The sequence below is a fragment of the Prionailurus viverrinus genome, chromosome A3 (assembly GCF_022837055.1).
Source record: "Prionailurus viverrinus isolate Anna chromosome A3, UM_Priviv_1.0, whole genome shotgun sequence".
Lineage (NCBI taxonomy): Eukaryota > Metazoa > Chordata > Mammalia > Carnivora > Felidae > Prionailurus > Prionailurus viverrinus.
The window spans coordinates 8,285,321-8,356,516 of record NC_062563.1 but is presented as its reverse complement, the minus strand read 5'-3'; the positions used below and the strand labels follow the sequence as shown (position 1 = coordinate 8,356,516).

Sequence of the window (71,196 nt, the reverse complement as noted above, 5' to 3'; positions counted from 1 at the left end):
AAACCACCATGGTCACATCTTCTTTGACTTGCAAAGACATGCATTTGATACTCCTTCATTTGGGTATTTCCAGTGGACAGTTTCCAAAATATACACTCCCTTTCCTCCTCTATAATCATCCCTTCACTTTTTCCTGTCCTCGTCCCCTTAACACCTTCTGCGGGTTTCTTCTTTGCGTGGCGTTTTCTAATGTGCTAACATAGTCGGGTGGGCTGTAGCTTTAAAGTAAGGCTCAGAGGCGCCTGGGTGGCTCCGTCGGTTGAGCGTCCGACTTCGGCTCAGGTCGTGATCTCACGGTTCGTGGGTTCGAGCCCCGCGTCAGTCTCTGTGCGGACGGCTCAGAGCCCGGAGCCTGCCTCGGACTCTGTGTCTCCTTCTCTCTTTGCCCCTCCCCCACTCACGCTTTGTCTCACTCTGTTTCTCAAAAATAAATAAATGTAAACAAAAAAATTTAAAGTGAGGCTGAGCTGATGGGGGAGACAGGTCACGACAAAAGCCTCCCTCCCGGGGTGCCCTCTCCGATCCCTCACAGTAGCAGCCTTCCAGCACATCAGCCCAAGTCACCCTCTGCTGAAAACGCTTCGTGGAACATCACTTCCAGGTGCCCCCGTGCTCAAAACCGAATTCCCATCCCTGGTTCACAGGGGTCGGCTGCTGCCTTCCTCCCATCCTCTGCCCTCGCAGTGCCCCTCCCTTGCAGGACACGCTCCCGTCATTCTGAACGCCTTCCTGTTCTTTCTTTGCTCCCTCATTCACCTTCACCTGGTGAATTTCTACTCATCTGCCAGGACTTAGCTCATACGGCACCAGGGCCACGACCAACCTCAGCTGGTGCAGCCCTTCGGATTCTCCCACAGCCTTGAACTTCCTCGGTCAGGTGCCTGCCCACTCTATAAAAAGTGTTTCCTTGCCTCTCGCCCCTGGGCAGCTTCCTGGGCCAGGCAGAACCCTGCTTGCTATTCCCTGAGGGTTCCCTGAAGAAAGGGGTCATGCCCAGCTTCTGTTTGGAACCCTCCATGGCTCACCATCAGACTTGAACTAAAAGCCGGAGTTCTGGCTGAGACCTCCTCCGGCCCCTGGCTTGGTTCTCCTCAGCTCCTCCTTCCCTTCACCCACCCACCCACCCACTCAGAGCCTCGGACGCATCGCCCATGCTTCCTCCTCAGGGGGATGTGCCCTGCCTGTCTCCACAGTCTGGAATAATCTTCCCACAGATGCCCTGTGGCTTGTTCTTTTAGGTGTCACCTCGACTGTCTCCTTAACCAAAGCAGACTTGCCTCCTCTAGGCACTACTGTTCTTTATCGCATACCTTACCCTTACCTCTTGGCAAAGTATATAATAAAGTGTGTTTACTTGTTGGTTGTCACCCCTACCAGACCCTAAGCTCCACGGGAGCCCGGTCATCGCCTGTTTTGTTCGCTGTTCTATCTCTAGGACCGAGCACGGTGCCGGGCACATAGCAGGTGTTCAATAAATATTTGTTGAATGACTGTACGAACAACCTATAGCGCAAAGCACAACTTAAGTGCCTGAAAGCACAAAAGACTGTGCAGGCGGCCCTTCTTTGTCAGCGACAGTACGTGGTTATAGAGGAACTATCCTCAGAGCCACGTTTTAGCCTCAAAATCCCTTGGAAAATCAAACGAACAAGACGGTGAAGGCAACTTACTTTCGTTTTTTAAGTAGGCTTGGCACCCAGTGCAGAGCCCAACGAGGGGCTTGAACTCACAACCCTGAGATCAAGAACTAAGTGGAGATTAAGAGTCAGCCGCCTAACCGCCTGGGCCACCCAGGTACCCTGACAAACTTACTTTCAAATGACCATTTGTTCAGTTCGCTGTATAAGCCTTCAATGCGGCCTCTCTCATCACAGAGCTCATCTATTCTACCCATAAAATCAGCCAAGACCTTAAAGGAAAGAAACCACAAAAGACACATTTCAGTCATTAAAGGAAAACAAAAGGTTAAAAGCTCAGTACGCTGACTTCGGGGTTTGCTACCTTGTATATTCACTGCTTATAACGTTATTCATTATGAAGCAACACTAATTGCATATTCTCCTGCGGGGGCTCACCTCCTGCCCTAACAACCTCGTCCTGGGTTATTTTCTCAGCTTTTCCCGCAACCACCCAAAATCTTAGGTTTCAGCTCTTGATCTAAATTTAAGAAAAGGAAAACATTTCTTCTAATCAGAATCAACCAAGTTGTCACAACACCCCAAGCCCTATGAGGTTTGCTGCCTCCATACCTGGGCCAGCAAATATCTCCTTACTAGCTGGCGTCGTGTTAAGCGTTTTGAACTTGGGACCAGAAAATTCTGCAAATTCTAGACACAGCTCCTTTGCTAAATAGCTCTGTGACCTGGGACATGTTATGTAAGAGCTCTAGATGCCAGGGGCCAAAATCAGGATTTTTTAAAAGTGTTTATTTATTTATTTCTGAGAAAGAAAGAGAGAGAGAGAGAGAGAGAGAGAGAGAGAGAGAGAGAGAACAAGAAGGGGAGGGGCAGAGAGAGAGAGGGGGGAACAGAGGATCCAAAGCAGGCTCTGCACTGACAGCAGAGAGCTCCATGTGGGGCTTGCACTCCCGAACCGTGAGATCATGACCTGAGCCCAAGCTGGACACTTAACAGACTGAGCCACCCAGGCACCCCCCAAATCAGGGTTTTTGATGGCTAAAGCCTCACATTTTACAAGGCTTGTATAGTACCAAGCAGTGCCTGAAGCGTGCTACGTTAGCGGATCCCCACAACTCTGTGAGGTAGGAAATACGATCTTCCTTCCATTTCCCGCAGAAACAGACAAGAGAATGGGCTTCGAGTGAGGCTAAGGCACTCGCCCTTGGACACGTGGCTGCAAAGCGGCCATGCTGGGGCCTGGAACAAGGTATGTGTGAGTACAAAGCCCACCCACGGGCATTGTGAATTTGTCCACTTAGTGCACTAAAAAGTACTTTGCATTTGTTTCCCCCCCAAAATCCAGAAGTTTCTCATCAACATATGGAATTTTTACCACTTAACCAAAAAATAATAATAATGATAAAATCTGGAGCCACTAGGTCCGCATCCCCATGTGACAGTCATTTGCTGGAATGGGGCAGCTGTCGCTCCTAGAAAGGGCATGCCCTATCCTGTTTGCAAAAATCCCTGCTGGGCCTTCCTTATACATTTATATTCATTAACTGGTCCCTGAAACCCCTGGGTTGGCACTCTTGCACCTATATGATCCTTTCTGGGTCCAAGTTCAGTTCCAAATAAACACCCAAAGTGAACAGGAGTAAAGAGATTACTGTATGCTTAAATCCCTCCCTCTTTGGCCCTTGTTAACTAAAGGACAATGTCTAAATGCCTTATCATGGTACAAAAACATTGTTAAGAGCTGCCCTCTGTCCAGCATCATTGCACAGACAGCCTCACCTCTGCTGCACTGAACGTACTATTTCCTGAACACATCATGTCATCTGACTATTTTCAGCAGGCTATGCTTTCTGCCTGAACGCCTTTCTACACTTGCTCTGGCTTGAAGACTCCTACTCATCCTGCAAAACCCAGCTTAAATGGCACGACCTAGGAATTTTATAAGCATTATCTCATTTAATCCTGCGAGGCCCAGTTTATAGAGTGGGAGAGTGAAGCTTAGGGAAGTTAAGGGTATAGTCAGTTTACAGGGCCAGAGGGTGGAGGGCTGAGGTTCAAATCCAAGACCGGAATCCCAGAGTCTCTGCTTGTCATCGTTCCCTCACTGAGATGTCACTTTGCACAAGAGGGAAGGAAGGAGGAGTAAGGTTTTGGCGGAGAAGGAAGTAGACAGCGAGGAGTAAAGGGAGACCCCTGAACCATCCAAACCGCCAGTACTTTGTAGCTATGACTTAAAGTTCCATAGACATCTCTCCCTCCCCAGGAGGCCCAGGGAAGCTGCCCCCAGCCTGCAAACCTCATTGATTTTGTTGTCCAGCTTCATAATTTCCACTGGTTTCATTAGTTTCTTCTGGAAGGCACTCCGAACTCTCTGCCAGTCTTCTCCTTCCCTGGGAGAGAAGCAAAATTATACGTAGAGCAAATTGTAGAGAAAAGGGAGCAGCAAAGACACCTCCAGCGCTGGAATTGTGTGAACTAAATAATCAAATGAGCACTGAGACTCCTGCTAAGAACTATCCAGAGAATATGCACATTGGAACACTGGGGGCTGGTTTCACAACGGGGTGAAAAAGCACCTCTCCTCTCCGCCTAAGATTACACCAGAAAGGTGAAGTCCAGATAATATGGGCTCGGGCCTTTTGAGGTGCTCTTATGGGGGTTGATTTGGGAGGCCAGGTACCTCAATTCTCAGCAGTAAGAGTAGATACCTGAACATCCCCTTCGCCAGCAACCCAGATCTGTTTGAGAACAACGTTGTCTTCTCTTAGTCACTGACTCGGGTTGAAAGTCACATTCCTGGGTGGCTCAGTCGCTTAAGCGACCCACTCTCGACTTCAGCTCAGGTCATGATCTCATGGTTTGTGAGTTTGAGCCCGGCATCAGGCTCCATGCTGGCGGTGTGGAGTCTGCTTGGGATTCTCTCTCCCTCTCTCTCATTCTTATCATCCACCTTCTTCCCTCATCCCAGAGCAGACGACACAGCCTCTGATGCACCACGCATAACTATGGCTTTTAATTCCAGTAAATATATTATCCTCCAAAATACAACTATTAGGGATTAAAAAAAAAACAAACCCAAACGCGCTAACCTGTTAAATGCTAACCATTAAAAGCAGAGGAATCTCACCACATTATGGCCTTTACTTACCTACAGTGCAACCCTGACGCCCCTGAACCTCACCTTTCTGACTAGACCTGGGTCATAAACCCCCATTCCCCTCCAGAAAAAAAAAAAAAAAGGTAACTGTCAAAAGCTAAAGAAGTCAATTTCTGGCGTTTGAGCTCAGAGAAAGGGACTACAGAGAACTGTAAGGGATAATTTTGTATAGAATAGGTTGGCCTGGCACGGTGACTTCACGACCTCGTCTGGCCCCAAAGTCTGAACCCCGCTATTTGTAGAACCCTTTTGGGCTTTCTTGGACGGAAAGGCATGGCCCTGCCCAGTTGCCAGAGACGACGCAGGTGTTGGGCGCGCAGTACAGTTGCGTGCAACCCGTTCTGATCCAGGCAGGAGTTGGAGACTGCGCCTGGTGGGGGCTTTCGTGTCCCGCTGCGTAGGAAGGGGACCCTACTGAGAACCCATTCCCAGCTTGCAGCCGCCGCCCGGACTCACAAGATCAGCAGCCCGTAGCCCTCCCGGCGGTAGTCCCGATAGGCTTTCCAGGGCTTGATCTCCAGCCGCTGGGGGTACGCGCTCTCCGTGCGGTACAGCGCTTCCAGCAGGCACGGCGAGCCCAGGTGCACCGAGTCGAAGGAACCCAACTTCATGCGGAAAATCTTGCCGTATTTCCGGTGGTACTCGGCCTGCAGCGGAGGTCAGGGCCGGGTCAGCGCGCGTCCCCCCCCCCAGAGCAGTCCCGGGAGCGCGTCTCCCTCCTCCCGCCTCCTTCCTTCGGGGCCCCCGCCGCTGCCGCGACGCCGGAGCGCCCCGTGCGCCCCGGCCGCGCGTCTCGCGGAGGGTTTTGGGGCGCGGGGCAGAGAGGGGAGAGGGAATTGGGGCCCGACGAGGCATTTACCAGAGTGTCGTGCTGTTTCTTGAGCCCCCCTTTCCAGAGAATCTCCGGCAGGCTGCCCAGCAGCGGCCAGTTGGTGGGACCCGGCAGGGCGGCCGCGTCCTGCGCCTCGCCGCGTTCCATCACCGGGCAGAGGGGCACCTCCCGCGGCCGAGGGGGCGCGCACGCCGCAGACGTCACGGCTCTGGGGGGCTGCCCCGGGTGGCGCAGCTGTTGGAGGACGGCGGCAAGGGAGCGGCTCTTGCCGATGGGGGAGCTCATGGCAGCGGGGCACACCTGGCGCGTGGGAACGCGCGGGGACCGGGAAGCACGACTTTGTTAAAGAGGCGCGAGCGGGATCTGGGGGGTGGGGGGGGGGGCTGACGATTCTGGGGGAGAAGGGCGAAGAGGGCCAGCAGGTGTGACGCAGGGGGCGGCGGAGGAAAGGGGAGCAGAGAGGACCGCGGCAAGGATGCTCGGCGCTGCCGGGTGCGGCAGCCTCAGGGCGCGGGGACCCGCTGGAGGAGTGCCTCCGGGGGCCGGGTGTCTCTTGGAAGGGGAAAGGAAGGGATGTGGGTCCGCCTGTGGGGCTGCGAGGCTGACTTCCAGGTCCGGAGCCGCGGAGTGGAGGTGTCAATGAGGGCAGAGGGATGCTGCGCGGCGCCGGGCTGTCCTCCTGTCCCTCTCCACGCTCCATGCCCAGGGACCACGTATTTATGGACACGGGGCAGGCCCCGGGTGGCCAATCAGCAGGCTGGGTAGGGCGCAGTGGGCCCCGGCTGGCCTGGCCCGGAGGGACGCGGGACCCGGGGGGGTGGGGAGGGGGCGGAGGGCAGGGCTGGGGGTGGAAATAGGATGGAGTCAGCGAGGTGAGCGAGGGCGCCCGGGCCTCGGGTGGCGGGTACGCTGCTCCCCGGGCGGGAGCGCGGCCGACTCCGCCCGGAGTTCACCGGGTGTGCGCCCGGCGCGCCTCCCCGCCCTGACCCGGCGGGCAGGAGCCGGCAGTGGCGGCCGCGGCGGCAGCCCCGCGCTTGCACAATCGCGCTGCCGGGCGGGCGAGGTCTCCGAGGGCGGCCCCGGGGAGGCTGCCGGGGCCTTCAGGGGGGGGCCCCCGGGGTCCGCGCGCCTCCCGGGAGCCGGGGCTTGCCAGCCTGGACCCAGCTCTCTCTGGAGGAAGGTTGGCTTTCTGCGCCTCCCAGCGTGGGGTGTTTGAGGCTTAGTGAAAGGCATCCAGAGAGGGCATTTCAACCTTCGGGTCTTCGCCGGGGCGAGGAGAGCCAGCTGGGTTTGCAGGCTCCTCCCTGGCTGCTCCATTTGCTCGGTTCTTCTGAAGATTTAATGAATTACAGTAGGCAAAGCGCACGCAACAGAGCCTTGTCCGCAGTCAGTACTCAGTGTAGTCCTTGTTACCTCCTCTTGGGGCAGTTCTGAAATACGCGGTGGAAACGTGGCTTGCCCTCCAGGCTGGGTTACCTCTCCCAAGTCCATCGGCCCCGTCTCTTTTTGGACACCGACTGCCCTGTGCAGAGATGCGCCCAGGCAGCGTTAAGTCGCGTTGCCCCACCTTCCCCACCCTCCCTTGCGGAGTGCACCCCAAGCAAGCAACACACACACACACACACACACACACACACACACACACACTCTCGGGAGTCGTCCTAGCTGCCAGGGGAAGAACTTGTTCTACTCATTTAGGAAGAGAAGGTGAAGATTTTTGTTGAGCGTTTTAAAGTAGTTCGTGTGCTGTCATTATGACCCAGCACCAACAACTACCGCCGGCCCAGAAGTTTCCTCGCCAGGCTTTCCAGTCACGTGACTGGCTCTTTTCTGACCCGACTGTTCTGCAACCCCTTCCCTGGTGAGTTTATTGTAAACTTTCAGGTTTCTCGAAAACTTTTGCGGTCCACCTTGAGCTGGAACACTGCCATTTCAAATTTGTCCTGAGATGTTAATGATTGCTAATGTTAACAATACCTATATTAATGTAAGGTGTTATGTTAATTATTATTTTAATTGTACTAATATAATGTATTATATCTACTATTATAGGATGTTAATATAACGTATCATATCTTCTTGACAGATATCCATTTATATATACATATTAGATAGTACATTTTATATATCACATACTATATAGATTATATCCTATATGTAATATACACATCTTATGTTACATAGCATACAAATGAAAGCTTTCTAGGGCTTATGATAAACCAGGCACTTAAGCTAGACATTTTACATAAGTTTCCCCATTTAGTTCAGTCCAATGACAAAAATAAATGAAGAAATAAAACCAGAGTTAAGCCCGATGTCACATGTGGCTCGTGTGGGATTCAGCCCCCCAATTTTCTGGTTCTGGCCCTTACGATATACACCCATCCACATCTTATATCACCTTTTATTACACCAAGAACATCTCAGAATATTGGAAATATTCTCTAAGTGGAAATACCACCAAAAGGGGGTAGGTGGGATCGGTTTGTGGGGGGCTACGTGATGCAATGTGGCTTTATGTGCTAATGGTGGTTGAAAAACTGAAGAAGGAGGAGGAGGAGGGGGAGGAGGGGAAGGGGAAGAGGAAGAAGAATCCCAAATAGAAGATGAATTTAGTCTACTGTGTGTATCTTGTGTCTGGCAAGTGCTCGGCACATAGAGAATGGTCAATATATTTATTGACCGCTTAACTCTTATTGTTAAGTCAGATATTAAGTTATCCCCCCTCCTTATTTTTTCGTTGCTTCCCCTCCCTGCAGATGCACTCAAGCAGAAAGGGAAATAATTTCATATTTTCTAGGTTTTCATATGAACCTAGCACTATGTTGCTTTATAAACTCCAAGTAGACACTTGGGCAGTGCAGGCAGTCCTTAGTGCCAACGATGGTCAGCAAGAGAATTCTTATTTCAGGAAAACTGGCTTCTCGTGTCCAGTGGAGAGAGTCCCCAGTAATTTGTACACCGGATTGCAGAGAGAAGAAGATTGGTTCTTGGAAACTTGCTTGACATAAACACACATCCCTCCTTGACAAGGCACAGCTAAATTCAAAATGACCAGTCCCAGAAACACTCTTCCTGACTGGGCCTCATCCCTAGCTTATTACGAAGCCTCTCTGAGTCATCCTGCCCGGGATCCTGCTGGGAATTACTAATGAGAGATGTTGTAGCATCTCATAAATGCCCACCCTCATTACGGAGACAGGTCCAGGCCCTCTGTTTTGTTCTGGGAAATCTTACCAAGTCCTGAATGGATAATTATACTCCAGCCCTCACACACCAAGCCACCACCACAGATGACAAACTGTATGTGTGTGTGTGTGTGTGTGTGTGTGTGTGTGTGTGCACGTGCATGTGTGTGAGCTTGTGTGGCGAGGGTGCGGTGGAAGAATCTTTGGAAGGACAATAGCTGCTTTCACTACTGAAAAACACAAAACTCTTTCAAATATATTAAGCGGTTATATAGTTTTGTGCTTCAGAGTCTACTAAACTTGGTGTAGGCCCTAGATCTGTAGAGGACTTGCCTTCCACATCTGTAGAATAGATGGGGTTAGAATCAACCTCACAACCTGAGTAAAGCCTAAGCTTCATGGGAACAGCAATAATAATAATATTAGCCAATCTGGGGTTCGCTGTGAGAGTAGTGAGTACACAGTTCTCAGCACGGGAGAGCATTTAGTGGATATTACCTCAGAGCATTCCTGTATTGCATGCCTTGGTTTTTGCAAACTACATACAAGAGGGGCAACGTATAACCTCTCAATGATTATACCTTGTGTCCAACTTAACATTGCAATTTCAACTTGGGGAACTGTATAATTGATTAAGCCAAAGGAATATTAGTAAAGAAATGCTGGTGAGTTCAAATCCCAGTTAGCCCGGTAGGCAGATAAACCAGGGGTAATGTACTTACCTTTGTAAGCTTAAGTACCTCCTCTCACGGTGGTGATAATGGTCTTACCCACCTAGTGGGGTTTTTCTGAGGCTGACAAAGCATTGGAAGTTCCTGGCATCTACTAAAGCTCTGAAATGTTTATCATTAAAGTGATGAAGTACACGAATTGGGCTCATAAGTAATCTCTAGTATATTCGTCTCAGAGTCCTCCTCTGCCTAATTAGAGAAAAAATCTCCCTGCAATTACAGACATTGTCTCTTTGGTTTTGTCTCTCCTGGAGTATATGATCTAGTGGTGTTTACCATGGCCAGCACCCAATAAGCAAATAATAGGCAATTGATTATTGATTTTTTCCTCATTCTTTAGGGAAAGCAAAAGATCAGTATCAACGCATTTTTTGTTTTCTGAGAACTTGCTGGTAAATCCTGGAGGGCTTTATTTGTGTGTCATATAGGAAGCAATTCTGTATGACAAAAATAGTAATTTCAGTCTCCACAGATTGGATTGAAACCATGGCTCCATTACTCACAAGCCATGGCCTTGGGCAAGTTACTTAATCTCTCTGGACCTAGTTTCCTCATTCTAAAATTGGGGGTTGCTATGCTTATAGGTCAGCAAGGTTAAGATTATACTTGATTTTAAAAAAATTTTAATGTTTTATTTTATTTTTGAGAGAGAGCGAGAGAGAGAGACAGACAGAGTGTGATCAGGGGAGGGGCAGAGAGAGAGGGAGACACAGAATCCGAAGCAGGCTCCAGGCTCTGAGCTGTCAGCACAGAGCCAGACGCAGGGCTCGAACTCACAAACCGTGAGATCACGAGCTGAGCTGAAACTAAGAGTTGGATGCTTACACTGACCGAGCCACCCAGGTGCTCCAAGGTGAATACTCAAAACACCTTCCTGACACAATTAAACACTATCTTCCCAAACATTCATCTGGCCCCAAATATGCTTAATGATTTCCAAGTACAATTCAGTCCTGTTGGTAAGTTAAAGTTACATTATGGAAAAATGCATCCTAAATCCCCCAAGACGTGTTTACACAGAGAGAACTTCTTATTGAACTTTTTGAAAAAAAGTCTGTTTATTTACTTATTTATTTAGAGAATCCCAAGTAGGCTCGACACCCAGCAAGGAGCCCAACTCGAGGCTCAATCTCACGACTCTGAGATCATGACCTGAGCTGAAATCAAGAGTTGGACGCATAACTGACTGAGTCCCATCGTTGGGGAGAACTTTAGAAAAGGTTCCTCATTAAAAGAGCTGTTCCATTGCGAAAGAGATGAAAAATACAATGTGTACACTCAAGCTCATGAATCGTTCTCCTTGTACAACAAAGTATAATTTATCGAGGAGCTCCTATGTGTGTGCCAGATAATTTTACTCTCTCTACGAACATCGGCAAACTCTAAGGTAAGTGTTATTTTGCTTTTTATGTGAGAACGCTTGTTTCTTAGGGAGTTTAAGCTACACCTGAGTTTCATTCTATCCCTCCATGTATTGCCGAGTTGGTTCTTCATCTATAACATGGAAATAATAGTGGCTGTCTCTTTTATTCTCTTATATATATATATATATATAATATATATAATATAATTATTATATATTGTATAATTATATAATATAATAATATAATATATAATATAATATAATATATTATTATATTATATTATATTATATTATATTATATTATATATTTATATATATTATATAATTATATTATATATAAATATATATGCATTATATTTCTCTCTATATATTAATATATAATTATTATATATTATATATTAATTAATATATTAATTGATATATTAATATATATTAATATATAATATATTATATTTCTCTCTATATATTCTCTATTTATATATTTATATATTATATAATATATAAATATAATATATAATAATATAATATAATATATAACATATAATATATATAATATAATATAATATAATATATATAATTATATATAATATATATATAATTATATATAATTAATATATATTAATATATAATATATATTATATTTCTGTCTATATATTCTCTATTTATATATATTTATATATATAATATATATATTTATATAATTATATATAAATTATAATATATATATTATAATAATATATAAAATATAATAAATATAAATATATATATATAAATATATATACTATATAATGGTATTATATAATTACAGTCTTGTAACTTGAATTCTAGCTTGCTTTAGGATGTCAGCTCCCTAAAGGCAGGAAGACTATCTGTCTTGTTTTCTCTTATATTCTTAGTACCTATATCTATGCTTGGATCAGTTTAGGTGCTCAATAAATGTCAAATAATATGCTACAAGGTAACAGAGATTAAACATCTTATTTGTTATAGCTGTACTTGTTTGAATTGATTGATGTTACGGTTCTAGTGAAAAACAGTTCCTAGTAAATAATATGTTTCATTACAAATCTTATATATAAAGGAATATTTTATTTCATTTTTTCTTTTTTTCACATGTCTGAGCAAGTAGAAATCTGTACAAAGAAGATGTGCACTCTTTATTTTGTTTCTTTTTTCGTAATTTTAATGTCTGTTTTTGAGAGAGAGAGAGTGTGTGTGTGTGAGCAGGGGAGGGGCAGAGAGACAGGGAGACACAGAATCCGCAGCAGGCTCCAGGCTCTGAGCGGTTGGCATAGAGTCCGACGTGGGGCTCGAACTCACAAACGGTGAGATCATAACCTGAGCCGAAGTCGGACACTTAACCGGCTGAGCCACCCAGGCACCCCAGTGCACTCTTTAAAGTAATAACACATCTCCACATGAAAATGGAAAGAATTTATTAAATGAGTTAATATTATGAACAGTATTTGTTGCATGGCAAATAGTATTATCTGTTATTATCAATAACAGTTTTAGAAGGTGTAGGTATAACTATCAGATCTCGAGTGAAGTTGAGCTACCTATGATAAAATCCATTGATGCTGAAAAATCCCATTGATGCTGTATATGTTTCATCACTGACTTTTCAAATTACATTGTCAGGGTGCCTGGGTGGCTAAGTCAATTATGTGTCTGACTCTTTTTTTTTTAATTTTTTTTTTATAATTTTTTTTAACGTTTATTTATTTTTGAGACAGAGAGAGACAGAACATGAAGGGGGGAGGGGCAGAGAGAGAGGGAGACACAGAATCGGAAGCAGGCTCCAGGCTCTGACCCATCAGCCCAGAGCCCGACGCGGGGCTCGAACTCATGGACCGCGAGATCGTGACCTGAGCTGAAGTCGAATGCTTAACCGACTGAGCCACCCAGGCGCCCCACGTGTCTGACTCTTGATGTCAGCGCATGTCTTGATCTCAGAGTTATGTGTTCAAGCCCCGTGTTGGGCTCCACACTGGGTGTGAAGCCTACTTAAAATCAAACCAAAATACAATTACATCATCATTGCATTATCACTTTGATACCTATTCTATGTTTTTTTTTTAATTTTCTTTTTTTTTTTTTTTCATAATATACCTTGGCTAATTCCATCGGGGTGAAAATTGGAGAAATCCCATGATAGAATTATTACTGCTCATTACTTTGGAAGCAAAGTCCATTTTGTTTTTTGCTCCCGTAAGTCGAGAACCTGCCTTGACGTTTCTTGTTATGGCTGTTGACTTGCATGAAGCATCGTCCAGCTCTGATTGTGTTTTGCCAGAGCTTTAATAGGAACCAGCAGTGCAAACCTCCACAGGGGACAGGCACCTACGGGGAACCAGTGGAAAGTACCTCTGTGGTCTGGGTGAGTCAACTCCAGGACGAATGCAAATGGATAGCTGGTCGTTGTTCAGTATTCGTGAAGTGGGCCAAGTGAAACTATTCTGAAGCAAGAAAACTCTGGGAGAGTTCTTTTGTCCATTGGGAAAATAAAATTCAGCTAGCAGAGGACTTAAGCAGCCTTCATATAGGAGCAGATGCCAAATAGCTCTCACAGTCCGGATCCTGTGACCTGATCTTCTGCTGCCAGAGAACCATACGCAAACCTCTTGCAGGCTGGTTCTTGTGCAAAGTCAAATGGTGGTGCTTCCGGCAACGAGGGGGAAGTCAATCAGAGTCTGATCCTACTGCAACTTGGACAGAATAATTTCAGATCTTGTATGTTTACGTGAACACTCACAGGTTCCCCCAGAATCCATATTTTTCCAAGACCTCTAGGTGATTTGTATGAGTATTATATTTGAGAAGCGTGCATATTATTATCCATTTTACAGGAAAACAGATGAAACTCAGGGTAAGTATTTTGTCCAAGTTAGAAAGCCTGTCTAACTCCAAAGTTACTCTGCTTTATTTACCAAGAATAAGTTTATTGTCCCTAAAAAAAATAAGTGTTTCCCCATGGGTGTGAATGCTTCCATGCAGGCACTTTTCCTTTTCTTTCTCTTTTCGTTTTCCCTTTCTTTCTATTCTTCCATTATTGCTTTTTCTTAAAGTTTTTTTTAATGTTTATTCATTTTTGAGAGACAGAGAGAGACAGAGCCTGAGCGGGGAGGGGGCAGAGAGAGGGAGACACAGAATCTGAAACAGGCTCCAGGCTCTGAGCTGTCAGCACAGAGCCCGACGCGGGGCTCAAACCCATGAACCACATCATGACCTGAGCAGAAGTCGGACGCTTAACCGACTGAGCCACCCAGATACCCCATTCTTCCATCATTGTTAATGAATGACTCTTTCTGTTCTTTTCAACGTCAGTGTTAGATGTGTGACAACTTCTTACCTTAAAGTATTAAAGGAGGGTTGTCTGGGTGGCTCAGTCAACTGGGCATCTGACTTCGGCTCAGGTCATGATCTCACCATTCATGTGTTCAAGCCCCACATCGGGGTCTGTGCTGACAGCTCAGAACTGGAGCCTGCTTCAGATTTCTTCTCTCCCTCTCTCTCTCTGCCCCTCCCCCACTCACCTTCTGTGCCTCTCTCTCTCTCTCTCTCAAAAAGCCCATGCTTCTTATTCCAGAAGTTACCTTTCTGCCCCGCCAGCAGGAAAGCTGGGTGGCCGCATCCACACTGGGGAGCTTGAGTCAGACACTCCCTCAGAAGTGGAGTCCAAGATGAAAAGCATCTGCCAGACAGCCTTCATCTAAGGCCACTTAGGTGGCTACTCCAGGAAAACTCCAGCACACCGCTCGAGAGTTCTTTGGGATCTGATTTTCGTAACCTACTACAAAAGAAGTGATCATCAGAAAAGCTCTTCCCTACCAGCTAGAGACTTCAGAGAAAGTGGGTATTTCAATAGAGATCATCTCACAAGGATTGTGCGAAGAGACATACAGTGGCCTTCTCGGCGGACGGGTAAAATCATGAGGACCTCTAAAAGTCTCATATGGCAAGTTTAAGTGGCAACTTGTATCTCAAAATCTCAGGACCTCACAGACCTACCATGATGTTAGAAACCCGGTCTTCTCCCTTTATGTGGGAAATCTGTCTCCACTGTGGAGCTAGGGCCCCCCAGCACATACCCTGCCCACATACTTATAGCTGTGGATCTGTACATGCCCCCGCAGTCACACCCTCCCACACACACACACATTGCGGGGGCACAACCTCTTCACAAGCACACCTTCCAGCACGTGAACAAGCACCCACAACACACACCCGTATGCACCCCCGCACAACCACACAACCCCCAGGCTTACACCCATGCATATGTGCTTATCCCTGGCACACCTCTGCCTACACACACACACACACACACACACACACGTGTGCACACACACTCATACATACACACACACACACCTGCAGATTTAATAGCACTTGCTGTTTTGAAGGTCTACGATGTCATTTTCCAACCCATTAAAATTTGTTTCAATGTGTATTTATTTTTGAGACGGAGAGAGACAGTATGAGTGGGGGAGGAGCAGAGAGAGAGGGAGACACAGAATCCGAAGCAGGCTCCAGGCTCCGAGCTGTCAGCACAGAGCCCGATGCGGGGCTAGAACTCATGGACCACGAGATCATGACCTGAGCCGAAGTCGGACGCTTAACCGACTGAGCCACCCAGGTGCCCCCCCACCAGCCCCTTTTTGTAATCACGTATGATCTTCAGTCCAAAAGATAATGGGTCTGTATTTCCAGAAAAACCCAAAACAGGAATTTTGAATTCTCCTAACACCTACCCTCAGTCTCTGCCCCAACTCAGAGGAAGAAGGCCTGGTATATCCTGTGGTCTGGCACTGAGCCCTCTACCTGAAGTCCTTGTTCCCACTGTGGTGTGGAGAGGCACAGCTTCCCTGAACCACGAAGGCTTCGACCAGGAGGAATCGCCGTAACAACCTTTGGCTTATCTCCAAAGGGTACTTCCTCACACGGCCTGATGGAAGGTAGATACCCCATAAGGGATGTCAAAAGAATGCGTGAGATGGAATTTCTTGATAAGCCCCAGAGGGAGCATTCAGAATTTTTTCATTTTTGGCACACACCTATGTTTGTGGGGAAAAGGTGAGGGTAGCTATGAGCGATCCTTGCCATTTGAGCCATAGAGGGGTGAGGGAACCAATTACTGCATGAGGGCCCTCAAAGAACACAGCAGCCCTTAATTTTCTGCAAAAACTCCACCTGCTCACCCATCCCGCCAAATACATTGTCCACAGGGTGGTAGTTAAGGTTACAGTAAGAGAAACTTGGGTTTGAGGCATGACCTTGAACACGTGACATCCTCTCGCTGAGACTCGATTTCCATTTTCTGTAAATGGTGGTACTTACTTCATAGAATTGCTTTGCGGATTAAATAAGACAATGCAGATGAGGCATGTGACAAGTAGTCAATAAATATTGGCAAGGAAATGTCAGCTAAATTACTATTAATCGAAGCCACAGACAGGGGAATGTCTTAGTTCCAGAAGTAGTGCTTTTGGTGGATGTTTGGGGCAGGTTTATCTGTGGTGGAATATTGGGGCCAGGGAGCATTTTTTATGTGTAATCCTATCTTCAGAAGCCTCTATCATGTGGGAACAAACAGAAGGTTCCTAAAGGGAAACTTTTGCCAGATGCCTTGAAAAACACGCACCCAGAAGGAACGTCCAGGGATCATGGTCATCCAGTTAGTTGTAGGAGAAAAAGTCCCTGAGGTGTTATATTCTCAAGGATGCTGCAAGAAGGTGTGAGCGGATTTTTCTATGAACCTTAACAGCGATGGGCATTTTCCAGGTTTTCTCCATAATTCAACGCTGCATCTCTCGTGGTCCACCCTAACTTAAGGCCCCTTTCCCACTATAGAACTCTATTTCTGCCACTTCTGCATCTAGGGGAAGTGGAAAATAAATATAGATGCATATGTAAGATGTTCGGGTGTGCCTTGTAAATGTGAATTTCCCTGCTCTCACCATCTCCGGGAATCACCACAAATCCTGAAGGTAAATACCACGTTGACTATCATTTTACAAATGAGGAAATGCAAGGTCAGAAATTGTGAGCGACCTTCCCAAGGTCGTGGGGTAAGCTTGTGGGAGAGCTGAAAATCAAAGCCTGTCTTCATCCATACTCTTCCACGTTCTATCTTGAGAATAATCTCTTGCCCTACTTTTGATGATTATTGCATTTTCTTTAAATCTGGATGGCAAATATGCCATTCTGCCCAGCACGGGAGCCTAGAATATTTTGAGAAATCCTAAAATGGGGACATTTGCACCAGCTACAGAAGCCGAAGGGGCTCCCGAAAGTCCCCCTTGAATGCAAACTGGTGTAGCAACTATGGAAAACAGTATGGGGGTTCCTCAAAAAAAAACCACAGGATTACCATACGATTCAGTAATTCCATTACTGGGTATTTGCCCAAAGGAAACATGAATTGGAAAAGATATATGCACCCCTATGTTTATTGCAGCATTATTTATAGTAGCCAAATATGGAAACCACTCAAGTGTCCATAAATAGATTAATGAACATAACCGAGGTGGTAGGTATATATTCAGTGGAATATTATTCAGCCATAAAAAGGAATGAGATCTTGCCATTTGCAACAACAGGGGTAGATCTAGAGGGTCTAATGGTAAGTGAAATAAGTTAGTGACAGAAAGACAAATACCATACGATTTCACTCACGTGTGGAATTTAAGAAACAAAACAAAGGAAGAAAGAATAAAAAAAAAAATCAAGCAAAGGCCAGAGTCTTTTCTTGGTTTTTTTTTTAAGCTTATTTATTTATTTTTGACAGAAAGACAGAGAGAGCAAACAGGGGAGGGGCAGACAGAGGGAGAGGGAGAGAGAGAATCCCAAGCAGGCTCTGCACCGTCAGCTCGGAGCCCGATGTGGGGCTTGACCTCACACACCGTGAGATCACGGCCTGAGCTGCAACCAGGAGTTGGAGGCTTAACCCACTGGGCCACCCAGGCGCCCCCAACAAGCAGACTCTTAAGCATAGAGAACAAACTGATGGTTACCAGAGGGCGGTGGGGGGGGGGGGGGGAGTTGAGACAGGTGGTGGGGAATAAGAACACACTTATCACAATGAGCGCGGAATTGTTGAACAAGAATCGCTCAGTCGCCATATCATACACCTGAAATTAATATGACACTGCACGTTAATTAGGGGGGAATGAAAAACAGAAAGCCCGCCTCCCAGCTCAACAAGTAGAGATCATGTGACTAACCCCAGCCAATCGGATGCTCTGCCTGAGGGCTCCGAAGAAGAGCCTGCCGTCCTGATTGCTGGTCGGGTAGTGAGCGGCCCCCAGGGAATCAAATGTGCTCTGCTGGCCGTGTTGTGATGGTCTCCCGGACTCCGAATCCAACCAGACTTTCCTTTTGCTGCAATTCGGGCCACAGCGTGGCTGCTTAATCTCCCTCGAGGTCTGCCCGCTTGTCCAGATCTGCTTGTGCAGCTCTGCCATCCATTCCGTGGGCTCCGCAATATCCCATCGACAACTTCCTTTTCTGCTTTGGTTAGCCGTCACGGACGTCTGTTACTCAAACACAAGAAATCTGACCGACTGTGGCCACACGGTAAAGAAAAGAGGCCGTGTGCTTTGCAAATGTGGCAGGGGTGTCCTCCCTTCAACCTTGCAAGGGTCCTGAGCAGCTGCCCGTTTCTGAGACTTGCCAAGCCCTGGCAGTAAACAGACTTTTCATAAAGACTCTTGGAATATCGGCATCTTTCTTTTTGAATCAATAAGAGAATTGTCCATTTTCTTTTCCAGGCTTAATGAATACAGACAGGGCTGGCGGGGCGTCTTCAGTAAGGTTGGAAGCCGGGAGTCATTCCTGGGATCCAGCTCACTGTCTGCCGTGCTCTTGCGGTCGCCCGGCCCCTTCCTGCCCCAGCTCAATGGCCTAGTTAGTGCAGTGGGTAAAAGGGACTAATTTAAGTCAGACCAATGGAGTTTCAACCCAGCTCCCCTACTTCCTGGCTGTGCAACCTTGGGCAAATCACTCAGCATCTCTGTGTCTCAGTTTCTTAATCTACAAAATATGGATTATGAGACTACCTATCTCCTAACGCTGTTAAAACGATTCAAGGAGTTAATTCATGTCAAACACCTGGAATAATGTCTTGCCCCTTGTAAATGCCAGGCAAATGTTAGCTCTTGACGTATTTTCATCATGTCTAATTTTTCCCCCTTTTTAAATGTTTATTCATTTTTTAAGAGACAGAGAGAGACCGAGCATGAGAGAGAGGGGGAGACACAGAATCCGAAGCAGGCTCCAGGCTCCGAGGTGTCAGCACAGAGCCCGACGCGGGGCCCGAACTCACAAACTGTGAGACCATGACCTGAGTCAAAGTCGGACACTTAACCGACTGAGCCACCCAGGCGCCCCATCGTCATATCTAATACACACTTGTTCTTGTCCCCTTTCTCCTGTCAAGACCAGCTTTCAGAAAAGAATCTGGTATTGTGTATGGATCTCAGTCTGAATTTGTTTCTCTCAGTGGGATATCCTCAAGTGAAGCCCATTCTCTAACCGTGAATTTCCTGGTAAGAGAACTGGAGGTGTTTCTAGAAGTTCAGGGGATATTTTCAGGGACGTAAGAGTCTGCACTCATAGAACTCAATGACAATTCCGCCTATACACGGTCAAGGCTGCAAGTGAACGTACAGTAATTAAATTCAGACTTTGAAACATATCAGAAGACATATGTATGGAGGGGAATTGTTTTTTATCCTTGAGATAAATAAGCAATTGACGGAGTGAAACAAAAAGGCTCCCTGCCTGTTCTGAAGACTAATGATCAGTGAGTCCATAGAGTTTCACCGTTAACAATGGTGACATTGATGAAACATTGTTTCATCCTGGGGAGTGTCACTTTTACTTACATAACACTTACAATCAGTTCATCTCACCAACATAAATAAGTCTGTTAGCCTCATGCCCCGGCCTGTGAGTTGATTTCAAAACCATTCAATTCTCAAATAAAGCCGCTCGTGTGTTTTGTTTTGTTTTTTTTCCTACATGAAGTCCGAGTGACTCAGATATTTTGTTATTCAACAAGATGACTCCGCCATGACTCAGGCAACAGAGCTAGGAACATTTTCTGAGGTCTCAAGTCTGGAGCCCAAAAGAAAATGAGTTCTTTCCTAAACGACTTTTCTCTAAAATGAAAAGGTGTGTGTGTCTTCCTGTTGTCAAAATCCTGGTTTGAATCTCAAAGGAGGAGAGTCGTGGTTGGAAGAGCGGACTTGGCCTCAGAGGCAGTTGGGCTCAAATCCCAGCCCCAGAACTGATCAGCCTTTGGAAAGCGATAGCATCTCTCCCAGCCTCTGCTTCCTCATCAGTGAAAAGGAGAATGTTACCAAATTCATGGGTAGTTGTATGGATACCACTTAGCGGAGTGCCCAGCACAGGCCAAGTAGTATAAGGGTCTGTTTTGCTTCCAGCTAGAACTTCATGGCACAAAAGGACATCACACTCAGATGGGAGAGCATGTCCTCACTTCTGCCGAAAACCGCGGTTGCAGGAGGGAAGAATTCTAACGGAAGTGGTATTGTCTCTGGCTCCATTTTACCCTTACTCTCTGGAAAGGTAGGTTGTACCTTGGAGTGGATTTCAAATGCGAGTTCACTAGCAAGGGTTGTCGGGTAGTCTGTTGCTTCAGCGGCCTGGGGTTTTATCGAATTGGAACAAGGTTAGCAGAACAACTTTTTGTGGGGAAAGGTAGTTCTTTATTCTGTTCCGGCACCTTCTTTTTCCCCCCATGGTAAAGTCTTTGTTTTTCTGTTGTTGATCTTAGATGTAAGCCTCCTTGGTTTCACATCCTTCCTTGGCAAAATAAACAGTTGGTACCTCTCTGGTGATACTGCTCCCCAGTCTGTATTTTCTTTTATTTTTTTTTTAATTTTTTTTATCAACGTTTTTAATTTATTTTTGGGACAGAGAGAGACAGAGCATGAACGGGCGAGGGGCAGAGAGAGAGGGAGACACAGAATCGGAAACAGGCTCCAGGCTCTGAGCCATCAGCCCAGAGCCCGACGCGGGGCTCGAACTCACGGACCGCGAGATCGTGACCTGGCTGAAGTCGGACGCTTAACCGACTGCGCCACCCAGGCGCCCCCCCAGTCTGTATTTTAAAAAAAATGTATTGGGATGTGAAATTCAAAGGATTGAGAACTATTCATATCATGATCAAGCAACTCTCCCTGTTATCCCAAGTATAGTATGCTTCTGTGTCCCTCTGCTATCTTAATACCTTCGGCCCAGGAGATACAAATAGAACAATTTTTTTTTTTGATCAGGAAAAATCAACCAGGATATTTTAATGAGGACAATGAATGAAGGCACAGAAGATCAAACCCAGTTTCTAAAGCGACTATCTCCTACTATTTTGTCACCCGTGAACTTTCAAGGAACTATCTTCCACTAACCCTTATAAAATCATGGTCTCTGCTGACTAATAATCTCATGAAAGACACCGAGAGGTTCGTGCCAGGCAGTGATGACAGATCCCAATGCAAACCTTCCCAGAATCATGACTCAGGGAAGCCCATGTGAAAGGTAAAAAAGTGAGAGATGAAAAATGGTTTCTCTCCCTTACCGCACAGGCCTGGCCCCTTGGCAGCCATGATCGTATATGACAATGGATTGCGGCCATACCTTCCGGAGTGACAATGGATTCAAATGGGCCACTTGGATCTTACTCTGAAGCATTTCATCGATTTGGGATTTGGGAAACAGCACGCTCATTAGTGCGAACTGGTCTCTTGATCAGAAGTTATGGAGAGACCACCCATTATTCCCCACCCCTCTGTCACTGAATCAGTAGAGGAAGAAAATTTTCAGAGATAAAGAAGGTTGTAGCAGCTGAGCTGAGCGGAGAAAAGGAGGGAGGGTCCTGATGGTTGACTAGTTCCCATTTGCAGGCCTTTCTTGAGGCCCCGTGTGGATGGACCTTTTGGAGTTGCGGGTGGAAATTTAATTTAGATTCTTTCAGTTATAAGCAACAGAAACTGGTGCCGACTATCCTAACCAGTAAGAGAATTTATCTGGCATATGACAGAGGCTTGCCAAAGTGTTGCAAGGTGAGGATGTGAAAGGATTCGGAAAGAAGCCCACCACTAGAGGATTGTCAGCACCGAGGCTGCAGGACAAGGAGACCGGGAGCAGCATTCAGCAGGTATCATTGGAACACCAGCAGGATATTTGATCAGCATTCTCGCTTGCAGGTTCTTAAGACTCAAAGCGCTTGGACATTTCTATTGCTCAAATAGCTGGGTGAATCACACGTTCCGGTGACCCTCTCGGGCATCTGGATTTGAGACTCAGGATTGTTCACAAAAGTCACCTTGGCTCCCATTCAGAATAAACCGTGTTCTGCAGATGGGTACCGGTGAATGCTGCAAATTTCACGTCCTCTGAATATACTCCGAACTTCTTAGGGAGCCAAGACAAGAGGAAATCATTAAATGGGGCGGGTTTCAAATGAGTAAGCATTTCACTTTCAAACGATCTCAGCAACACTTCCTTGTTTTGTTCTAGGTAACTCGAAACTTTTGAGACTGAATTGTTTTGCTCAGGAGAACAACGTTATCTCAGTGTGCGTGTATCTCCTTTCTGATCTGAGAAGTACTGGGCTTGGAGCACCAGGTGGATAACGTTTGTATCAGCAAATGCTCATTACGTGATCATGGATTTTGGACAAGGACAGAATTGATAGGGAAAGAATTAAAGCGTTAGCAGCTCATCCCAGGCAGTTAGGAAATGCAACAAATTTAAAATAAGCCAACAAAAACCATCTGCAATCATATGACCCAGGAAAAAACAAACAGTAGAATTGTTTTAGAAAGAAAACTTTTAGGGGCCCCTAGGTGGACAAGTCGGTTGAGTGTCCGACTTCGGCTCAGGTCATGATCTCACAGTTTCTGGGTTTGAGCCCCACTTTGGGCTCTGTGCTGGCAGCTCGGAGCCTGGAGCCTGCTTCGGATTCTGTGTCTCCTCTTCTCTCTGCCCCTACCCTTGCTCATGCTCTGTCTCTGTCTCTCAATAATAAATAAATGTTTTAAAAAATTTTATTGAACTGTAATATACATACAAAAAAGGAGTCACTTTTGAAATTAAAAAAAGTATCTGTTACTTTTTTTATAGATTCTTTTTTTTTAAATTTTTTTTTCAACGTTTTATTTTATTTTTGGGACAGAGAGAGACAGAGCATGAACAGGGGAGGGGCAGAGAAAGAGGGAGACACAGAATGGGAAACAGGCTCCAGGCTCTGAGCCATCAGCCCAGAGCCCGACGCGGGGCTCGAACTCCCGGACCGCGAGATCGTGACCTGGCTGAAGTCGGACGCTTAACCGACTGCGCCACCCAGGTGATTATTTATTTTTGAGAGCGAGAGCATGAGAGACAGAATCTGAAGCTAGGCTCCAGGCTCTGAGCTGTCAGCACAGAGACCGACGCGGGGCTCGAACCCACAAACGGTGATCATGACCTGAGCTGAAGTCAGATGCTTAACTGACTGAGCCCCCCAGGCACCCCAAAAGTATCTATTACTTAATCAGGGACTGTATCCAATGTGGAAAACTTGAACATGAAGCATCCTACTTTTGCGTATGAATTAGAGATCTTTAAAATGAAATGTACCTTCAGATTCATTTTTTTTTTCTTTTCTTACACTTGAAATAGAACTGCCCCATAGCATTTTCAGCAGATGGAGATGCCTCCTTCAGGATTAAGATCTTCGCAGGATTCCTAAAATTTTTAGTCCTTAGTTTACTGAACCCATCACAACATAAGCCACGGTGAAAGTGCCTGCAGCTGAGAATATAAGAGTAATTCATATAACCCAGTGAAAAGAAACACAAATTCCTGTAATGTAAACCGCGTTACCCATGGCAAGGCGAGTCCCGGAAGTCCCCTACCAGGAGCACTAAGAACACCTGAGTCACGAACTCCTGAGTGTGTCCTAACTGCACCTGAGCCCCCTTCATGCTTCCCATAGTGGCACCTGTCCTCATTCCCCAACTTAGGAGAACTCGTCGTGGGTTATGCTGGGTCTGGCAGCTTTCTTCCCCTATGCAGATGTTGGTGTTTGGCAGGCTTTAGAGGCTGCACAGATGTTCTCTGAAAACATTTGCAAGGAATACCTTAAAGATTAGCAAGTGAGTACTATGGATTTCAGCAGTCCCGGACTCAAAACGCTTCACAGACTGTGCAGATAGGGTAGCTGTGTTAAGCAGTCAGGTATGAAAGCCGTACGGAGTGTGGGAAGGCCACCGGGGTCGTAGATCACTTAGCAGTTAGGGTCTAAATGAGATTATAAATCAACTGTGACTAATAATTAAACTGATATTTGACAATCCCCAGGAAGCTGGCCCTCGGGACAAATGTCTTTCCCGGAGACACACCTGACGTCCCTCAACGTAGCCAGACCACCCCCCCTCTGCCCCGGAATATATCACTGGTTCTTCAGGTGAGCTCCCGGGGTTTAGGGAGGAGGTCGCATGAAAAATTCTTTAATATAGAATGAAACTCACTCTAGCAGGTGCTCAGGCTGTGAGGGAGACCGAGCGAGGGAAGAACAGGAATCCCAGCCTAGACTCTTCCCGAGGACAAATGCTGGATGTGTCTTGTTTGCCAACGCACGCCTGAAACTTAGCACAATGACTGACACACAGATGACATTCGGGCCCCTTGCTCAGAAGATCCCCACACTCGGTCTAATGCTCTGCTGTTGCCCTACAGAAATTCTTAATGATACTCGAACAATTCCTCCTCCCCACCATTTTCATTTTGTGCTACGACCTGCAAATTATGTGCCTGCTCCTGGTAACTTCAATAAATAACATGCTGAATGCATGAATGAATGAATGAATGAATGAATAAGGGCAGGTCCCTCTTTCCTCGCCTCTTTAAATTCTGGATGGAGGTGGAAAAAAAAATAAGTTTTTTCTTCACTCGATCTAAAATTCACCTCCCTCGTTTTAATTTGTCAGATCGAGACTGATCTCTTCCATCGATAAATGACAATGGGGGCCATTCATTCATTTCAGGGGAAAGCCCTCCTCTACCTACACACAACTGGTCTGACCCTGTTCTGCAACAGAACGATTTCCTAAGAATTGGATTCAGGAAACTCCCAAAGGGGATTACTTAGTCTTAAGTAAGAGTGATGGGAGACATCAATATTTGAGTCCTGGTTGGACTCCACAGGAATCAGCCCTGCCCTTTTCTGAGTTCATTAAAAAAAAAAAAAAAAATAGTGGAGGGGCACCTGAGTGGCTCAGTCCGTTGAGCATCCAACTTGGGCTCAGGTCATGATCTTGCAGTTCGTGAGTTCGAGTCCCACATCAGGCTTGCTGCTGTCAGTGCAGAGCCCGCTTCCTTTCCTCGCTTCCTCTCTCTCTGCTCCCCCTTGCTTGCGCTCTCTCTCAAAAATATATAAAACATTAAAAAATGGTGGAGTTCAAACTTAGAGGGGAAATCTGTTCTACCGATAACTGATCTATAATGGTGTTGTGTATCTTTAAGGCCTTGTCTTATATCCCTGCCTTGACCTCTCTTTCCACACTGGCCATTGGCCTCACCAACAACTGTGCAAAGAGCACCTTACTCATCTCTGCCTTACCTCTAGAGGATTTTCTGCTGGCTGCAGGTAGCTCCCGCAACCCTTCTGGTACCAGAACAAAGTGCAAGAAAGTTAACACCCCAGGGCAACCCTCGACCAAACCAGAAAGGATAGGTAAGTGCTATTTCTGTGGTGAGAACAATTCTATGATATGTGGTGCAAGGTGCCCTGAAGGGTTCCCAGGAAGGGTAAGTCCAGTTGGCCACGGGGTAACTAGCTCAGTAAACAGCCCTTGGAACAGCTTCCTGGCCCAGCCTTTTTCACTTTCCCCAGCCCCCTCCCTACCCCCTGTTCCAGTTCTCCAGAGTCACTTCCCAATATTGACTCCCTGTGTCTCAGGCTCTGTTCAGACATTGCTGTTGCTAGAACATGTCAGCTAATACTCTTCTGGTTATAAATCACAGAAAATTAAGGCAAGTCCCATTAGGCACATAAAGAATTGACTCATGTCACTGAGAAGTTCAGGAGGAGAGCTAGCCGAGCTTAGTGGGACCAGGGCAACACTTGAGAAGTCAAGCCTTATTTTACCTCTCTCCATTCCTCGGCCGCACTTGTGTGTTGGCTCCATTTTTCAGATGAGCTCACTCTTTATAAGGCAAGATGCTGGCCACTGTTCTAGAATTTACATTCCTATAGTTTCACAGCCAGCAGGGAGAGATGTCTTCTGGCGCCCATGCTAATCAGAAGCCCTGGCTCTGATTGGCCTAAATTTGGTCATATGCTGATTGCTGAACAATCAATCACGCGGCCACAATTTGCTGATTGGCTGAAGCCTGTTCTTATGCTCTACTCCTAGGACAGCGTTAGAGCCCATCCAGATCACATGGACTGATTGGGAGTATATTAGTCTGGGTTCTCCAGAGAAACAGAACCAGTAGAATGTGGATGGATAGATAGATAAATAGATAGATAGAGGATAGATAGAAAGATGGATGGAAAGATAGATAGAAAGTTAGAAAGATGGGGCACCTGGGTGGCTCAGTCGGTTGAGTGTCCGACTTCGGCTCAGGTCGTGATCTCGCGGTCGGTGAGTTCGAGCCCCGTGTCGGGCTCTGGGCTGACAGCTCAGAGCCTGAAGCCGCTTCTGATTCTGTGTCTCCCTCTCTCTCTCTGACCCTCCCCCATTCATGCTCTGTCTCTCTCTGTCTCAAAAATAAATAAAGGTTAAAAAAAATTTTTTTTAAAGAAAGAAAGAAAGATAATTATCAAAAAGTGGTTTATGTGATTATGGAGATAAATCCCAAGATCCGCAGTTGGCATGCCGGAAACCCAGGAGAGCTGATGTGTCAGTTCAAGGCTGAAAACTGGAAAGGACCAGTGTCCCAGCTCAGTAGGCAGGCAGGAGGAGTTCACTCTTATGCCATCTTTTTGTTCTATTCAGATCTTCTATTGATTGGATGAGGCCAACCCACGTTAGGAAGGGCTTTACTCTGTCTAGGGTTCACATATTAATTTCAGTCAAAAACATTTACAGACACACACAAGGTAATGTTTGGCCAAATGTCTCTGCAAGTTGCATGTTAAAGTGACCACTGGAGGGAGTTAGAGGAAGATCTCTAAACCAAAATCAGCGCCATTGCCAGAAGGGGAAATGCATGTGGGGGCAGCAAATGCCATGTATTTAGGAAGAGTAGTTCTTCTTGGACAGATAATCAAATGGTGTGTGTGTGTGTGTGTGTGTGTGTGTATTTGATTATATAATATATAATATATTTGATAATATAAAATATATAAATATAAAATATATTTGACAATATATATAAATATAATATATATTTGATAATTATCTACCTATATATATATAAAACATATAAGTATATGTCTCCATATATCTATATATCTCTGTTTAATACCGAGTTAATGATAAAAAATTATATTTAGGTATAGTTTAAATTAGCAAAATAATTTCTTATAACAAACATTTACAGATTAAATGAATGCTACTTCTCATAGCAACCATGTTTTATAAGATTTGTGCTCATCATGTTAAAGATTGAGTTTATAGAAATTTTTAAAAATTGTAGTTAACTAATACTTCAGGGAGCTTCTTACTCCTCCTCAGAGACTTAGGACAATAATGTCAAGAACTTATTTCAATATAAATCCTTTGCTTCTGACGATTGAGATCCTGCGATTAGGAGAATGTGAGAATTATGTAGCCTTCTTTACTGAGAAGGTAAGAGTGTAGTCCTGTCTTGAAAAAGAAGTTTCCCAGAGCACCTGGCTGGCTCAGTCAGTGGAGTGTCTGACTTTGGCTCAGGTCATGATCTCATCGTTCATGAGTTTGAGCCCCGCGTCGGGCTCTGTGCTGACAGCTCAGAGCCTGAAGCCTGCTTCAAATTCTGTCTCTCCCTCTCTCTCCATCCCTCCCCATTTGTGCTTTGTCTCTCTCTCTCTCAAAAATAAATAAACATTAAATTTTTTTTTTTTAAAAAGGAAAAGAAGTTTCTCTGTGAAAGGGTCCCCTCTCTAAGGAAAAGAAAAAAAAACAACAACCAACCAAACCACAATAAAAAACCTCAAGGTAACCTGGCTATACACGTCCATGACATCTCTCACGACCCTGTAACATGAGACCACTTAATCAGACTACATGTTTGTGTGTTACCATATATGGGAGACAAAGAAGTAAAAAATGTATGAAAAACAATGCATGTGGCCTTTGGGGCTCAGTTCGTCACGTATGAACCCAACTGAGCTGTGCCAACACGAATAAAGTTGCTTCCTGGAAAGGAAAGCCTTGGGGGGTCACGACTCTGTGCAAGAATCCTGCTACATCCCAAATATTATTAAAGTAACATATAATCATTAAAAGAAATTTAAGAAAGTACAAAAAAGAAAACATTGGATTTCATGTCACCACCCAGTGACAGCTGCTCAGAATAGTTGTGTATTTCTTTCTATATATTCTGTCTGTGGTTCTAGTTAGAATCACATGTTGTATCACGTGTTCACCTTATAGCTTGCATCAGGTTTCACTACATCTTGCATTTCTACATATTGGTTAGCTTAATACTAATTTCTACCTGACTAAACATGAATCCATATTCACTTTCTAAAGTTTAGAAAATACAGAAAAGTATAAAGATGGAAGTAAAAAGTTCTATTTAATTCCTGATACCTCTTATATAAAATCACTGTTACATATTGACATTTTTACATATTTCATTCCTATACGTTTCTAAGTGTCTGTCTCATATAGAAATGATTTTTAAAAACAAAATTGGAATTGGAATTTTGCATCTGACCTGTTTTTCCACGTTTCCCTCTGCTGTTACTTTTTAGGATGGGCGTTGTGACACGTGCATATTGCAGTGAGTATCCTATGGGCCACTTAAACTGGTCTCTTTTGCCAAACCCTTCAGAGTAGTAGAAATGCTTCATTTTTATAAGCACCGCTTTCCTACGCACTCTTGGAATAGTCTATTTCTGCTTTTAGACCTATGTTCTCAGAATAGGTGGCCAGAAGTAGAATTATTCCTAAACAATAAAAATGGCGTTTCATTTTATTTAACTGCTCTCTACACATGTCTCAGCATTCACTTCTCTCCTAGTGGCAGTGAGTGAGCGTGGGGCAGAGGCTGCTTTTTATTCCCCCTCTTTGGCCTCAGTGCCCGCCAAGTATTTTGCTCAAGGAGAGACCCCCAGAAGCGTTAGGAGTTGACAACACTGATTCCCATGATGTCTTCAATCCTGTCCTTTGCTCGTCAGCAAAACGGAGTCAGGTTTCTTGCCAAGACTCAGCCTGATGCCTCTGAGGCTCTCCCAGCCCCAGGCAGTGGCCACTTCTCACCAGTGTCCCTTCTCTCTTCCTCCATCAGTTTCCGTTTCCATGTGGGGCCCTCCCAGGTGACTGGCATTCTGTGGCTGTGGTTTATGATGGTTCTGGTGCTGGCTTCAGCTGATGGCTCTTCATTAAATGTGCTTTACAAAATAAAAAGCATTGAAAATCAGCTCAGCGTCCTTATGTTGGCGTTGCGTGTGCTGTGGCCATGTAGCAAGTGGATTTTTTTTCTTCAGGTAGTTTCACCCGCACAGCTGTCTGTGCTGAGCACAGGGATCCTGCAACATTTTTCTTTCCATCTACTGATCATCTCAGCTGAATTTACCATGACTAAAGAGTAACTTTCTTTTAAAAGTCACATCTCTTCGGGGTTCTTTGTGTCAAACACCAGAACTCCCTATAGATAGATATAGCACAAGAATTTGAAAAAGGATGTTGAAATGTGGACAGACCCTTGGTGAGGTGGCCAGGGATCCACAGTGGACACAAAAGAGCCAGGGATGCCATTGAGATGACCTTGCCAGGCTGCTCTGGCTGTCTGGAGTGGAATCTCCTGGACACCTGGCACCTGCCTCCATTGCTCTCCCCTCATTGGTCACTGGCCTGTCACTGGTGAATCTGATTGGCTGGACTCTGATCACAGGCCTGCATCCGAGCTTCAAGGATGCTAGGAAATTGAGTCCCGACTTCCAGAATGGAGGGGTGACACTCATCACCTGGAAATGTTAAATATGGAGAAAAGTATTCAAAAGACAACAGATGCCCACTCCAGCACAAAACAGATCCTTTTTATGAATAGCATCTATGTGAAGAGGTTACCTGGCTCAATACGAGGTTCTTGTTGAACGAATCAAATTTATATTTTAATTTGAAGATATGTAGTGACTGGTACTTATAACAAGTTCTGACTCGTTTCTTTTTTTAAAAAAATTTTTAATGTTTATTTATTTTTGATAGAGACAGAGCATGAGCGGGGGAGGGGCAGAGAGAGAGGGAGACACAGAATCCAAAGCAGGCTCCAGGATCTGAGCTGTCAGCACAGAGCCCGACGCGGGGCTCGAAGTCACGAACTGTGAGATCATGACTCGAGAGGAAGTCGGACGCTCAACCGACTGAGCCACCCAGGTGCCCCAATGACTGACTCCTTGCTTAATATGAAAATTGCTACAGGCATGTACCCTTGAAATAAACAGGCTAGTTAATGGTCTATCTCATAAAGGCCTAAACCCAATGCATACATTTGAGGGTTCTGGAAAATGCTTTGCTTTTTGCCAGGTAAAAATTAAGGTAAGAATTCAAACCAGTGAGAGATGAGTACATTTTGTCTCAAAGAGAGGTTTCCTTGATTTTGTGTATTCCTGCTTGGCAGAGTGTAGCCGAGAACGCGGACAGTTCCTAAGGAGTTGCAGAAATAAAAATGTCAGAAATAAAATGTCCTGGAGTCACAGCGCCACCTGGTGAAGAAGGGAAGGATTGCGCAGGCAATGGAGCCACATGATCACGTGATCGCTATTTGGGCGAGGCACCTGGTACCATATCCAGCGCGCACACACACACAAAGCGAGTGGAGATAAGCCATGGACTCTTGTACCGTATTGCTGAATGAATTCATCAACGGCTATATTGTTTTGCATACTACTGTATTAATCCCATTACTTTGGGGCTTAACCCTAACCCTAATTAATTACATACTACTGAATTACATACTACTGGGTGCTGCGAGTAAACCAGGGGAGACGTATTTCAAAAGAAAATGTGCGAGAGAGGCTTGTAACAGTGTTTGCAAGGGGGATGTTGCTCTTTCTGGGTGGTGGATATGTTTGAGAAAGATTTCTTGATGGAGCGACACAGAGGCTGAGTGTTGAGGATGGGCAGAATTCAGCCAAGTGAAAAACAGGAGAAGGGCCTCTTGAGTAGCAAGATAAGCAGGTGAAAAGGCCCTGAGGTAGAAGGGAGCAGGTATCATTCCCAAAAGGAGACCCAAGAAGATGGAGGATATTGAGGGGAAAGATGGTATAAAAAATAATGTCGGAGATAGAGGCTAGGCCTTGGTAATAAATCTAAATTACACCCTAAGTGCAATGGGAAGACAGAGAAGAATTTCATCGAGGGTCGTAGGAAATCATTTACGAAATTGTTGAGCCATATACAAATTCACACTACTTTATGTTACCCATCATAGTAAGAATATTCAGAAGAAGTAGCAGAGAGAGAGAAAGGGTAAGGCATGTGCAGTGGTAGCTTAGAAAAGCACCAAATTGAGGCGCCTGGGTGGCTCAGTTGTGAAAGCACCCGACTTCGGCTCAGGTCATGATCTCACGGTTCGTGAGTTTGAGCCCCGCGTCGGGCTCTGTGCTGACAGCTCGGAGCCTGGAGCCTGCTTTGGATTCTGTGCCTCCTTCTCTCTCTGCCCCTCCCCTGCATGTGCTCTGTTGCTCTCTCTCTCAAAAATAAATAAACATTTTTTTTTTAAGCACCAAATTGTGTAGCAAGTGGAGAATTTAAAGATGGACCAGGTTGATGAGAAACAAGGAAGTCTTTAGAGAATGGATTAAATGTTGAGTTAGGTTTAAAGGCACCACCCGAGGTCAAGAGTCCTGAAGAAGTTCTGATGATCATGGACAAGCATAGGAAGGAGGCGAGAAGGGAAAATACTAACCAGACAGCTTGGCGATGAAATTTTCAGTAAGAGCCAGAGTTCCTAATTTGCATTTTGACTTCAGTAAACTTAGGGACTTTATTAAAAATTTCATTTAGGAGGAAAATTTGGGCTTAAGAACATTCCGTAATATGTGCATATGGGGAGGTTTGCTGATGGTCACAAGCGAGTGGGTGGCTTATGCCTTCCATCTGCCTGGTATACACACGTGAAGATTTTGAGTGAAGGTTTTGACAATGTGAGACTTCCCATTTATTATTTTTTAAAAATGTTTATTTATTTATTTTTGAGAGACAGAGAGAGAGAACACAAGCAGAGGAGGGGCAGAGAGAGGGAGACACAGAATCTGAAGCAGTTTCTGAGCTGAGCTGTTGGGGCTCAACCTCACAAACTGTGAGATCATGACCTGAGCCTAAGTCGGAAAGTTAACTGACTGAGCCACCCAGGCGCCCCAAGTCAGAGATTTTTAAATGCCTTTTTAAAATATATTTTTTCTAAATTTAAAAAATAGACTGTATCTTAAAAATTAGGAAAATAATAGTTCTGTATTTTGGCAAAACATTACAAAGGTTGCCTTGAATGGCTGCACTACCACGACCCTCGGGCGCCCCCTGCAGGCCTGGGACAAATTACCACGTGATAATAAGGTTGGCTCCTTGTTGCCCCTTACTCCTCAAGGCCCGCGTGAACAGGTAATCCCACCAAGATTTCCTTTTTAAGTCTCAGAACCAGGAGCTTGGCGCGGATGGAGCGGGTTCTGGAGGGCATTCATGCACGTTCTGCTATGACATGAGTCCATTATTGCTTTGTGACAGAATCTTAAACCGGGACATGTCTGGACAATTTTGTAGGTTACATGTCAACTCAAATAGATGGGTAGGTGGGGGGTTTTCCCCTTCAGTTTTGAAGCCAACATACTTACCATTTCTTGTATCTTTCTCCTGAAGTTTGCATCCTGGTAGTTATACAGTCTTTTATTATTATTTTAAGTGTTCTGTCTTTTTTTTTAAATGTTTATTTATTTTTGAGAGAGAGAGCTTGAGCGGGGGGGGGTGGGGGGTGGGGGGGTGGAGGCAGAGAGCGAGGAAGACACAGAACGCAAAGCAGTCTCCAGGCTCAGAGCTGTCAGCACAGAGCCCAACGCGGGGCTCGAACCCACAAACAATGAGATCATGACCCGAGCTGGAGTCAGATGCTTAATGGACTGAGCCACCCAGGCGCCCCAAGTGTCCTTTCTTATAGCTATTAATAACACATAGTAATAACATTCATCTCTGACATACTATATAATTCATTTCTGTATTTTGAATATGGTCTGTCTCTGATCACTAGAATGTAAGCTGTATGAGGACAAGGAATTTTGTCTATGTTTTTCAGCACCTGCCCTTCTTGATCCATTCAGCCTGCCACCAATTCCAGGGTTTTCATTGGCTACTCCAGCTAAGCTCTTCCTCCCCAGGACCCCTCAGGCACTGGTCCCAGGGCTGCAGCTCCCATGCTGTAATTTGTGGGGATATATGTGTGCCAACTGTAAGCTTCTTGATGTGAAGCACCTTGTGTAATTCATCTTCCTTTTTGCAATAGCATCTGCAATGATACAGATTTCGAACAAACAGATGCACACACAAACATTCTCATTTAGATCTGCTAGAACAGAAGCCTGACCAGTGACAAGTACATATACCTGGAGGGTCTGACAGGCACAAGGATCTGCCAGGGCCCTGGAGAGGGCCTGTTAGCTAAACAGGCCTTACCTGATTATCACCAGCAGCAGCTGGCTGCTATGCAGGAATGTAGATTCAAGGTCACAGGGACACTGATTTTACAAGCTCAAGCAAAATAAAAAATCTGATACTGTTGAGTGCAATTTCGTAAGTTTCATATGTCGGTTCAATTAAATAAGAATACTGCGTGGGTCAAAAAAACCCAAACCAAAAAACAAAAACATGGATCCTGTCGGTGGATGACAGTCTTCATCTTAGTGTAAGGGAATATGTTCAGTCACCCTTAGTGGGGATAGTATTTTCAAGTGGTGACTGGTGATTTTCCTTCCTGACCTGCAATTCTTTCCATTGGCACCACAAGCTTCTTTCTTTTGCTGGTCCAAACAAGTGGGGACAGTCCCCTGGTAGAGAAAGAACCAGAAGCAGAGGTTGGAAATGCTCAAATTTAAGGAAAGGAGAGGAGGCTTAGCAGAAGACTTGAAAGTCCCCATTTATATTTACAGAACTGGTTCTCCTGCCGGGAAAGAGATCTGCTTGAAGGATGCCAGGGCTGGGAGAGAAGGGGAATGGAGACCGTGAAATGCAGAGTGAAGAGGAGGGCTTCTGAGCCGGACAGAGCCAGTACCATGGTTGCCAGGGGTCAGCCACTGTCCAAGCGGTTGCCCAGATCAAATGACACCCTCCCAGGCCGAGACTCTGGCTTGGGGAACACCCCACCACCCAGAGCCCCAGGTAGAAAACACTATCGGCTGCTGACCAAGCATGCTTACATCCTTTTTTCTCTCACTTGTTTTCAGAAGCCCATGCCAGTTTCCAGTGATTTTGTATAACTTAAAATGTTACTTATATTAATATAGAATGGGTTTCTTTATTAAGTGAATTAATAAATGTTTTAAAATTCTGTTTTAATTTCAAATATGGTGAATACCCATGAAAATAACCTACATACACAGAAAATCTTTGGGGTCTTCAATAATTTTAGGAGTGTAAAGGAATCCTCACACACACAGAAAAAGAAAAACATTTGGAGGCACAAGCGTCAGGGTACACAGTAATTGCGCAGTAAGTGTTTAATAAATTAATAGTAGTATCTCCTCCTTTACACCAGGGCACGAACGTCTCACATTCTAGAGCAAGGTCATTCGTTCTTAGCTCTGTTTAACGCATGCCGGTTTCTTACAAGGTTTGTGGGATTGATGAAAGAGAACTCCCCTTTGGTCCACTCGTGGCCCCGCCCCGGCGCCGCCCCCAGCCCCGTCCGGCCCCGCCCCGCTGCGCGGGGCGCCCCCTACCGCCCGCCGCGGAACCCTGGGGCCGTTCGCCACACCCCCTAGTTTCTGTCGGCCCACAGGGCGTTGCCTGTGCCTTTAATTGGCATGTACCAAGTCTTTCCAGGATACATTATCTCCCTGAGTCCCAGACGTTGGGAATCACGGGTCAGTGATGCGGTAGGAGGGAATGTGGAGACAGTGTTGTATTTTGGGGGCGCTCTGGGCCGACAGGGAGCTGGAAGCGGCCCCGGGCCGAGGCGCGCCCTTGCGGCCCTCCCCACCGCGCGTCGTAGTCCAGTCCCAAGATGGCGGCCACCATGAAGAAGGCGGTGAGTGGGGCGCGCGGGGTGCGGGATGCTCGGGCGGCCGGCGGAGGTCGGCCTCCGGGGGCCGGGCGCGGGCTGCCTGGGGTGTGCAGCTCTGAGGCCCGGCGTGGGGCCCGAGGCCGAGCCCACCGGCCCTGAGAGCGGCCCCGCGGCGAGGCCTCCCCGCGCCCGGCGCCCTGGGCGTCTTCCCGGGTCCCCCGGCCGGCCGAGGCGGGGCAGCCGGGCCGGGACCCTCGGGAAGCTCTGGGTCGCCTCTCGCGGTGCTGGGGACGGCCGTGGAGAGCCTGTGGACCCGGCGGCCCACGCCTTGTCCTTGCGGGGGTGAGAAGCCGGAGGTCCCATTGACTGCGGTTGGCCGTCACCGCTGGGCATTTTACCTGGGTTGTCACATTTAACCCTCGCAAGCCCACAAGCGTGGGTGCTGCTGGTACCGTCCTTTGCGCGGAAGGAAGCCGAGGCCCAGAGAGGTGGAGTCACCTCCCCAAGGTCACGCAGCTGTAAGGAGCGGATCAGGACCTTGCATCCCCAGGCAATTTGACCCCAGAGCCCCTGTGTGTAGCCCTGAGCCGCCCGCATCCACACTCGATGTCTCTGTTGCTTCCAGACTAAAACTCTATGTATGGAGGATAGACGATAGGCCAGGGCCCAGAAGCCGTCTGTTTATTATCTCTGGTCCTCCCAGCAACTTAGCAAAGACGGTTTCCTCCCATTTTACAGATGGAGAAACATAACAGAGGTTAGTGGCCTCAAAATGACTCAGCTAATAAGCAGAGCTGGAGTGCAAGCCCAGTCTTTATTCTGTTTTTCCCAAAGCCCACCTTTTATTCTACTAAGCACGCTGAATTCCTGTTCACAGCTTGTAACTCACCGAGTCTACCCAGATGCTTGAAAGTATCTCGATAGAAGACAAATGAAACGGGGAAGGGCAAGGACATAATAACATCTGATCGTTCCTGAGGCTTCACTTTTTATTGTGTGCTAGGCACAGCTCTAAGCGAGTTGTATACGTTATTTTAACCTTAACACGCTTTTTAGAGAGAGACTGCTTTGCTCCTTATTTTATGGATGAGGCAACTGAAGCTGAGAGGCAAAGGTAGGATTTAAATGAGCACAACCATTGTGATTCTAGAGCGTTTTTAACCTCTGTGGGGTCTGATGAGTGTCCCCCGGCTAAAGGGATTTGCTGGCGTCATTCAACTTCAAATTCCTTCGCTCTCCTACTCAGCAATATGCATAGTCTGAGCCAATTGCTTCTATTGTGGGGTGCTAAAACCAGGACCGCCCCGGGCACACCAGGATGTTGTGCACTCTATTGGCCTGCCGTCCACAAATTCTTATTGAGTACTACCAGAGTAGGGTTCAGGGTCATGGTGACTCTGGGGAGTCTGAAACTTTGGAAGATTTACTCCACCCCTGTTTTGTATTTAAGTTGGGCGCTTTGGGGCGCATCCAGGGGCACCTGGATGGCTCAGTTGGTTAAGCGTCTGACTTCTGCTCAGGTTCATGGGTTCGAGTCCCGCGACGGGCTCTGTGCTGACGGCTCGGAGCCTGGAGCCTGCTTTGGACTCTGTGTCTCCCTCTCTTCTGGCCCTCCCCCATTCACGCTCTGTCTCTCGTTCGTAAATAAACGTTAAAAAAATAAGTCAGTAAATTGGGCGCTTTGTGAGGTATGATCTTTAATTCCATAGGAGATACTAGTTGTAGGCTCTCCCCTCCCCCACTTGACAGAAGTGGTAACTGAAGCGCGGGGAGATGAAGTAAACGTAGAAAAATGATTTCAACCTTGGACTCGGCAAAAGTTTTGATTACCAACGCATTTTCATGCATTCAGCAAACTTTCTGAGCATGTAATGTGTCACAGTTTCAGTTGGAGGTGATAAGCAGCGATAGCAGTGATGTTTTTATCCCCTTATCCTCATAGCCCTTGTAGAACTTCTGTTCTGGGGGAGGGGCAGGCATTACTCAGTAGTCCTCCGGAAAACTGTAAAATTTCCAACTCTGCTAAGACCCATGAGAGAAAGGACTTGTGACATGAGGGCTGGAGGGAGTCTGTTTTGTGAGCAGAGAAGGCTTTCGTGAGAAAGTGTGGTCTAGGCGATGACATAGGAGGGGAAGGGAGAGTTGGAAAGGGATGAGGCGTTGTGGAGGGAGAGCATCACTTGCAGAGACCCTGAGTGTGTTTAGAGAGAGGGTGGCCAGGGAGACCTGGGCGGCTCAGTTGGTTCAGTGTCCGAACTCTCGATTTCGGCTCAGGTCACGATCTCACGGTTCTTGGGTTCCAGTCCCGCGTTGGGTTCCGCACTGACAGTGCGGAGCCTGCTTGGGATTCTCTCCCTCTCTCTCTCTCTCTCTCTCTCTCTCTGCTTCTCCCTCCTCCCTCTCAAAAATAAATACACTTGAAAAAAGAGAAAGAAAGAGTGGCTAGAACAATAGAGAATTGGGGGAGGTCGAGCCAAGATGGTAAATGAACATATCCAGGGGTGGAGGGGTGGCCAGAACGTGAAGGATTTTCTTTGTCTTAGTAAGACTGGCCTGATAGATGCAGCAGCCTCCTGCAGGTGTTTTCCAGTGCTGGGAGCACTCTGGTCGGTGACCTGCGTGTGCAGTGTGGCCCTCTGCCCACCCTGGGATCAAACAGGCCTGCCAGTGAGTGAGTGTGAAATATCATAGGGACTGTCCTTTGAATTTAATAAGAACTGCTCACAATTTGGAGTGCTTGACATTTACGTTTACATCCCAATGGGTCACGGCTTTTCTGGTGAAAATGTTTAGGTGAGGTGATTCAATCCTCCCCTCTCCAAAGGTCTGCTTTCCAAGACCTGGTTCCTGGCCATCAGCTGGGAACTGAGTGTGTTCGATTTCTGTCTCTGATCCGGAGTGCAGATGGCCCCTCCCTGGAGAGGCCATCTTTGACCTCCCTACCTAAAGAAGCCCCCTTCACTCCTTAGCCCCCAACACTTCCAACCCCTGAACTGGTTTACTTTCCCCATCACATGTGTCATTATCATCTAGCATTACCTTGTTCACCTTGCTTTTTGCCCACCTCCTTCGTGAGAATGTAAGCTTGCAGGTGTTCAGGAGGGTAGGACTATGGTGGCTCTCTTCACTATGCCCGGCACGTAGGAAACATTTACCACATAGCTGTTAGATAGATGACTGTAAGCATGAAAAGTGAATAAAAATAGGAAGCGAAACTCTGTCTTGGGGACTTGGTAGACACCTTTACAAAACAAAACTAAAGGCAGACTGAAATCGGCCAGAATTGCCTTCTAGGTTTTTCGAATACCGATGGACTCACCTGTCAGTGCACATTCTGCTGGTAATAGCCAAACTCGGTGTGGGGCGAGACTGAGTGTGGTTCACTTGCCTCACATAATCCCACAAGATGCTGATTCTCAAGAAGAGGGTCTAGGGAATTTTAATTTCCACTTTTCATCTTGAGGAGTCCTATTTCTCCCTGGAGTAGCAGGATTTTCTTCTAGATCCTTGTGTCTTTTTCCTCTGTAATGATTTTTTGGTAAGCATTATTCAGGAAACAGAGCACTTAGCTATCATTTGTTGAAAGGTGATTCTGTCCACAGGCCCTGTGCTAGTTGCTCATTTTATCACTCATGCAAGGTAGGAACCAACTTCCCCATTTTATAGATAACCCTGAGATGGCTACAAAAAATTGACTCATTTGTCCAAGTTCCTGCTTGCTTGGATTTGAATCCATTGTTACTATCTCTGTGGATTTAAATCCATTGTTACCACCACTCTGTGCCACCTCAAATAAAGCATAACTCCTTCCTCTTTGGGTTCTCGTGACTTTGTGAGCAGCAGTGAGTACATCTGGCTTCTCTTAAAGCAGAAGTCCCTAACGTTTGGGGGTGTGAATCCCTTTGAGGATCTGAGGAAAGCTGCGAAGTCCCAGAGGAATGTGCATCCAGTATGTGCCACGCTGCATACAATTTCAGGGGGTGAATGGACTTCCTGGTGTCTGGGGATCTCCAGTGTAGAATTTGCCCCTCCCTGCCACAATGAAGCTTCAAGCAGTGTAGGAGTGTTCTAGAACAGTGAGATGAAAACAGAAGCCACTGCTATTAGTCATGGAAGGTGCTGACTTCTCACTTTTTGCTGTAAACAGAACTCCACTGGGTGGCTTACAGTTTACACACCGACCTCACGCTGCCTCGCTTACCACCTGTAGGCCTTAACGCTGGTGAAAAAAACCACTGTTAAGCAAATGGACTCTAGGCCCCAAGTACATTCTGGGGGCTACTGTGTGGTGAGACCACAATAGGAAATGCCTGCTTTGGAAAAACAGCCAAATTCCTCCACAACTCTTCAGAAACTATATGTATGTGAGTCTGATCAAGCATGATTTACATTTAAATCCAGAAACAATTGGGGCGCCTGGGTGGCGCAGTCGGTTAGGCGTCCGACTTCAGCCAGGTCACGATCTCGCGGTCCGGGAGTTCGAGCCCTGCGTCAGGCTCTGGGCTGATGGCTCGGAGCCTGGAGCCTGTTTCCGATTCTGTGTCTCCCTCTCTCTCTGCCCCTCCCCCGTTCATGCTCTGTCTCTCTCTGTCCCAAAAAAAAATAAATAAACGTTGAAAAAAAAAATCCAGAAACAATTTATTAGCCTCCGTTGTGTCTCAGGCCAGCCCTGTGGTAGTTGCTTTCATGGGAATAACCCCGTGAAAGCCTCAGGATGACAAATGTGTCTATAAATACATATTCACGTTTTCAGGGGCTCAGTGTTTCAACTCCGCGGGCAAGCAGGAACTCTCTAGAATTCTCCGTGCCCTGTTTGCTTTGGGAATTGGTAGTTCTCATGTAGGCAAAATAACTTGAAGGCCAAGATACCTGAATATGGACTTTGCTTCTGTAGTGTAGCCCCGCGTTTCCCAATTTCCATATTCATAAAAATCATGCACAAAGTTGAATATTCAAAGTTATATGTATTGTGACGGAGAGGATTTGTTCAAGATGTCCTCTGGGTCTCTGATGCTGAGCCTGATGCATGTGAAACTGTGGTGTGATTAGAGCCCGGGACGGGGAAGGGCTGAGTTCTAGGCTTCTTCCTTGACATTCTGTCCACTGAGCTCCAGTCTTGCTTGACACAACAGGTTGACTTTCTACCTCTGGAGAAATCAAAGTGCACACCTTGGGGCACTGGGCGGCTCAGTCGATGGTGTCTGACTCTTCGTTTCATCTCAGGTCGTGATCTCACCGCTTGTGGGATGCAGCCCTACCTTGGGCTCTGCACTGATAGCACGGAGCCTGCTGGGGATTCTCTCTTTCTCTGCCTCCTCTGCACACTTGCACTCTCTCTGTCTCTCTGTCTCTCTCTTTCTCTCTCTCTCTCTCAAAATTAATAAACACTGAAAACAACAAAAAGCGCCTACACCTCTTATGTGACCGGTCATGAGAAACCAGGTAAAAGGATGAGGTGTGGTTGTTGTGAATCCTCACCAAAGAGCAAAACTAATCCTCGCTGAAAGGCCCACGCTCTCCCTCTCTCTCCTTCCCTCTCTCCCCCCTCCTTTACCTTGTAATCCAGTGCTCTTATTCCTATTTTATAAATGAGGGGAAACTCTAAGGAGAGTGTGGTATTTAGATTTTTTTTTTTTTTTTTTTTTAATGTATGGTCCTCCTTTGGGAATCTGGTGAAAGTCGAGGACTTCTTGCTGCCTCTTCCAACTGTGCATGATCACGTGCCCACACACATTTTCACCCTTTAATTTCTGAGAGCTCGAGGACCTGTCTGGACCCGGAGTCAACTTAACTTGGGTTGAAATCCAGTTCCACCACTTACTGGCCGTGTGGCTTTGGGAAAATTACCTACCCTCTCTGTGCCACACTTTCTCCATCTGTAAAATAGTGCTACTTCCTGATGGTCCTACTTGTTAAGATTTATTGGAAGATTAACGGTGATGATAAACTTCAGAAAGTTCTTGGCACACGGTGAGAGCTCAATAAATGTTAGCTATTTTATGATTTTATAGATTGTCATCTAAGTACTCTAATTTTCAAATTTAATCACTAAATATTTTTAAACGTTTGATTTTAATCATGTTACATATATAGTACATTACACCTCATTCTCTTTTAAAAATTAAAAAAAAAATTTTTTTTAATGTTTATTTCTGAGAGAGGGAGACAGGCAGAGCGTGAGTGTGGAGGGGCAGAGAGAGAGGAGATACAGAATCCGAAGCAAGCTCCAGGCTCTGAGCTGTCAGCACAGAGCCCGAGGTAGGGTTCAAACTCACCAACTGTGAGATCATGACCTCAGCCGAAGTTGGATGCTTAACTGACTGAGCCACCCAGGTGCCCCCTTTTTAAGACATTTTTTTAAATGTTTATTTATTTTGAGAGAGATAGTGTGTGTGTGTGTGTGTGTGTGTGTGTGTGTGTGTGTGCGCGCGCATGTGTGTAAGCACGAGGTGCAGAGAGAGAAGGAGAGAGAGAATCCCAAGCAGCCTCTGCACTGTGGGGCTGGAACTCACAAACCAGTAGGATCATGACCTGCGCTGAAATCAAGAGTCAGACACTTAACCGACTGAGCCACCCAGGGTGCCCCTCATTCTTAATTAAGGTATGTAAAAGCTTTTGCATTAAAAGAAACATAATTTGGGGGCACCTGGGTGGCAGTCAGTTAAGTGTCCGACTCTTGATTTCTCATCAGGTCATGACCACATGGTTTGTGAGATCGAGCCTCACATCTGGCTCTGCTCTGACAGTGGAACCTGCTTGGGATTCTCTCTCTCCCTCTCTGTCTGCCCCTCCCCTGCTCATGCACACATGCTCTCGCCCTCTCTCTCTCGCTCTCTCGCTCTCGCTCGCTTTCAAAATAAATAAACACTTAAAAAAATAAAAGAAACATAATTTTTACTCTGTGTGGAATATAGCCACTGAGATGCATAGTAACCTTCTTGCCAGTATGTCATTTGTGCTAAACAGAGACTCAGATTTCTGATAGCCTCAGTAAGCTTAGGCAGGTTTCAAGGCTGAGAGAAGAAACTGGTGTGAGGCATTTGCCAGAGTTCGTTACCACATCATCTTTGCTCTCTGGTTTATCTTGATGACAAATGTTCTAACTTGAGAAATTGTGCTCCAGGCCAAAGTTGGCTGACTTGATTTAGGACTTACTCCTAATTGTTGTTTATATATGAAGTGTTTTTGTAGCTTAGGTGTCATTCTGTAGGATGTCAGAAGAGATCATAGATGTATGAACAAATCTTTTTTTTTATTCAGAGAGAGAGAGTGCGAGAGGGGCAGAGGGGGGGAGAGAGAGAATCTTAAGCAGGCTCCATGTTTAGCATGGAGCCCAACATGGGGCTCAATCCCACAACCCCGGGCTTTTGACTTGAGCCAAAATCAAGAGTCAGACGCTCAACCAGTTGCCCCAGATGTATGAACAAATCTTGAGCTCGTGGAGCAAAGAAGTATACGCCTGTGTTTGTGATTTTCTGTACCTCTTGTGGTTCTCGACTGTATGAGGGCAAATGGTTTATTGAGTTGTTTCAGAGTTAATATAAAAAGCCAACCTATACCTTCTCCCTTAAAATTAATTCTACAAAAAAATTAAACATTTTTTTTTTCAGGCTGCAGAAGACGTCAACGTTACTTTTGAAGATCAACAAAAGATAAACAAATTTGCACGGAATACAAGTAGAATCACAGAGCTGAAGGAGGAAATAGAAGTAAAGAAGGTAGTGAAGAAACGTATCTTATTTAAGGACAGGAAAAGGTCTTTAGACTACAGCTTTTAAAACTGAACTCGGTAGTATGTGATTATATTTCCCTGGGCTCTGTGTCGCAGATGACGCGATCCACTCTAGTTAGTTTAAGAAGAAAGACCTCGCTTGAGGGGGGTGTGAGAACTTAGAGGTCGTTGAGGGTATGAGCCGGGGCCGGGGCTCCAGGAGCAGGTCCGGGAACGGCGTCTCCGAGAACGCGGCCGGTGATGGAATCGCTGTTGTTTGCGGCGATCCCGGAGCCAGCCGCCTCCCTCCCCAGGGGAAGCTGCCCGGCAGATCACTGGGCTGCCACCCCTGTCCCTGCCCACCTGCGCGACAGGCCCGGGCCCAGCCTCTCCTTGTGGGGCCCTCCGCGCGCAAGTCCAGTTCGGGTTGATTGGTGGAATTTGAGTTCTTACCTGCTTTCATCCTATTATCAGGCAAGGCTGCGAAGTGCAGGTTTGTTTTGTTTTTACTCTACCGAGGGAGGCAGAATTCCCAAAGTGGAAACTCGTAGGGTAGGAGACACTTTGAGTGGCCACGGGTACCCTCTGCCCAGCACCGGTGCGTGTTCTGGAAACACCGCTCTGGAAATCTCTAGAGCTCGGTGTGGGAGTTCGCTTTTCAGTGCTTGCTTCCTTATGAAACGCCATCTAAAACTGTAAGAAAGTCTTGGGTTCGTGTAAGAATACCTTTGTGAAAGGATCTCTCCCGGAGCTGGTGTCCCCAGATTAAAATGGGCCGTTTCAGCTTCTATCAGGGAATTTTGAGTGCGCTTTTCATGGCTGTTTCCTTTTGTGTGTATAGAAACAACTCCAAAATTTAGAAGATGCCTGTGAGGACATCATGCTTGCGGATGATGATTGCTTAATGATACCCTATCAAATTGGTGATGTTTTCATTAGCCATTCTCAAGAAGAAACACAGGAAATGTTAGAAGAAGCGAAGGTATGTTGAAGTCTCTCCCTGGGCGAGGGAGTCCAGCTCTTACGTCAGGGTGTGTGTTGCTATAAGGACCACGTTAATTCCAGGTGTCGGGGAACGGCAGCTGCGAGGCGACGCTCCGGGGGTTCTTCCAGCGTCCCGGGCATGCTCCGAAAGCCTGGCGGGCGTGATGCGTTCAATGCTAACAAGGGGTCTGAGAAATAGGGACCACGCATCCCAATTTAGAATTGAGGGGTAGAGGCTGGGGAAGGTCATGGACTCATTCAGGGGGACACAGAGGGAGTGGCCTTTTGACTGCAGAACCCGTGCTCTAACCAACTGTGTGGAAACTGTAGAATATGATAAGGGAGACAGCAGCAATCACCCGGAATCCCATTTCCCTGAGATAATCATCCTTAATTAACATTTTCATATAGTTCTTTCGTGTTCTCAGCTTCTCTTTTCTCTGGGTAGGTTTGCTTCACATTTTGCCCAGTTCTAAATCCGGTTCTATTTAACGTTCCTTTGTCCAGCAGAAAGTCATCGGGGACCTGCTCTGGGCCAAGCACACGTGCTTTAAAAACAACATTTTTGATGACTGTTTCACATCATGCTGGTGGACAGTGTCCACTTGTTTCCAGTATCTTCCCACAGTCATGTTATAATGAGCATTCTTACACTTGAGGCTTTTTCACATTTAGGAAATTCTTTTAAGGAAATGATCAGACACATGTCATTACTGAGTCAGAGTATGGATTTATCGACACTTAAGGCATTTGAGATACGGTATGAAATTAGTTTCCGGTTCACATGCCCTCCACCCGTCTATGAGAAGAACAGTCACATTGTGCATATGAGAAGCTGATAGAAATCAAACATTTCCTAATTCTTCTGAAGTTTGCTTAATCAGTCCAGATATTATTTAAAATGTTAGTCCCCCTTCTTCAAATGTCATAGAAAGCAAAACTTCCTCTGAATTAAACCCACATTTAATAAACCTGTGGGAAGAACTAACCCTTTTACTCCAGAATCTTCCACGCAGAAACATTGGTGTCTCGGGTTTAAATCTTCTCTTTCGTAGTAAAATTTTATAATTCTGTTCCTTGTTAATCACCCTGAAATAGTCTTGCTGGATGTATTTCAAGATAGTTTATCGTTTGTGTCCACTGCTCTGAACATACTGTCCTCCCTCTCCCCGCAGGTAGTGAACCTTTATTTGGTCATTCATACATTCATGCGTTCATTCCAGAAGTATTTGTGGACTGCTTACCCTCTATCGGGTTCTGCCATGGAGCAGGGCATGGGGTTTTGGGGGGCGGGGGGTGGAGGGAGGACAGGGAAACCACGAAACACGCCTGGTTCCTGCCTGCACAGAGCGTGTAGTGTAAATGGAAAGAGGAAGTTCAACAAGTCAAACTACTAACGAGCGGAGGCCGTGTGGGGAGAGAGGCGGCCGGAGGACCGGGTCTGGCGTGGGCATCAGGGCCAGGAGGGGGTCCCTGGCAAAGGGGTGAAGCAGCTCGACAGTAAGTGGGTATTCTCTGGAAAGGAGGACGGGATGTTCCAGATGGATGCGGGGTGGTCGTGTGTGGATGGTCCTAAAACGATCACGGCATAAAAATACAAGTAAGAGTTGAATTTGCTGGAGATTTGGGAACATCCGAAATCATGGCCACATCTTGAAGAACTCTGTCAGTCAGGTTGAATGAATTGACTTTATTTTAGCAGGGGTCAGCGAACATCCTGTGCGGGGCCAGGCAGCAGGTATCTGAGGCTTTGTGGGCCACCTGGGCCCTGTCACAGCTGCCACGGGAGCAGGGAGTGTCCGTGCACGCCCATGGCGGTGCTCCAGTAAAGCTGTGCCAACGAGCGTCAGGCTAGATCTGGCCCGGGGACTGGTTTCTGCTCCCCCGGCCCAAGGCAAAGGGGAGCCTTTCGTGGGGGGGTTTTAAGAAATGTGCGATAATGTGGTAGGGTCTGCGATTTTAAAATAGTTTCCTTGCATGTTACAATTTCATTCATGAACTAGGTTTTCTGGGTAGAGGAGTTTTATCTCCTTTCTAATAGCTGTACATCTTCTTTCTCTTTCTTACCGCCGTGGTTCTCAGACTTGTAGCAGGCATCGGGGTCACCCAGAGGGCTTGTGGACAGTTTCAGTCACCGAAATCCCAAGAATCTCTCCATCAGGAGGCCTGGAGTGCGGCCCCGGAATTTGTTTCCAACAAGTTTCCAAGTGATCCGGGGGCCATACTTTGAGATTCATTGGTCAGATTTCTAAATGAATAACATTGAAATAGTGCAGGGGAACCAGGGAAGAATGCCCAGTACTGACAGAGTTTCTTGGTCATGTTTAAGGAGAACTCCTTTTTTTTGATCCTGGCCAGGAAGGAACTTCTCATATTCCATGCATTTCATGTGGGCGGCGCTGATCTGTTTCATGAATGAGGCACCCACTACTGCTGTCTCTCAAAGTCTAGCTCCAGGAGCCTTGCAGTTAGTGAAAATTTCTGCCAGCTTTTGACTATAAGTTGTTCTTCTAAATTACTGGTGGTAGTGTGAATTTCTGTCATTTCTTCTCGTTTCGTAGTTATTTTGGGGGGACGTTGGAAGAGGCTGGGTCAGAAGCGAGGCCTTTGATAAACTGTTTACCAGAAGTGTTTGTAATAGAGGCTCTTCCTTTATTAGGATATGACAATTTAGGAATTAATTTTGTTTTATCCATTTTGTTTTTTAAATCAGCAAAAACTGAGGAAACAGGCTTGATGTATTCTATAATAAGCAAATATAAATCATGAATTAAAAATAGCTGCATTCAGACTTTTGGTTTAGATTTAATTATCAGTGTCACTTAGCTGCCTATCCAAGTTTAGAAAGTTTTTGACCTAGAAATCTTCCCCTATGTTATTTCGTCTACAGACTCTCAGAAACCATCCGATGAATAGAACTAATTTAAACAACTTATTTTTTCCAGAAAAATTTGCAAGAAGAAATTGACGCCCTAGAAGCCAGAGTGGAATCAATTCAGCGGGTGTTAGCAGATTTGAAAGTTCAGTTATATGCAAAATTCGGGAGCAACATAAACCTCGAAGCTGATGACAGTTAAACATTTTATAATACTTTTTTTTTAATTTGTTTAATAAACTTGAATATTGTTTAAAATGATAATTTCCCTTCTTCAAATGATATGGAAAGCAAAATTTTCTTTTTTTAAATTTTCATTTATTTAATGGAAACTTGCCTATTTTCACATGTCTTGCTTATTTATTTTATATTTTTAAAAGAAGACAGTATTCATCTATGTATTTTGCATAACGATTCTATCAAGTGTAGGGGCTTTATGTCATGTTATTAAAATTGGTTGAGCAACCATTCATGTTTCTATATTATTTAGAATATTTGGTGCAATTTTTATTTGTAAGAAAGTTCAGCCGTTGGGTCATATTGTTTACATCCGTCTCTTCCAGTTTGTATTTGGCGGTGGCTGAAGACTACAGAAAGATCCCGTCCTGCGTCCGACTACTAACTTCGCCACCAAAACTTTGTCCTCTGCTGAATGTACATATTTCATTTAAATATACGTAGCACATGTCATATCACATAACGTATTTCACGTGTCTGTGATGTATATGTCGGTGTCCTAGACCTCGGTGAAAGAACCGGACGGTGCTGAGACCTGCTGGGGCATGTTGTGCCGCGTACATGGAACAGAATGCCAGAAGAATGTTTCAGAAACCAAGAAATGTACCAGGAGGAAGGACTATTTAGCGTGTTTTTTTTTTTTTTTAATTATAAGTTTTAGACTTTGTGATAGAGCATTGTAATTAATTGGGCTTAGACTGACAATGGTGTGGAAGTTCAGGAGCTAGGTGGTTACAGATAAGGCTTTTTTCTTAAACGGTACATTTATCCCTTGCTGCTCCCCCCACCGCCCCCAAGATACACGTTTTGGATTTGGAAGACCTAAATTTTATTAACTTACCAGCAGATGGCACTGACACACCAAAATACCAAGGGCAGGATCATAATACAAAAATGAGGCTATTTCTAGGATTAGATATACATAATTTCAGAGGTGCTGTCACTTGTTCACCTTCAAGGCTAAACGTTGATACGCCAGGTGTTGGTTAAATATTTAGACGCGATTCAGGCTTAACGATAAAATACGTTCATTCTAAGATTCTTTAAGACACAAAGGCAGACTTTTAAATTGGTGCAAAATGTTTCCAAACGGTGATAATTCAGATTCTAGAAAATGATTCTTACAAGGATATTTTTTCTTGCATGCATGTGGTTAGTGCTCAGTTAGAGGGGTAAGACTAGAGGCGTGTGTCAGTCAGGCCGTAGCAGGAGCTAACAAGCACACTCCGCGTAGTTTGAGGACACTTTCGCCGAGATTCCCAGGGTGGAGAGTAACCACGAGGAGGGTTGTGTACCATCAGAGGCCAGAGGAGGGGGCAGCCACGCCCTTCACTCGAACTCGGGGAAAGGCTGCCTTCATCTGAAGTGGGACACAGCTAGCCTGCGACCTCCCTGCAGTGACAGGGCCGGGAGACTAGGCGGTCGGCCTCGTTCTTGCTCCAAAACCCAGCTGGTGCCCACCATTGGCCAAACCCAACTGGGATCGGGAGGTAGTTCGTCGGATTCCATCTTTCTCAGAGCTGGAGAGGGGTGGCGAACGGATGCGTCTGGAAGGCCCACGGAGACACAGCACAGGAGGGTGGCTATAGCTGGGCCATTTAGAAATTTTAACAACGAAGGCTTACCGCACTCATGTGCCAGAAATTGAATTATGTAACTGACCAGGACTTAAAAAAATCTTGTGAGCACAGGAACAAGTAAGCCTAATACGAGAAAACCCTCTAACATTGGGGATGAGGGTCAGGGGAGATCAATATATATCATTGCTAACTATACCTTGTTTTTCTTTATTTACCTGGGAAGTTCCAGGACAACAGGAATATTTGATTCCCATTTTAAATTCATTTCTAAAGTGTCCGAAGCCTCTTTTTGGTTAGTAGGGCTAGGTGCAGACATAAACAGCTTGCCCCGCATCTGAAACAAAGCGTCTAACACTCAACTCTAGCCAGTAGTGGCCACACAGCAGTTTGGTCTGGATGTGTCACTACTAACTTTTTTGGCCAGGAGTCCTGATTTTTTTTTTCTTTTTCTTAAGTTTGTTTATTTTGAGAGCAAGAGTGTGGGCATGGAAGGGGCAGAGAGAGAGAGAGTGAAAGAGAGAATCCCAAGCAGGTTCTGCACTGTCAGCAGGGAGCCCGATGGGGGGCTTGATCTCAGGAACCTTGATCATGACCTGAGCTGAAACAAAGAGCCACTTAACTGACTGAGCCACCCAGGTGCCCCGCCTGAGTTTTACATACAATCACTTGATCACAGTTTTTTAGAGTGCAACTTTTTTTTTTTTTTTAATGCAGGCTAGACAGAAAATACTTACAAAACAAATTTGAGCATCAGGCAGCCGGTTTGCAAACTCATGTGCACCGTATGCTACATCTTATCGAGGCTTTTGATAGGAAGTAGGTAGTAGATTGTACTGAGAATCCTGGGAGCTTGTGCTACTGACTCCCAAGTTTTAAATACCTCTCAAACCTGTCCATTTCTTCCCGTCTCCACAACCACCCTCAGGCTTGTCCAAGTCTTAATAGCCCTAGTCAAAACGGGGTGGGAAGGGAAGGGAATGCCAGTACAGTTAAGTTTTGACAGCTGGAGGCCAAAGAGTCTCTAAAGAGAAGGAAGCAGGAGCTGAGAGCAGGTGGAGTGTAGGGGTGCAGACAGTGACGCGGAGAGACCAGGGAAAGACGGGGGTGGGGGGGGTGGCCAAAGTCGAAGAACTTGGTTCTGAGCACAGGCCACGTAACGGCCTGTGACAGGTTTTCTTCGGCTCTCATAGTTGAAAAAAAAGTTTTTAAGGACTTCCGGCCACAATGAAGACAGGAGATCTCCCGTGAAAATTCACATGCATTTTGGCAACCTCGGGACCGCATTTCCAAAGAGCGGTCCTCAACTGCTCACTCCGTGGACAAAGCAAGCTGTCTCGGATTCAGCCCCAGCCTGCCCCGCTCACGTACACACCTCCGCACACCTGTCTTTGACCTTGTGAGCCCCCACAGCCTGCTGCTGTGATTACTCGGGCAGGGCCGCCGGAAGTGTCTGGTTGGCCCCGGGGAGGGGCGGTGGTTTGGCTTTGGACCTTGGTAGTTGCTGGGAGGACAACCACATGGAGATGGGCAACCGGCTATGGGAGAGGTGGGTAGAAACTTGCCTCTACTTTTGGGACAAGAGGGGTGGGAAACTGGCGTGGTTGCCCCCACGAGAGCTGCCCCTCTTTGGTGGCGAAATGTCAGGGCTGAGAAGACAGATGAGCCCCGGTCCGGGTCTAGGGAGCCAGAGTGGGCTGGGCAATCTCCCAGCAGAGAACCCACCCTGGGTCCCGGAGAGGATGGCTGCAGCCAGTCCCCTGGGGTGCAGCGCCCACCCTACCCCATGGGGCTCAAGGGAACAGCGCTATGGGGCAGGAATCCACGTTGGTGTCCCCACTTCCCAGCTCCATGAGCCTGGGGCTGCCTCCACTCCATGCGGGACCAGGGAGGCATATTTTAGGACCATTCTCATCCTAGAGGCAAGTGTTTCTTAACATTTAAGGCACGTACACATCACTGGGGAATTCTGTTAGGATTCAGGTTTTGCTCCAGTGGGTTTGGGCTGGGACCCGAGAGTCTGCATTCCTAGCACGCTTCCAGACGATGCAGATTTTGCCGCTGCGTGGGCTGTGCATGGGACAGCTAAGACAGATTGTCATGACAGGGGGCCTAGGAAAGTGCAGGTAATGAGGGAAAGGCCTGGCTAAAGAGACAGCGGCTGCAATTACGATGTGAGACCCAGGGGAGGGCAGGATCCTGGACGTGTTAGGATGCGGCCTTTTTCATAGGACTACACCCTGATAAAAGGATTTCCCCAATCGGGCGTGATGCCGTGGGGTAGAATGGATGTTGCCTTCAACAACTATTTTGTAGAAACTGGGGGTGGAGACCCGTGTTTTAACAAGCCCTCCAGGTGATTCTGACTCAGCTAAAGAACAAGTCTGGCTCAAATAATTCAGTCTGTCTGGGGGTTGGGGAAGGAGACTGAGTACCAACTGAGAATTCCTAATGCGTGGTCCTCACGATGAGAAGAGTAATAAGATATGGGAGCATCCAAAGAGACTGACCCATCCAGCTTAGTTAGGGGTAGAGGGTAGCTGGAGGGGTCATGTTGCCAGTGATGAACAGATTATAAAAGATTCAGCAGTAGGCGATGTGAGATTCGGAGGCAGCAGTGAGAAGTATTTTTACAAGAAAGTTAACGGTGGAAGGAAGGAGGCAGACGACCATTAATGCCCATGCAATGTGGAACAAAGGGCTTTTTTCTGGTTTGTTTTTCTTAATGAGATCAGGGCATACATGAGGACACGTAGGAGTGGATGGGGAGGAATCCAGGAGAGAAGGTGATGACAAAGTCAGGAGACGAGAGATGGGGAACACAGCACCGGAAGAGTCTGTGGAGGAAAGGGAAGGCACAGTGCTTAGACAAACAACACACAGGAAAAAGTTGACTTTATAGAACGCTCCCTCGAGGACTAAATGCTAGAAGAAAATGCAGATTCCTTGGGGCACCTGGGTGGCTCAGTCGGTTGGGCGTCCGACTTCAGCTCAGGTCATGAGCTCACAGTCTGTGAGTTCGAGCCCCGCGTCGGGCTCTGGGCTGACGGCTCAGAGCCTGGAGCCTGCTTCAGATTCTGTGTCTCTCTGCCCCTCCCCTGCTCATGCTCTGCCTCTCTCAATCTCAAAAATGAATAAATGTTAAAAAAACAAAATTTTTTTAAAGTGCAGATTCCGAACAGTGACCAGTTATGGAGGGCGAAGAAAATGGGCTTGGGGAGGCCAGGGCAGGAGGCCGGTTTGTGGGCGACAGAGCTGTTCACATTCGGTGTCATATTCAGTATGGATCCTTGGTGGTGCACGAACTCCGTCAATGATGGCAAGCGGTTTATACAATCCTATTAGTTACGGCACAGATACAGACGGGAAAAACACGCCTGTTATGAGGTTGTTGCTGATCCCTTTTACTACATCGCTTCCAACACTGTTTTGTGTCATTTGACATAAAGTGGAGCATTGAGACTCTCCATTTTCGAAGGTGGGAAAACAGCAGCAATCCAAAACACGGATCTTTGTTAAAGATTACACACAACACGTCGTGGATAGAATTTACAAGTTGCCTGGACGATTTGGTGGAAAAAATTTGGAGGGGGCGCCTGGCTCAGTTGGTTTAAGCATCCAGCTCTTCATTTCCGCTCAGGTCATGATCTCACGGTTCATGGGATCGAGCCCTGCGTTGGGCTCTGTGCTGACAGCGCGGAGCCTGCTTGGGATATTCTCTCTCTCTCTCTCTCTCTCTCTCTTTGCCCCTCCCCATGCTCCTCCCCTCTCAAAGTAAGAGGCTGCTTGGGATTCTCTCTCTCTCTCTCTCTCTCTCTCTCTTTGCCCCTCCCCATGCTCCTCCCCTCTCAAAGTAAGAGGCTGCTTGGGATTCTCTCTCTCTCTCTCTCTCTCTCTCTCTCTCTCTGTCCCTCTCTCTCTCTCCCCCTCCCCATGCTCCTCCCCTCTCAAAGTTAATAAGTAAACATGAAAACAAAATTGGAGAACAACATGTAGGGCTTGTTGGTGTTAGGTGCTTCTCAGTAATGAGTGGTCTGAGAGCGTCTCCACTGTGATGTTTACAGATCATTCCAATGACCGTGACCCCAAGGACCAGCACCGAGTGCCTACAGTATGCGCTGCCCCTGTTCTGAATGCGTTTTATGGATTAATTTTTTCCTCTTTCAAGTAGGTTCTCTCATTACCCCTCATTGTACAGATGTGGAGATTAAACTCACCCCCACTCCTACAGTTTGCTTGCAAATGGGCTGTTAATGAATGTGCACGCTGTACTTCTGAGATTTATTTTGTTTTATGATTTCATCTGTGTCTTTTTTACTTACCAAACAGAATTTCACAAAGCCTCTCAAATACACATGCGAATGTATAGTGTCTATGGATGAAATAGAAATGGGACGTTAACAGAAGAGGAAAAGAAAAAAGAACGGAAATGAAAACGGGGAAAGTCAATAAATTGGCCGCAGAGACCACACGATAGATGAGCATGCTCTGAGCTTCTGGGTGGCAAAGGCAAAGACAGAAAAAATGAGTTAATACCACATTAGAATGAGGGGTATAGGGGCGCCTGGGTGGCTCAGTCAGTTGAGAGTCCGACTTCAACTCAGGTCACGATCTCGCGGTTTGTGATTTCGAGCCCCACGTCGGGCTCTGTGCTGCCAGCTCAGAGCCTGGAGCCTGCTTCGGATTCTGTCTCCTTCTGTCTCTGTCCCTCCCCACTTGTGTTCTTTCTCTCTCTCAAAAATAAATAAATGTGAAAAAAAAAAAAAAGAATGAGGGGTATATGCCAGTATCTCAGGAGAAAGACAACGTTTTCAGAGGCCTGACCCCGAAAAAATTCCCCCGGTGGGCACGAGCTTTGGGCAATGTGGTAGATGGTGACTTCAACGCCTGCTTCAGAGCAAATCCAAGAGCAGAATTCACGTGGCCGGTTCCCGTAGCAACGCAACAGTTAACCTCGATCCAATGGAAGTGAATCAGAGAGGCTGGTAATAACCAGCCAACATCCATACAGCCAGGCACGGCCTGAGCCCTTCATATACGTGAATTAATCTAGTCTTTACAACCCTGCAAGCGGCAATGATCATTACCACCATCTCCACTTTACAGACGAGGAAATGGAGGCCCAGAGAAATTAGGGGCCCTGCTCAAGATTCCACAGTCCTTAAGGAGAGAATCCAAGACTCAAACCCAAGCCGTGGGGCTTCACCTCTGAGCACCCAACCCCCCCACTGCGATGCTAATGTGCAAACGTACAATCTTCTAGCAATTCTCCTTGATCTAAGGAGAGCCCGTGGTCACTTCAAATCCACGACTTCCCTTAGAAACGGGTAGGGCTTAGAAAGCAGAGCAGCGATGGCCTTGGTCTAGGAGCCACCTTAAAAGGCCCCTCTTACTGGGAACACGTGATCTTGTAAGATGAGGGGAGGCATCCGGTCATGCCCACAGAACACCCGGAACCTTGAAGTTGGCTTTCTATGCTGCCGTGCACAATAATACTGGGGGCCTGGGGAAGGGTCATTTCTGTTGGAAAGGGACGATGAACACCAGTCCTGATCTCTGATTCGTTTTGTGGTTTTTATCTCTGACTTTCACAGTCATGCTGCAACGGACAGCAGTGCTGGAATCATAGGTAGAGTTTGTCCAGTTAGACGTCCGTAAAGCCCACAGTAACGTGGATACGGGTGAGCAAATGCACTGAGAAACTGAACCGAATCTTCCTTGGGATTTGATTGCAATGGAAAACAAGCAGCCTGAAGAGGACTTGAATTTCATTAGTAATCTACTAATTATTGTTTTATTATTTATTTATTTATTTATTATTTTTTTTAATGTTTATTTTTGAGAGAGAGAGAGAGAGAGAGAGAGACAGAGTGCGAGCAGGGGAAGGACAGAGAGAGAGGGAGACACAGAATCCGAAGCAGGTTCCAGGCTCCGAGCTGCCAGCACAGAGCCCAACGCGGGGCTCGAACCCACCAACCGTGAGATCATGACCTGAGCTGAAGTCGGATGCTCAACCGACAGAGCCACCCAGGCGCCCCAACTAAGTATTGTTTTAAATATTCAGCTCAAATGTAGGAGGTCTGGTTCTCAAGAGCTGCCCAGTGGCAAAGGGACTGTGATGAGACCAGCACGAAAGATTGGTGAAGCTTGTGTATGAGATGACTCTCAACATGGTCCCCATGCCTCCGTCTCCATCCTTCCCACCTTGGCCTGACCCGAATGCTCATTAGGACCATGGCTCATGTCTTAATGAGTCCCCCACGTCCACTCTTGCTACACATACTTCCTGGAATCGGTCTCCCACCCAGTAGCCAGACAAATGTTTTCAGACTCCAAACCTGATGAGATCACTCTCTACCCAGCCCTCTTCCTTCCCCTCAAAATATTAATGTCCCCCCACCCATTGCTCGGTAAGATTAGTGGAAAACATGTCACATGGCCTGTTCGGTTTGAACCTTGCCAGCCTCTCCATTTCCCTTTTCTTCTCTGCACTAACTGCCTTTGTTCCGGTTCCCCAAGTTTGTCAGGCTCCTTTGATTATAAGACCTGTGCCCTTTCCAGACACCATGCAACCCCCGCCCCATACTTTCACAGCAATCATGTGCTAGTCCTTTATGGCGTGTGCAGCTATTAAATTTACATTGATCTGTGCCGATTATTGCTATGTCTTCCTCATTAGGCTGAAGTCAGGGAACATACAGATCTATGGCTCCCTCTTATATTCCCAGCCCCTACCTACCATAAGGACTCAATATTTATTATGGTCCAGCACTTCCACTCCTAGGTAGGTATCCAACAGACATGAAGTTTGTGTCTATCAAAAGATAGATTCAAGAATACTCATAGCAACTTCATTCTTCATAGCCCCAAACAGAAAACAACCCCATTTCTATCAACAAGAGAATGGATGCAATGGAATACTATACAGCAGTAGAAAAGAACAAATTACTATGACATGCAAAAGAAATCGATGAATCTCAGAGACAAAGAAGCTAGACACAAAAGAGGATATTCTGTATGATTCCACATACGTGAAGTTTAGAAATAGTGGAGCGTAAGGGAAGATCACCTTCTAGGGAAGGATAGTAATAACTACCATTTATGGAGCATTTACTCAAGCGTAGACACTCCATGAAGTGCTTGACATGCCTTACCTAGTACGCCCTCCTCAAACCCTGTGACCGATTCTTTCATGATGCCCATTTGTCAGATATGGAAACCAAGGGTCTGTGAGGGGAAATTCCTTGTCCAAGGCCACGGTGCTGATAAGAGCAGACCTGGATCCACTCTTGCTCCTCATGGCCTCACTGGGTGTGGACAGTTCCAGCACAGTGCTGCCCAAGAACCATGGCCCAGGGCTGCCATGCCCAAAGACCGCATGAGACAGCCCGCGTTAAGTATTCCCCACCGGGCCTGGAACATGGTAAGAACTCAATAAATATTGTCTGCTAGGATTAGTCCTATGACAAAATGGAGGCTCAAAGACATTGCTCAAGGCCATCTAACTAAGTAACTTTGCACGTGTGCAGTTTCACCATGAATTCTATCGTGTGGATGGATTCTATGTGACTTCCATAGTTAGCCTGAGTGATTAGCCTCTGTTAGGATTTTCCTGGGCCCTGAACACTTTTGCCTTCCTGAGCCTTTTTCCCCATAAGGCAAATATTACAGAGTATATTTTATGACTCCCTTGGCATAAAGACAAATGTAACCCAAGCTGGATTGTAGTCATTATTTTTTTCTAATTGTAAAAGAAATGAAAACATTTTCATGGACTCCTAAGGTGTTGTGGGCCATGGGCACTATACCCACTGGGTCTAAATGGACAAGGTGGGATTTGTCAGGTGCCTGTGATGAAGCTAATGATTTCTTTGAGGGGGTCAGGGGCTGGGGGGCGGGGGGACGTTGTGGTTGAAAAATACAACTAAAGACAATTCTTCTTTGAAGAATTTTGAAGGCAAAATTCTTTTTTTGAGGGGAAGAGATTTTACTTTTCATATTCTTTTTACAATTGCCATAGTTACTGTGAAAGATTCAGCCATCAGCATGAAATGACATTTGAGTTCAAATGATAATGAAGACGTTTTGATTTAATGAAAAAGCAGAAAACAACCCAGAAAAGGAGACTGCAATTCATGGAGATAGTGTTTTGTGTCATTTTACCTGATTTGGAACAGGGTGGGAAGATAGCATTGATGAAATGCTCTGAAATGCTAGAATTTAAGTAGGCCTTGATGTAAATAATGAATCATGATTTGGGGCTTTCAAGATACACAATTTTATTCTCAAGTTAAATAGTAGTCTGCCAGAGCCAATCTAAATATAATACGTAGAGACCATTAGCATCAAGCATCGCATAGGATACGTGTTTCCCTGAGAGTCTTAAATGACCTATTTGCCTTGAGTCTGAACCATTCTAGAAGGCCTTTGACAAAGCACTGGAAGAAAAAAAATCCCCCCAGCAACTTAGATGGTGTTTGTTCATGGGATTTGAAGAGCTTTTAACTGGCAACTGGTGTTTGTAACCTTTTATGGAGATCTTTAAAAGCAAACAAACACATAGGGATGGGGGAACAGAAGTAATGCACCGAGCAGGTTCTAAATTTTACATAGGACACAACAGGATGCTTACACATCTTCATTCTGTGCACTTAACGACAGCTGTGTGCCACGCAGGACAATGGGTAAGTGTAAAATATGGGTTAATTTCAGCATTATGGCTGCTATTAACACAAAACCAAGACAGCACAGAGACAATAATGTACCTTCCCATTCTGTCAAGAGTGTCGGGTGTGATTTCTCCAAGGACCAAGTAATGTGAGAACAGGTGAATGGGAAACCAACAGGAAAGCCATTGACAATGCAAAGAAAATGGGTTAAGGCCCAACGTGGTTTTCTCATGCTGTTGGCCTTCATCGTGATGGATGAGATAATCTTACCCCAAACTAAGATACATTCAGGCCAGAAACGCTATGCCTGGATCTACCCCCAGATGTCTCCCTCCCATGACTGGGGAGCTCCCAGAAGTGAACAAAGCAGGCTGGATGAGTAGAGGCTGTCCTTGTTCAGAGATGGCAGAATTCTCCACAGTTTATACCTGCCCTCATTGTCTCTTAAAAGTCACCGTGGCTTTCACGGGAGAGAGATTTTTAGTTGTTTTTCTTCTTCTTCTTCTTCTTCTTCTTTGATGTTTATTTATTTTTTGAAAGAGTGGTGGAGGGGCAGAGAGAAAGGGAAAGAGAGAATCCCAAGCAGGCCTCCCTCCAAGCTGTCTGCGTAAAGCCCAACATGGGGCTGGATCCCATGAACCAAGAGTCGGACACTTAACCAACTGAGCCATCCAGGTGCCCTTAAGTTGTTTTTCATTTTAAGCTGATATTACAGTTTCCTAGAAGACTTGGGAGTGGGGTGATGGTAAAGACAGGCAAGGACATGCACTAACCAAAGGAAGAAACCACTCTTTGGCTTCACCCAGCTGTCACTGTGTTGGGATGTGGGCAAGACTCGTGAAGCTTCTGATTGATGAAAGAAAGCCAGAAATCCGAATTTCTTTCACGGTGAAATTTCCCAATTTTTACATGTCAAATCATTCCAATTCAAAGGCATTGAGAAGAACAGAGCAATAAGAGACAAACAACGAACATATGCACATCCTCATTCAGAGGCCACCAACTCATAGCAGGTTCATGTGGGAATATGAACAACAGGTTCATGTGGGAACATCAACAGATACCTGTAAGGGCGGACAAACACCTTTTAATTAATAGTCAAAAGGAAAATCTCATCTTTCCTTTGGAGTTTTAGCCAAAGGACACTATTCACCAATATGTTCCCTGTTTTCCCTATCTTCAACCCAAAGGAAAAGTTAGTAAATACATGGCAGGGATATTTTTTACAACATCAATAAATGGCTTACATGTAGTTTTAGTTGACGTCTTACTCAGTTGCTATGATGGGTTAAAAGAGATTTCAGAACGTTGCTCAAAAGGAAAGCAGTATGAGGTTTCTTCAGTAGATAAAAAAACAGTGGTGGACAGAATTTTGTTTGTTTGTTTGTTTTTAATAATGGTCAAGAAAACATCTAAACAAACTTAAACACCACCAGAGAGAGTTTGCCCATAAGTCAATAAAGCAAAGGTTATTAACCTCAAAATGGACTTGCTGTTGGGATCACAGGAAAACCATCTGCCATGCACCATTTTTTATTGACACTTCAGGGTAAACTAATTAAACTCTCCATTTCAATTAAATTTTGGAAGCCCATGGTCCCTCTTTCTCAAATGCTGCAAACGGGCATATACCTACAGAAGCCCCCTTTTTTTCTCAAGTCTCTTCTTGGCACGGGAAGAGGATCCAATGGCACATTCCAGTGTTTTCCTCACTATAGTTCTTGACACACAAGTTTACCAGATGTGATGCTAACAAAAGGTGGGGGTTGCGGGAGGTTAAAGCCCTTTTCATTCTTGCAGGTGAGCTTCTGGAGCCATTTTGAAATTAAGAGTGATTTTTTTAAAAAGTTTTTAAATCTTTATTTTTTAGAGAGAGAGAGAGAGAGAGAGAGAGAGAGCAAGGGGGGTAGGGGCAGAGAGAGAAGGAGATACAGAATCCAAAGCAGGCTCCAGGCTCTGAGCTGTCAGCACAGAGCCTGACACGGGGCTTGAACTCACAAGCTGCAAGATCATGACCTGAGCTGAAGTCGGATGCTTAACCGACTGACATCCAGGTGCCCCAAGTTTACTTATTTATTTTGAGAGAGAGAGAGGGAGAGAGAGAGACAGAGAGAGCACATAGGGGTGGGGCAGAGAGAGAGAGAGGGAGAGAGAGAATCCCAAGCAGGCTCCATGCTCTCAGCACGGAGCCCCACATGGGGCTCGAACTCACTGAACTGGGAGATCATGACCTGAGCTGAAATCAAGAGTCAGATGCTTAACCGACTGAGCCACCCAGGCACCCCCAAGAGATTAATTATTTTAATCCTCACAACTTTCTAATGAAAACAGCAACATCACTCTCTATGTTACAGACAAGGAAAGTGGAGACAAAGAGATTTTAGACAAGGTCACACTGGTAGAAATTGGCAGAAAAAAAGATTTAAATCTGGAGTGCTGGGGTTCTAGAGTCTGTATTTTAACTAGTCTCCTGTTTCTAGGAAAATGAATAATGGGGTAATATACGTAAAGTGCTTAGCATAGTACTTGATGCATATGAAGCGCTTAGTATGTGGCTGATGATGGTGATGGTAACGACGATTACAAAAATTATTGTAAAAATTATTGTAATGATTATCATACTTCCCTGTTGCATTGGCTGGTAGCAGCAGATCCTTTATATAACAAAGATTTTGTGAGGTTCTGATATAAGCTGACCCAAAATACTCAAACCCTTGAGGCTATCCATCAAGTTTGAAACAGGCTAAGATTTTTTAAATGCTTGGACCTGAAGGCATTAAGAAACTTTCTATCAAATGTGATCTAAAAAAAAAAAAAATCCAAACAACTCATCAGCCAAAAATTTCGCCTCTAACCGATGCAAGCTAAAAAGGAAATTTATTGGTGCGGAATAACCGAACATTCACAGGGAGGATTGGCTTCAGGGGAGCTGGATTCAGGGCTCACACACTGTCATTAGGATTTATTCCTGATGCCATCTTCTGTGCTGGCTTTATTCGAAGAATACAGGCAACAGCGCCCAGTGACAGATGGCTTTGGGGGCTCCGTCTTCCTACAGCTCTGGGTTGAAGCCACCAGAGAGAAAGAAAGCCTTCTCGGGAGCACACAGAGGAAACAGAGATTCCTTCTGATTGGACCAGCTTAGGTCACATGCTCATCATCGACCGATAGCAGGGATGTATGGTGATTTGATTGGCTGGCCTGGGTGCTTTATCCTTAACATAGGTGGAGCCACACTCAGCAAGAACTGAGAAGAGGGAGGTGGATACAAAGAAGTGGGAATTGGTGTCGGCGAGGCAAGTGGCGAGTGCTCACTAGGAAGTGTCGAAGCCTTGAAATATCTACATTTTTGACAACCAATGCATTTTAGCTAGAGAGTGAATCTATGAGCCTTGCATCATGTTTATCCTTGCTTTTGTCCTGTGTGTTCTCTTTTGATCATTATTCTTATCAGTCAGCTTTCTAATATGACTCTTCATTTACAAAAAATTGCTTTATTTTATTTTATTTTATTTTATTTATTTTTAAAGTTTGTTTATTTTGAAAGAGAGAGAGAGAGAGAGCATGCACACAGGAGGGGCAGAGAGAGAGAGAGGGAGAGACAGAGAATCCCAAGCAGGCTCCATGCTGTCAGCACAGAGCCCCATGTGGGGCTTGAACCAATGAACTGTGAGATCATGTCATGACCTGAGCCGAAATCAAGAGCTGGATGCTTAACCAACGGAGCCACCCAGGTGCCCCAACAATATGTTATTTTAGGAAGTCCTTTTTTATATGCCTGCAAGGTAAGAATTGACTACTTTTTCTGGGAATGTGCCTGTGGCGGACACATAGACTTTGTAAGTATCTCTTAGTTTTCTTGTTTAACCTTTTAGAGTGTCTTACAGCTTTCTCTCCTCCCCATATTTATATCTCCTTTGAAATGAGAGAAAAACGAGATGAATTCTTGGCATAGGAAGGAAGTGAATACCTAACAAAATTACATCAACTTGGAAACCAATTCAATGAATAACCACACCGTGGCTTTCCACAGCACAATTCATAGTTGCATCCTTTTTTTTTTTTAATTTTTTTTCAACGTTTTTATTTATTTTTGGGACAGAGAGAGACAGAGCATGAACGGGGGAGGGGCAGAGAGAGAGGGAGACACAGAATCGGAAACAGGCTGCAGGCTCCGAGCCATCAGCCCAGAGCCTGACGTGGGGCTCGAACTCACGGACCGCGAGATCGTGACCTGGCTGAAGTTGGACGCTTAACCGACTGCGCCACCCAGGCGCCCCAGTTGCATCCTTTATAAGGTTGACATATCTCAGACATCACATAAGGGGTTCAGTTACATCTTGTACTCGTTATCAATGGCTGTGTAACAAATCATCCCCAAACTTAGCCCCTGGAAACAACAAACATTTATTATCTCACAGTTTCTGTAGGTCAGGAATCTGACCCAGGAGCAGCTCAACTGGGTGCCTCTGGCTCGGGGTCTCACAAGACTGCAACTAAGTCATCTGCCAGGGATATAGTCATCACAGAGCTCAGCTCTGGGAGGGTGTGCTTCCAAGCTCACTTAGGTGGCCGTTGTCGGGCCCCAGAAGATACACACCCATGCTGATGCATATGGACCCTCCACTGGTCTGCCTCACAACATGGCACCTGGCTTCTCCCGGAAGCAAGAAAGAGGGAGAGAGAGACTTCAATATAGAAGCCATCAGTTCTGTCATATTCTGTTCATTAGAAGCAGTTCAGTAAGTCCAGGTCAGTAAGAAGAGGGGATTAACCACGGGAAGAAATACTAGAAAACCAGGAGATAGGTTCATTGGGGGGCCCTCTGAGAATGCTGTCCATTCACCTCTGTAAGATGACTGTGTTACAGGACAATATGATCTCTGAGTCAACCAAAGATACTTGTGTATAAGTGAAGTATTTCTACAAAATTCCAGTGTTGACTGTATGAACCTTTATTTTTCAAAATTGGATTGATTTTTTTTTTTTGTCTAGCCAACAAGATTGACCCAGTTTGAGTTAAAAAAAAAAAACTGGCTTAATTATTGATTTCATTTGAAAAGATTCTTTAATATTTGGTGACTTCTGGTTATACTTTGGGAATAGAAAAATAGAAAAATAAAACCCACTCACAGAATTGTGAATTCACCTACTGAAGAAATGACTTTCAATTTCACGGGATCCACTTTATGGCTTTGTATAAATAAATCATCTTGAAGAAAAATTGAAAGGAAGCAACTTGGAGATAACTGAATGAATTAACAAAGGCCGTACAATGTAAGAAAACACTGTTGTGTTAAGTTTTATAGAAAGCGGGGTTATAGAGATGAAAAATGCCATATGAATGGGCTGGCTCATGGCAACTCTACCATTTTTCACTTTGGCATGTAAACGTGGTTTTGATTCTGTTCAGAGTTTGCCTTTTCTAGGAAAGGAAGAGGTAACAGCAGCTAGAAAATTATCCATTCTTTATGCTTAGGAGTAAAAGAAAATGTGTTCTTTTTTCTAAAGGGGTGTGTGTGTGTGTGTGTGTGTGTGTGCGTGCACGAGCTTTCCTTTTGACTGGGGTTACTTATAAAGCACATGAAAATAATGGAATTAAGTGTCTTCCTTTTCTCATGCTACAAACCTTTATAAAGGTTGCTATAAATGTCATAACTACTTTGTTTCCTGAAAAGTAATTTTGCTGTCAGTCTGATCTGTTCCTTTGAGATACCATATTATTAGTCTATGATGGTTTCTTTAAAGTGCATCAAAGTATATGCTTCAGTGTATTTTTATCATTTCACTACCTTACAGTGAAATTTTCACCAGCTTCAAGGCTTGTTTCTAAGTCACTAATTATTCATAAAGGATGGTAAGATTGCTTTATTTTATCCTTCTAATGAAATGCATTAAAGTTTAAGGAAAACCCTTAACAGAGCTTAAAATGCCAAAAAGAGCTTAGGAAATGAAAAGTCATTTCCAGTTAAAATGTGAATTAGAGCAAAAAGAAGGTGGCAGGCCATGCTTAGAAGCGGAGATAGGCCGAGGCATGTAGGGAAGCAGAGAGAGGGGGAAAGAAGCCATTGTTGAGCATTTATGGTTTCCATACCATCAGTGTTCACAGAGCTCATTCAAAACCAATCCCAGGAATGGACAGAAAGGCCAAGAGGGCAATAATGAATGCCATGCCTTTTAAAACAAAACATTTAAGCCTCTACGTTTTTTTAAAGAAGGTCTCTGATGTTAGGAGCAATATTCCCTAAGGAGGAGAGACGATCAGGAGACAGGACAAATCTAATGTTTATTGTTGTTCACTAAAAAATCATTGGCCCAGACTCACAAAATGCAATCATATTTTATTATGTTTTCTAGTTATTCAAGACTTAGCTAAACCAGAATCTTTTAAACAACACATTTAAACAGAATGTTAACACCTTGTATTGCATAGCTTAATGTAATTGATTCACAGTCTATAACAAAAACCAATTTTCCTTTTTTGTGAAACATATTGATTCAAGACAAAAAGCAGTAATTGATCACACCTTTGGAGGGCAAAGGTGAGCTGATGATAGAGGAAATTGAAAAAGAGAGGAAAAAATATATGAAAAACAATCTACACATAAACATCTCTTTCTATTTCTGATATTTAATTTATTATTTCCAAGTTTTATTTTCCCCAAATGGTTTTCTTCAAGGAACAGAATTCATTCACATTCAGATACACACACACACACACACACACACACACACACACACACACACAAAGAATCTGCATGTGTGCCTTTGGCTGAGCCCATCTGTAAAATAAACAAGAAACATAGAGCTATTAACAATAGGAGGAGGCAAGAATTATAGGCCCACATGTACCATACTCTTTCCGACGTTTAAGCGGAGTTTTCTTTAGCACTCAAAGCCCTGAAAGGGTTTTACGATGCGTCATAGTATTACTTATTTAATTGGATATTTAGGAGTGCAATGACTTCTTGAAGAATACCTTAATTCAGAGAAAACTGTTATTTGTAATTGTAACGAATAGGTTTCTCTGTCTCTTTTAGGAATGGATAATGAGCTTGTGGGCTTCGTTCCTCATTGTCTTCCTCTTTATCTCCCTTTTAAATCTCCTTCATTATCTGCTATTTATTTTACTAAAGGTGATCACTGCTTTATTAATCACTGCTTGATTAACAGTGGGATTCGAAATGAGCTTATTTGGACTGTGAGAACAAAGGCAGGTAGTGGCCCAAGCTTGAACCTCTTGAGTTTTTCCTTTTCCCCTTGACTTCCTCAGGAACTTCCATATGCTTTTGAAATGATACTCGCGCCCTTGAAAAGGATGTGTATTCTCGTGTTCTTGTATGGAATGTCAATAATGTCAACAAGGGCAAGTTGGTTGACAATTAACTCAAGTCATGTATATCCATATTGATCTTCTGTCTACTTGTTCTATCAAGTTTTGAGAGACGGGGTTTTGAAGTCTCTGACTATAGTTACGGGTTTGTCCATTTCTCCTTTCTGCTCTGTCATTTTGCTGCACGTATTTTGAAGCAGCCACTAGGCGCATAAACATCTAGAAAGCTTGGGTTGAAAGACAGCTCCCCATGCAGAGCCAAGTTCCAGGTCATGATCAGGAAGACAATCACATGAGTCAGATATAAAGAGAGACATGAGGAAAGAAATGAGGGTTTGAATTCTAATGTCATTGGTAACATGGAAGGTGCAAGTCAGGGTGAAATGGGTTGAGACGAGGGCTACAGAAGTAAGACTGAGGGCTGCGAATGCGACCCAGAATGCCATGTTTAATGCAGAGACATCATCTGATACAGCAGTTGAGAGAGGGCAAGCAAGGCTAGACATCTTTGTGGGACAATATATCTTAGCCTTTGGCTCTCCAAGTCCCCCAAGCAAATATATTATCATATTAATCCAGTATGCTGATGCTAGGTATAGAGGGATGATCTTAAATACATGTGGTCCTGTCCTCGGGGAGATTCCAGGTCAGTAGAGGTGGGGCTGGGGAATAGATGTCCATGAAACACTCCCCCACATATAGAACTACTTTGGAAAAAAGCCAGGGTTCAACCAGAGCGTACAGCTGAAGGCCCTTCTCTAATCTGTTGGATTAAAAGAAATATAATCCTTAGGAATGAGCTCTTTGAGCTGAGATTTAAAGAGCTTTCTCCATCAACTCAGGCTACCTTAATAAAATCCTATGGACTGAGTAGTTTAACAACAGACATTTAGTTTCTCACAGTTGTGGAGGCCGGCCGTCCAAGGTCAAGGCGCCAGCATGGTTGGTTTCTGCTGAGAGCTCTCTTCCTGGCTTGCGGATGGCCACCTTCTTGCTGTGTCTTCACATGGTGGGGAGAAAGAGCAAGCCCTCTGGTGTCTCTTCTGATAAGGACATTAATCTTAACACGAGGGCCCCACCCTCAAGACCTCGTCTAACCCCAGTCAACTCCCCGAAGTCCCACCTCCTAATACCGTCCCCCAGGAGGTTAGGGCTTCGATGTATGAACTTTGGGAAGACACAATCTGGTCCACCATGGGCAGTGTTAATGAACGTGAAGTGGAGGAGGAAAGGGGCAGTTTTCCAGGAAGGAGGTCTGTGCTTCTCTTTCACCTATCGTCCCTCTTCTCTGACTGTTCCTGAGACCAGCTACCTTCATGTCTGGAACTCATACCCAGCAAGCACCACACACAAAGGTGGTGGCCTCCCTCACTCTTCCACCTTCTCCTTCCACCCGTGCTCCTGCCTCCATCCCCGACCACAGGTGAGGAAATGCCCGACCTTTGGACATGTCGAGAGTGTGCTTGTGTTGAGTGACGGCCCTCCACACAGAGCCAGAAGTTCCACGTGTTTTTATTTTGTTCATCTTCTGGTGTCTTCGTCTCCGTGATGTTCGATGAAACCGGAACATAAGCAGACAGATGTCTGAGTGGGCGAGTGTTTTAGCTTCATGCCAAAACACTTGCCATCAGTCCCAACTCTTTTTCCTCCCTCTCAGCTTAAATTAGTGATGTCACAGCTACCTTGCTCCCTGGCTGGTAAGCACAGGGGGATCTTTCTGGTACGTTTGTGAAAGATGAAGGTCTTTGAAGAAAAGTTCAGAATCTATCAATCTCTTCTGGAGGAACCTCACCCGGTGAAGATCTCTTGATGACTGACTGTAAAATAACACTACTAATAATGACCCCAATTGAAAAATGCATTGTACGCTTATTATTAGTATCAGGCGCTTTTCAAAGATTTTGTTCCCACTGCCATTCTGTTAGGTAGATACTCACAGGCTTATTTGAGAAGTGAGAGTAACTTATAACCAGCTAATATTTTTATTTATGTATTCCCTCCCTACTTCCCTCAAATATTTATGAAATATCTACTATACTGAAGGCACACCACGCACAACTTATTATAGACTTTCAAGACCCTTTTGGCCTTAAATGGGAGAAATTAACAACAACTAACATTTATTGAGTTCATTCACTGAGTCCTTACCATGTTTCAGACACTGTGTTTTCCAATCTGGAGTTGTTTTCTTTAAAAATTTTTTGACGTGTGTGTATTTTTGAGAGACAGAGAGAGACAGAGCGTGAGCAGGGAAGGGGCAGAGAGAGACGGAGACACAGAATCCGAAGCAGGCTCCAGGCTCAGAGCTGTCAGCACAGAGCCGATGCAGGGCTCAAACCCACGAACCGTGAGATCATGACCCGAGCCCAAGTTGGATGCTTAACTGCCTGAGCCACCCAGGCGCCCCTGATCTGGAGTTATTCAATGCTTTTGACAATCCTCTGATGTAGGTTTCTGCCTCATATTCTACAAACAGGGAAGATGGAACATACAGAACTCAAGTGAAAAGTCCCCCAGATCACATATTTTCTAAAGTGGTAGAGCTCACATTTAGACCCTGTGGGCCTATCTTCAGTTCTCTAGATTCTGCATCTCTAACCACCGTCCCATGCAGACCTATCTTATTCAAAATGGGCACACACACATACACACAAACGCACACACAATCTGTAACATGAATCAGCACCATAAGTCCTAGTTGCTTTTTCTCCCTGCAATGAGATGGTCAGCTTCTTTAGGTAGGGAGTCTCACTCAATATTTTGATCCTAGGACTCTAGTGCAGTGATTCAGGGTGTGTGTGTGTGTTGATTTTGCTGCCCAAGAAACATCTGCCATGTCTGGAGACACTTGGTTGTCGCAACTGGGGGGTAGGTGCTTCTGGCGTCTAGTGGGTTGGGGTCAGGGATGCTGCTAAATGCCCTGCGTTGCGCAAGCTGGCCCCTCACAACAGAGTAACACAGCCCCAGGCGCCAGTAGTGGGGTGGCCGGAAACCCCACCCTAATCTGATGCTTAACACAGAGAGGGTGCTCGATAAATATTTTGTGGATTGAATTTCAAATCACATACCAAGAATGTGCACCAAATAATTCCTCAAAGGACAAACTTCCACTTACCATTCAAAACCCCGTTCAAATGCCATCTCTTCCTGGAGGCCCCTCTGATGCCCTCAGACAGTTTTTTTTTTTTAACACGTTTTAATGTTTATTTTTGCATGAGAGAGAACAGAGCACGAGCAGGGGAGGGGCAGAGAGAGAGGGTGACACAGAGTCTGAAGCAGGCTCCGGGCTCTGAGATGTCAGCACAGCACAGAGCCTGACACGGGGCTGGAACTCACGAACCACGAGATCATGACCTGAGCTGAAGTCAGTCGCTCAACCGACAGAGCCACCCAGGTGCCCCTGGTTTTTGCTTTTTATCCTAGTCAAACAGTGGCTGATTTTACTTATTTTTTTCTATCCCTACTTGGCCCTTCAGCCCTGCTCAGAGAATGCCGATGCCTAAGCATGACACAATTAGGCCAAAGTATGTTTCTTAAAAAGCTCTAGGATACATTTCAAAGTTAAAAAAAAAAAAAAAAGCCTATGGATTTTCTGTGGCTCTGTAGGTAACGGGGTGGAATTTCAATGGTCGATTTCCAACCATAAATAGTTACCTACCTTTTTTTTTTCTTTCTCCAAGAAAGAGAGAGAGGCAGAACGAGCAGGGACAGGGGAGAGAGAGAGGAAGACACAGAATCTGAAGCAGCCTTCAGGCTCTAAGCTGTTAGCACAGAGCCCGACACAGAGCTTGAACCCACCAACAGTTCGAGATCATGACCTGAGCTGAAGTCAGACGTTTAACCAACTGAGCCACTCAGGTGCCCCGACAGTTACCTATCTTTTAATGAAATTCAAACCTTCGATCCAATCACTAAATCTCTCAAGGGAGTTTCTGTTTTCTTCCCTTCTTAGTGGGGCATTCTTATAATTTTTTTAAAGTCAGGTTTATTTACATTCACCCCTTCCAAGTCCATGGTTCTGTTTATTTCAACAAGTGTATACAGTGGTGTGACAGAGGAAAACCACGCACACACACATGATCTGTTAACAGCGAACCTTTTACTTTTTACTGTGTATTTTATTTTTTACAAGAAGCACACCTTACTTTTATGAGCACTTTCTGTCTGATCTATTGAAGTATAATTTACAGACAGGTAAATATACCCTTTGCAGTTCTGAGAGTTTATACAAATGTATATGGTCATGGAATCACCACCGCAATCATGATAAAGAACATTTCTGTCATCTCTGAAAATCCACTGAAGCTGCTTTGCAGTCAGCCAGCCTTCTGACCGCCCCAGGCCACCAGCACTGGCACCTCCTGATGTGATTTCTGTCCCTGGACTTCTAATGTTCCCAGAATGTCATACACATGGAATCATATAGCAGTATGTGCTCTCTCGTATCATAATGCTTTTGAAATGCATCCACCAGTGAGGGTATCAGTGGTGTGTTATTTATTTATTATTTTTTATTGCTGTTCACCCCATTGTAGGGCAGGCCTACGGCTTCTTTATCCATTTCCCAGCTGCTGGATATTTGAGCTGCTTAAAGTTTGGGGGAATTATGAGGAAAGCTGCTCTAAACATTTGCATATAGGGTTTCGTGTGGACATGCATTTTCATTTTTCCTGAGTAAATACTCGAAGCCGGATTGCTGGGTCCTACGGTAAGTGCATGTTTATTAGAAACTTTCAGACTGGTCTCCACGGTGCTTGTGCTATTTTGCCTTCCCACTAACAATGCATGCCAGTTCCACCTGCTTCACGTCCTTGACACTTAACATTGTCCGTGTTTCTTTTTTTTTTTTTTAAGCCACTTTAATGGATGTGTTACGGTATCACAGCATCGTTTTCCTTTGCATTTCCCTGATGAGGAATGATGTTGAGCCTTCTTTCTGTGGCCCATTCGCCATCCACGCGTCTTCCTGTTGGGGGAGCTCACGGAGGGGGCGTGGCCGGGGCTGACCCTCAAGCTGCCTGGGGATTGGAGGCCCCTGGCCCCGCCCCTGACCGTGGTCGCTGCCCCCTTCCTCCTTCCCTTCTCTGGAGCCATTTTCGAGGTCGCAGCCTTGAGGGAGCAAGGCGGGGTGGAGCCCAGAGCCCTTCTGGACGGTAGACGTGGCCCCGTGAGGCCTCGTCTTTGAACTTTGAAGATTCTGGCTGTTGGTGCGGAGGCTTCCTCGCTCCGGGCAGAGACCGCCGCGTCTGTAAGTTCCCTTGCTGGTCAGAGCGGCCACCTGCCCAGCTCAGGTGGCCTGTGTCTGCCTTCCCTCGCTCCCCAGCCTCCATGCGTCCTGCCCTCACTCCTGGCTGTGGTCACGACACATCATCCCATCATTCTCTTCTTTTCAAAAAAAAAAAATTGTTTTTTTAAACATTTATTTATTATTGAGAGACAGAGCGAGACAGAGCATGAGCAGGGGAGGGGCAGAGAGGGGGAGACACAGAATCTGAAGCGGGTTCCAGGCTCTGAGCTGTCAGCACAGAGCCCGATGCGGGGCTCGAACCCACAAAGTGTGAGATCATGACCTGAGCCACCCAGGCGCCCCTCCATCATTATCTTAATAGTTTTCCCGACGCACGTGTCTTTACTTTTGATGATGTCCAGATTTTCAACGTTTTTCTTTCTTTCTCCCCCCCCCCCCCCCAATGTTTTCTTTTACGATTTGTACTTTCTGCCTTCTGGAGGAAATTATTGCACACTACAAGGTCATAAAGACTTTTCTCCGAAGTTTTCCTTTTGAAGTTTTATAATTTTAGATTTTACATTTGGACCTACGGTGGGTGCGCTTTGGGTTTTGTCCGTAGAGTGAAATGTAAGTCAAGGTCCTCCTCTTTTGGTACCTAATAACCAGCTGTTCTGACAACATTTATTGAAAAGAAATTTTTTTTCCTCATTGAATAACCTTTGCACCACTGTCAAAAATGAACTGGACAGTATTGTGTGGATTTATTTCTGCCTTCTCTATGCTGGTAATAGCAGATTAAAAAAAATTTTTTTTTTATCTGTTTTCTTGAGCAAACGTTGATATATACCAAACACCATTCAAAGCACTTTACAAATCATAACTCTTTTAGTACTCATCACAACCGTAATGGCAGGTGCTTTTAATAATTCTGTGTTGTTGGGACGCCTGGGTGGCACAGTCGGTTAGGCGTTCGACTTCATCTCAGGTCATGATCTTACAGCTTATGGGTTCGAGCCCCGCTTCCGGCTCTGTGCTGACAGCTTGGTGCTTAGAGCATGCTTCAGATTCTGTCTCTCTCTCTCTCTCTGCCCCTCCCCTGCTCCTGCTCTGTCTCTCTCTCCTTCAGAATAAATAAACATTAAGAAAAAATTTAAAAAGAAAAGAAAAAAATAATTCAATGTTGTTGACAAGGAAACTGAGGCACAGAGCAGTTAGGTAGATTTCCCAAGATCACACAGCCCATAATTGATGGAACTTAGCTTATTGTTTTCTTCTCTCTTTGTGAACCACCCTTTGGTTTAGT

At 45.5% G+C, this 71,196-nt stretch overlaps 2 protein-coding genes and 1 long non-coding RNA gene across 6 annotated transcripts in view; 2 read left to right on the top strand and 1 right to left on the bottom strand.

Annotated features, from left to right (window-relative positions):
• LOC125162613 (1,25-dihydroxyvitamin D(3) 24-hydroxylase, mitochondrial) overlaps positions 1 to 6,544 on the bottom strand; it is a 19,325-nt gene extending 12,781 nt beyond the window's left edge. The window contains exons 1-4 of the mRNA XM_047853855.1: positions 5,654 to 6,544; positions 5,251 to 5,441; positions 3,934 to 4,027; positions 1,813 to 1,909 (exon numbers count right to left, since the gene is read on the bottom strand). Of these exons, the coding sequence (XP_047709811.1) occupies positions 1,813 to 1,909; positions 3,934 to 4,027; positions 5,251 to 5,441; positions 5,654 to 5,911 (640 nt within the window). The 5' untranslated portion in view covers positions 5,912 to 6,544. The remainder of the gene's footprint in view (positions 1 to 1,812; positions 1,910 to 3,933; positions 4,028 to 5,250; positions 5,442 to 5,653) is intronic.
• A 13,441-nt stretch (positions 6,545 to 19,985) lies between these two features.
• Positions 19,986 to 31,530, top strand: LOC125162614 (uncharacterized). 3 transcript variants are annotated; one of them, XR_007151102.1, is made up of 4 exons: positions 19,986 to 20,499; positions 21,210 to 22,557; positions 24,274 to 25,648; positions 30,688 to 31,530. It is a non-coding gene; the product is annotated as an uncharacterized LOC125162614 (long non-coding RNA). The 3 variants fall into 3 exon arrangements; XR_007151101.1 differs by lacking the exon at positions 30,688 to 31,530 and having other exon boundaries at positions 21,210 to 22,087; positions 22,450 to 22,557; positions 24,274 to 26,491; XR_007151100.1 differs by lacking the exon at positions 30,688 to 31,530 and having other exon boundaries at positions 24,274 to 26,491.
• Positions 31,531 to 35,095: 3,565 nt separating this feature from the next.
• Positions 35,096 to 47,315, top strand: PFDN4 (prefoldin subunit 4). Of its 2 annotated transcripts, none has more exons than XM_047854295.1 (4): positions 35,096 to 35,301; positions 42,888 to 42,995; positions 43,830 to 43,970; positions 46,918 to 47,315. In XM_047854295.1, the coding sequence occupies exons 1-4, from the start codon at positions 35,278 to 35,280 to the stop codon at positions 47,047 to 47,049; spliced, it is 405 nt and encodes a 134-aa protein (XP_047710251.1). In that variant the 5' UTR covers positions 35,096 to 35,277; the 3' UTR covers positions 47,050 to 47,315. The 2 variants fall into 2 exon arrangements, with proteins under 2 accessions (XP_047710251.1, XP_047710250.1); XM_047854294.1 differs by lacking the exon at positions 35,096 to 35,301 and adding an exon at positions 39,180 to 39,637.
• The last annotated feature ends 23,881 nt before the right edge of the window (positions 47,316 to 71,196 follow it).

Coding starts and splice junctions, on each gene's coding strand:
- PFDN4 (XM_047854294.1), top strand. CDS start 39,584: ATGCCTGCTTTGGAAAAACAGCCAAATTCCTCCACAACTCTTCAGAAA. Junction 42,996..43,829: donor AGGAAATAGAAGTAAAGAAG/GTAGTGAAGAAA, acceptor TTGTGTGTATAG/AAACAACTCCAAAATTTAGA. Junction 43,971..46,917: donor AAATGTTAGAAGAAGCGAAG/GTATGTTGAAGT, acceptor TATTTTTTCCAG/AAAAATTTGCAAGAAGAAAT.